General features: G+C 37.8%; 5 protein-coding genes and 1 pseudogene across 7 annotated transcripts; 3 read left to right on the plus strand and 3 right to left on the minus strand.

Moving 5' to 3' along the window:
* The window catches only part of LOC126803218 (probable inactive leucine-rich repeat receptor-like protein kinase At3g03770), a 4,577-nt pseudogene extending 976 nt beyond the window's left edge, over positions 1-3,601 (minus strand).
* Positions 3,602-20,035: 16,434 nt separating this feature from the next.
* LOC126803456 (uncharacterized mitochondrial protein AtMg00860-like) lies at positions 20,036-20,359 on the plus strand. Its single transcript, XM_050531263.1, has one exon. It carries the CDS (start codon positions 20,036-20,038, stop codon positions 20,357-20,359), a length of 324 nt encoding a protein of 107 aa, XP_050387220.1.
* A 2,088-nt stretch (positions 20,360-22,447) lies between these two features.
* LOC126803221 (uncharacterized protein At2g27730, mitochondrial) lies at positions 22,448-24,031 on the plus strand. Its single transcript, XM_050530999.1, has 3 exons — positions 22,448-22,668; positions 22,819-22,902; positions 23,832-24,031. Exons 1-3 carry the CDS (start codon positions 22,534-22,536, stop codon positions 23,850-23,852), a joined length of 240 nt encoding a protein of 79 aa, XP_050386956.1. The 5' UTR covers positions 22,448-22,533; the 3' UTR covers positions 23,853-24,031.
* A 6,215-nt stretch (positions 24,032-30,246) lies between these two features.
* On the plus strand, positions 30,247-31,846 carry LOC126803219 (50S ribosomal protein 5, chloroplastic). Of its 3 annotated transcripts, none has more exons than XM_050530998.1 (3): positions 30,247-30,396; positions 30,835-31,202; positions 31,383-31,846. In XM_050530998.1, the coding sequence occupies exons 1-2, from the start codon at positions 30,312-30,314 to the stop codon at positions 31,176-31,178; spliced, it is 429 nt and encodes a 142-aa protein (XP_050386955.1). In that variant the 5' UTR covers positions 30,247-30,311; the 3' UTR covers positions 31,179-31,202; positions 31,383-31,846. The 3 variants fall into 3 exon arrangements, with proteins under 3 accessions (XP_050386955.1, XP_050386954.1, XP_050386953.1); XM_050530997.1 differs by lacking the exon at positions 31,383-31,846 and adding an exon at positions 31,323-31,374; XM_050530996.1 differs by lacking the exon at positions 31,383-31,846 and having other exon boundaries at positions 30,835-31,374.
* Positions 31,847-33,782: 1,936 nt separating this feature from the next.
* LOC126803222 (uncharacterized) lies at positions 33,783-37,876 on the minus strand. Its single transcript, XM_050531000.1, is given in 11 exon segments — positions 33,783-34,224; positions 34,226-34,409; positions 34,761-34,965; positions 35,193-35,228; positions 35,231-35,379; positions 35,477-35,585; positions 36,040-36,283; positions 36,849-36,994; positions 37,096-37,186; positions 37,338-37,542; positions 37,626-37,876. Coding segments are annotated over 11 exon segments (1,854 nt in total). The 5' UTR covers positions 37,852-37,876; the 3' UTR covers positions 33,783-33,965.
* Positions 37,877-60,457: 22,581 nt separating this feature from the next.
* Positions 60,458-70,033, minus strand: LOC126803217 (serine/threonine-protein kinase VPS15). The gene is given in 10 exon segments (XM_050530995.1): positions 60,458-61,186; positions 61,188-61,249; positions 61,252-61,927; positions 61,929-62,310; positions 62,313-62,984; positions 62,987-63,374; positions 63,462-63,638; positions 69,219-69,324; positions 69,589-69,668; positions 69,985-70,033. Coding segments are annotated over 9 exon segments (3,135 nt in total). The 5' UTR covers positions 69,645-69,668; positions 69,985-70,033; the 3' UTR covers positions 60,458-60,570.
* Positions 70,034-72,089: the final 2,056 nt, after the last annotated feature.

Genomic DNA, 72,089 nt, shown 5'->3' on the forward strand with positions numbered 1-72,089 from the left:
CTTAGCGAATAATATCCGGTTGACAAAAAGACGTTAGAGGAACTTATATTGAGCATTTGCATTCCTCAGGAAGCAGCAATTAACTATGGCTGTTGTTGCAGACATTCTTTTAGGTAAAGACCGTAAAGTACATCAACTGGTCAGGTAAATTATTAAATGATTCCCTTAAATTTAGTAATTTGTAGAAAATGCTAAATATTTTTAAGGAAGCAAACTAATTAGAGTTAAGTTGGCAAAAAATGTTACTACCTTGCCTGAGAGGTTCCTTTTTGAGAGGAAGAAGCAACTAAAGTGCCCATCTGAAGAAATAAAAGACAAAGTTAACTTGAAGGACAAGGTCAAATGGAAACTCATTCACTAAAGCATATGTAAAGCTTGATGCCTTACCACTCCCCTGTTTTCAGCTAAAAGAGCATGGCTATAATTGCTTATTTTAACGTGAAGATCATGATCCATAAGGACATTTTTGATCTTTAGATTCATTGATTTTACACCAGGAACAATCCCTGTATGCAGAAACTGAATGCCCTTTGCAACTCCTATTGCAGCTACTATTCTTTGTGCCCAAGAAAGTTTTTTTCCTGGAGGTGCTTCTGCATAATGAAGTGTTACTGTGTTAGGGAAAATCCTGAAGGAATATTGTGTCTATGCAAAACCGTTATTAATTAAAAAGAAGGAAAACAGTTTTAGGAAGAACGTAACAGATGACTCTCCCTCAAACTATATTGTATGTATGCATAATCGTAGTCATGTTGAAAAGTTAGATAGGTTGAACCCAAGAAATATTTATTATAGATTATTGGAAGAATGTAAGTTGACATCTCATATGCTTGCATTAAGCATATAAAGAGTAAGGACACATTTATGATACCATGAACTGACTTTGAAGTACCATTTGTTGTTAGAAGTGATGATTAAGGCTACTTTACCAGAGACGCAGCCTCGTAAGGTCCCACTTGGGATGAACTCATATATCAGAAATAGTCTACTGACACTTGAATCGTCTGGATGGATCTCTAAGCAATGTCCAAGAGAGCTAACCAAATGGCTATGTCTCAGTTTTGAAATCAGCTCAATCAACTGTATAGACCTGCGGATTGTGCCTCTTTCTCATTTTCAAGCCTCTTATAGCCACAAGTGTTCCATCCAGGAGTTTCCCTCTATAAAGCTGATGTCATTGTTGGACGGAAACTACAAAAGTTAGGAGGCAGTTCCAGTTGGAAAATATGAACCTGTATTCTATTTTAGCGATTAAAAATAATAATTTTATATGAATTATTGTAAAGAACAAGAAGCATTGCTTAATATTAACCATGCAATATGCATATTAGGACCTTCATGATTGTTTTATGAAAAAGAAAAATCGCAGTCCAGTTCTTATCGAAACTGATCATTTGGAGGTTCAGGGACAGCTTTCTCCGCCTTCCGTTACTAGTACCTCTATGCTTGGCAGGATTTATGAAGATGCTACTATGGAGTATAAACTGTCAGGTAGTAGAGTAATTTCTGTCAAGTGTATAGCTATTAATTGCCGCTGGTCATTCGATACCTCCGCATGTGTCTCATATTAGATTGAGTTGTAACTGAAGTGTAGTTCCTTCAGATTTCCTCAATGAACTAAGAAGTAAAATCTTTTTTTCTTTTGTTTTTTTTATCAAAAGAAGTAAAATCTTAGGTTAGTTCTTCAATCACAAAAGAACTCTTGAGTATTTCTACTTGAAGTAGAAGACGGATAGACTCAATTAAGTAGAGAGCACTGAATTCAGAACATATCTTTGAAAACGTTTGTCTCGTAGGGAATTTGCATACCTGGCCATCTGAACCATCACCTAGTAGTGTTGAATCATCAAAGTTATCAGTAGCTTCCTTGAGCTCATCCAAAGCAAAAGTTCTATAAGCAGGAAGGCTAGCGCCCATTTTCATTGTTTCTGATATGTATTCTGCAAAAAAGAGACTATTAACAAGGATGGACATGATATGAAATCTCAAAAATATTCATGCAAAACCACTTTCAAATTCGTAGAAAAGTTCATTCTATATTAATTCTGTTAAGAACTCCAGATTCAGAAGATAAGCTATGAGCTCTGAACATATGAAGTGACGGAATGAGAAATGGACTTACTTGCATCTGAGAGGAGCTTAGCTGTATTCACTGTAGAGTGTAGAGGCAGTGTCTGTAATGAACCTTGTCTTAGGACGTTTAGTAGATTGATAGCCGGAAAACCGCTTAACCGTCACGAAAACTAGACCAACAAGAGCAATTCCACCAAGTATACCCTCCACTGCACTTAGTGCAATTACTTGCTTAGCATAATGTCTTTGATGCTCTTCCTTACTAAGCGGTATTTGTACAGCCAGAGCTTCATTGTGGCACATATTAGAAGGGTGCTGCTCCTGATTTTCATTTCTTAAGCAATTCTGTGTAAACAGAGAAGTCCTGCTCTTTTTGAGACAAGAAGGCAACTCCCCTGTCAAGAGATTCGAGGACAAATTGACAAAAGCAAGCTCAGGATTGCAAGACATGTTCTTGAGGAGTACTCCAGTGAACTTGTTGCCACCAATGTCGAGATAATTAATCGAAGGCAGAGATAACAACGATGGCACAAATGGTCCTACAAATCCATTCAATGAGATGTCAAGCTTCTGAAGCTGAAACCAGGAGGAGGAGTCTAATGTCGTGTGGATTCCTAACCGAAACTTGTTCTTCCTCAGCACAAGTGTGACTAATTTGTTAGGCAATCTCGGAAAATGTGGCCCGAAATAGTTGCCTTCCAAATCAAGAACTTGCAAGTCAAGTTGGTAAGATCAGGGACTTCCCCAGACTAGTAGTTGTGGGAGAGGGGACTACTCTAAGTGTTTGCAAAGATGAGAAAGAATATGGAAGAGACCCATTAATCGAATTGTTCTTCAAACTCAAAACAGACAAGACTGGCAGTGAGCTGAACCAAGCTGGGACTTGACCAGTGAACTTGTTGTGGTCAAGTATGAGTGTCTGAAGGTTTCTGAGGGATGAAATTTGAAGAGGGATGTTTCCACTCAAGTAGTTTGTACTGACATTGAGTATCTCCAGAGAAGATAGCTGAGCAATAGTAGGAGGTATTTGACCCCATAAGCCAAGAGAAGTTAAAGAGAGAACTTTCAATCCTTGTAACTGAGAAATGCTTGCAAAGAAAGACTGAGATGCGAAATCATTAGACAGTGGAGGAAACTCACTGTTGCCAGTGATGTGAAGCTGGGTTATTATGCCTTGATAACATGCTTGAGTCAAAGATGGGGTTGGTTCAATGCTGCACAGGCCTCTACCTTTCCTGCTGTACTTGAAGCTACTTAAAGCTGAAGGGTAGTTTAGAAGCTTCTGGATTTCCACAAGGCTCTGCCATTGGGACTGGGATTGTTGTGAGTGATGGAAATAAAGCAAAAGCACCAACAGGAAGAAGAGAAGATGTGAAGGGTAAATAGATTTTCCCATTAATGACCCAGAAAACTTCAAACCAGAGTCGAAGCTTTTCAGCACAAGTTGTTCAGGGCTCTATTGCTGTGATGTTACCCTCTCTTCTTCTTGGCTTATACCCAGCAGCATAATTTTGAGAACTGAATGAATGAATGAGGATCACTAAAGATGTCATCTTTAACTGCATTACTTAGTTTTAGTACTCCCCAATGTAATTATATCTCTATAATTTTTTTTATTGTCTTATTCACTCTAGCTTCTCTCTTCAATAATTAAAGTTTTGAACCCAACTACTCAAAAATGTGCTAATTATGCTGATTACCAGATTACCACCAACCTACCTAGCTAGATATCTATTTAATTTTGCTGCTACTTTCTGTCTTTATCTCATGCACTTACACCTCACAGTCTCACAGTCATAACTCATAGGTGGCTGCAAACTATGCTTTCCACTTCCATCTCATCCAGTTCATTTATAACAAGTACTCTGATATTAAGGCACATATTAGTTTTCTATGACCAAGGCCAAGTAGAATATGCAGCAAAACATAAATGCCAATTTTGTAAGTGAGACAAAAAAGCACACTTAAATAGATAAATACTAGTGCAGAATTCAAGGATAATTTATACAATATTGCAGCATTTCTGCAGTAAATATTTTCTATAATTATTTTCCCACAGAAAAACAAAAAACATAAAGGGTCATTGTATATTGTCATCTGCATGGATTTTCAGACCACGAAATAAAATAAAGAAAGAGACAACATGTAATACCTGATGCGTGCTAACAACATGAAGGGGTTCACGGGAGCTTATTAGCTTATAGATGTTGTAGAATTAAGACGCGGTACTTGTTTAATTATCAAAATATAAAGGTGAGGAAGCTAACAACATCACTTGCCTAGAGTAGTAGTGGAGAGAAAAGATGCCCCGGAAAATAACCCCTCATGTTTTCTTCCAAAGTTTTTGCATGAGACTGAGGGCGGCTTTTATTAACATTTGGAGATTTGTCTAACACCCAAGTTTGTTTCCAGCTGAGTAAGGGGCACGGTCTTTCATTACCCTGGTGCATGAGACCAAATTGGATCTCAGAGAACTATTGACTGACAAACATCTCGGTGATGGAGTCGATAGGGGGCTTGCCCTCCGTAGTTCAACAAATGAGTCATACCATGTTCACTATCTCTGAAATAGCTATCTGGCTTTCTGAAACAACGTTTCAGACTTGTGTGTAGGCATTAATACTTAGGCTGCACGTCCACCTTGGTTTACAACTTAGAATCAATTGATCATTTAATTGTTTGAATGACAACTTAAAAATGTTGAAGCATGAAATCGATTGAAAAGTAACTTCTAAAAAAAAATTCGTTTTGAGATGAGAAATTATAACACACTTAAACATAAGATTTGACAATATGTTGGATTGGTTGTTAAGCTAGTTTTCGTTTATTTTCTCCCCTTAACTTGTGCTTGTTATATTTGAATGACTTTTAACATGTTTGTGACTTGTATATATCAATGTCCTAACTGTCTTCTCTAACTTTTGCATTACATCTTAATGATCTCATTCTAATTGTATTCATTCTGCATTGCATTCATTTTGCATCTCATTCATGTTGCATTTTAAATTCCACAGAATATCATACGGCTAGAGGAACATAGTCTCTTAAGGACCTCGTGTCCTATGTTATATTTGGTAGGTTCCCACTTTCACTAATGACTTTAATTGAGATTCTACAGATTTATAGTGAAATAACCAACAATGAGCTCGAGAATATCCTACAAGGTTGAACAACAAAATGGCGGAGGAGAAACCCCATAATGTGTCACCTACAAAATGATTGAAAGGAAAACTCGATCTAAACTATTAGACTTTAAACTTAAGCGCTTGCTGGGAGGCAACCCAATTTGTTTTCTTTTATATTTATCTTTTTATTTGGTTATTGTTTTTAGTATTTTTCTTCTTTTTGATATGTTTTGTGTTTGTGTCAATTAGTTTTCGAGAAAATGTGAAGAAGAGCCAAAACTTTTCGATCAACATAATCTGGTAGAAACAGTTCGGCGACTTGGGCAAGCTGTAACTCCTAGCTTACAGGGAGTTCGAATGTGGGCGTTATATGAAAAAAACGGTCTTCGAGTCTAGTTTCTGTATCTTTTTACAGAATTGGATTTAGAGGGCTACATCATTCCCAGTTGCAATTTGAAGGCAGCAAGGTCGTGTCAGAAATTCAGAACTCGTGCAGTTGCAGTCCGGAAACGGCGAAACAAGGAGTACTTCCGGCCTAACTGGACAGTCGTGCCATATATGGATTGAAAACTTGTTGTGTTTTCTTCAACTTTCATTCAGGCCACTTTTCCATTCCGGCTGTTTACGTCAACGGAAATCAGGTATAAAGAGGTAAAGGTCATTCCAGTTTTTGATTCTATGAACCTGTTTTTCGTGACAAATTTGCAGGGACATAACTTTCTCCTCATTGGGAGTTAGCGGACGTGTTTTATATGCTTTGAAAGCAAGAAAACATCAGCTTTATTCCCACTGTTGTCTTACTGATCGGAGATTATTTTCAAACGTTATTAAGCATGGAATGCAGGCTGTTGGACCGCGCCATGGGGGAGCTTTTCTCATATTGTTCTCCTGTTTTTTATTTTTGTGTCTTTGTTTCCTTCCACTATGCTTTTGTCTTTCATTGCATTATTTATTTTTGACATTCATTGAGGAGAATGAATGATTCGAGTGTGGGGAAAGGTTTACATTTTAGAGTCATAAAATAAAAATAAAAATAAAAATTTTATATTTTCTGTTGTGTTTTTGTTTTGTTTTGAGTCTTAGGTATGCCTTTAATTATCTATGATGAGTTGATCTTTGAATGATTGGTTGATAGATGATCACAAGATTGGAAATTGAATAAGTGTGACGTTCTTAATGCGTTTATGCCATATTCTTTGTTACCTCTTATTTAGTATGTTTTAGTTTCTTTTGTATGAATAAGTGTCTAGATAGATCTTATATCGATTATGAGTGAACTGATGATTAAATCGTGCTAAGTGTTAAGAATCCTTGTTGAGATATGATTCCTTGTTCGAGTAGGATTCATCATTTCCTATTTCTTTGTTTCTAACGTACTTATTCTTATTAGGAAATACAAGAGTCAATCCATGTTGGAGAAGGAAAGCAATCCTAGTTGCGCAAGGAATAAGGAGAAGAAGATATGCACTTAAAAGCTCAATCCATGCAAGAGTCAAAATGTTGTCAAGATTCATAGTCCAACTTCGACGGGCTCCCCTAGATAGCTTTGATCGAATTAGAAGATGTACCATATATGGATGGAAACCAGTGTGAGTCTAGTTTCTGTAGGATTTGGAATCAAATCAATATCTTATTCATACAGGGAGATATGACCGAATCATTACTCGGATATCCAGTGGGCTCGACAGAATTATCTCAGCCATTGATTTGCTTTTGATCCAAGGGCTATGAGCGAAACTTGGGACCTTGTTTCTCCTACATATAGGGCATGAATATATATCAGAATCACCATAAATTCCTGCACCAAAGAATGTCAAAGAAAGCATACAGCAAATTAATGAGTAGAGGTAAGAAAATTCAAATAAGGCTGTAACAATTAAGACTCTTGCTGCCTCCCTAATTCAAAAGATGAAATTTGTGCAAAAGAAATCAGCATTAAAGGAGGAAGAAGATATGCAATTAATATCTAATCCTTATAGAAATCATAATTCTGGTAATGCAGATCATCTAACTTTGACGGGCTCCCCTGGAAAGCTCTCAATGATTCAGACAATTCATGATATATGGATGAAAATCTATGGGAGTCTATTTTCAAATGCCGTTGGAATCAGCTCAATATCTATTTTCTAGATAAAGTTATGGCCAGAACAAGCCACAAATGTCAGAGCTGCCGAATTGAGAAAATCAAGGAAACCTCAACCAATTTGGTTTGAACTTTGTGGACTTTGTGGCCAGCCTCCATTGCGTTTTGTTTTTTTTATATATAGCAACTCATTTCCACAGAAATACATCTCCTTGCACACAAGTATAGCCAAAACTTTGCCCAAACACTTTCATTCACCAAGAACCATAGAATCCGAATTCACCACCCTTCACCATATTTTATGTCCAAAGTTTGGGAGCCTAGGATACCATACTCTTGAAGATTTCGCGCTACCTTTGTAAGGAACATTGGGAGGAGAATTATAAAGTGTAACTCTATGATCTTCATGTTTAGTTTTCGGGTTTTTATGTTGTTGTTCTTGGATGATTTATGTTTAGGTTTTGTTAAAGTTATTTTTATTCTTGTCTATGAGATATTTGTAACTTTTGAATGACATGATGAATTAAGGTTTTTGATTTTAATTCAATGATTTTAGGTTTTTTGCCGTGAGTTTGTGTTCATGTTCTTGACTAATTTTCGGTGTGTTCTTATATTGCATGTGCGATTAAGACAAGTAGTTGATGTTGCATATGTTAATCATTCAAAGCTAGTAACGATTATGATACAAGTAATGGATTAATTGATTGTTCTTTGTTCTCCCACCAATTATGATCTTATGTTCGACATTGGATAGGTGCTTTAAACATGTTGATTTCTTTTTGTGATACGTAATTGCATGATGAATTAGTATGTTAGATTTCGTAGCAAGAAAAGTAGTTAAGCTCGATAATATCCATGTATTAGGAACCAAGTAGGAACTTAAGATGAACTATGATACTTACGGCATGAATATGATTGAGAGTAGATTTCGTTACCTTTGTTCTTATGTTATTTGTTTTGTAATTGCTTATGTGTTGTTTGGTTGATCACATTTATATATTAGTTTAGGTTTATTTTATGTTTGATTCGAACTCTTATAAATTCGTTGTTAAATATTTGTGATTCTTTGCCCTGGATGGATCCCCGGTTTGTGAACGATACCCTCTTACTTTATACTACTAACGATGCTTACAGGGTTAATATTGATCTCGAGTAATCGAACCGATCAGTAGGGTCATGTTTATCCGATATACCTTAAAAGTTAGGGTATCATTTTCTTTTGAACTTATATATACTTATTTATACAAACTTATTTTCTAAGGTTATAAAGCAAAGTGCACATACGGCCTATGTAGTCTAGACACAAACTCATTCCTTTGTTTCAGAAGGCTGGACAACTAGATTCATAGTAGTTGCAAGGCATGACTCATTTGTTGGTAACCATGGAGGCTACACCCTTAAAATCATGTCTCCTTTATCGACTTCATCACCCAAATGTATGTCAGTTTATGAGACTCTGAGATCTAATTTTGTAGACCTTGAACATGGTAATGAAAATAGCATGCTCCTTACTCAGCTTGGAATAAATTTGTGAGTTAAACTGCTCGCAAATTGTTAATAAAAGCCGCCCTCAACCCCAAGTAACTTGAGCAAGGTACAAATGGAGGGTTAATGTTAATATTAACAAAATTGACTTTACCTATTCCGTTTGCTTTAAAACTTACACTAAACTAAGAATTAATAAATATTTAACTTAAAAAAAATTAACCAAGTGTAACAAGTATTCCTATATGCATACTACTACAAAATTGTAATATTTAACACATAAATGAATAATAAAAAAACAAAAAAATTTTGTTTACAATTTACAAGAATTTTTACATTTTACACTTATAAAAAAGAAAACAAAATAAGTAAATTTTTTTACACAATGTTATTGTTCACGATTTTGTTGTTTTTCTGATTTACTGTTCATGATGTATGTTCACAGAATTTTATTTTACAAAAACATAATTACACAAATCACAATATAATAAAAAAATTAACAGTTCAAAGAATTGAGATTTTCTCAATTCCCCGGCAACGGCGCTAAAATAAATGCGACGCGCGAGCGTCTCATAATAAACTCTGTAAAATGTCATCGTTAGTATAGAATAAACAAAGATCGTTCTGTCCGGGGAATTGAAGGGAACTCTAAAATTTTAGTGTTAACAAATAAATGGGGGATTTAAGAATACTTTTCTAACTACTACATAAAAATAAAACCTAAACTACTATTTACATTATCGACTCCTCTTTCACAAAGTTTCACCAAAACAATCCTAACACAAAATAATTACACATTCATATTCAATTACGCATTCAACATATATTTACATATTTTAGACACCGATACAACTAGAGCCTTAGCGGTCATCTAGTCATGCAAGATCTCTTATGTATTTTAGGCTGACTTAGCGCCTAACACCTAAATTATATGTAACCACATTCAAAAACACGTAGCGTAGAATTCAAACAAGATCACATATAAGAACCAGATCTTTGTCGGAGACATGTTAACATGGAGATGTCACTCACATGGAGGTGTCCATAAATTGAAACCCTTTTAATTGATACAAACCGAACCTACTTAGCGCATGATTCGATTTGTATCAAATGGTAGATGAAAATAAAACCCAAACACAATCGTAGCGACTGCGTTCAAGCACTAAATTCGGTTGCACATATTTGAAAATTATCTAAAAACATATACAATGAAGAATACATGAATCGAACAAATAAAGAAATTGTTATAAAATAAGGACTGTAAATTGTCATCTAATTATCAAATAAAATCTGAAAATATATTAACAACATACAATACCAAAGACTAAAAATAAACACAAACTCAAATCATTCATAGACAAACAATTATGAAACTACAAAGATCAACAGAACCATGGTGAAGGTTGCAAGAATCACACTTTGGAGTAGTTTTGGTAGGCTGTGCTCTAAAGGGGACTACTCAGCGTGGATGTGGACTGTCACACGGTGTTGCTTAGCGCTAGGGCCTTGAGGTGGTGGTAGAAAAGGTGAATGAAGTGGTGGAGAGGCTGTTGATTTTTGTAGGTGTATATGGAGAGAATTGGGCAGAGTTTTGGCTTGTGTTTGCAAAGGAGAAGTGATCCCAATGTGAAAAAAATGCCATGCTATTTATAGAGGAATGAGGAGGAAGGGTTTCATGGTTATAGGTTGATTCTCTTTTTCTTTCTTTTTTTCTTTTTTTTCCTTCTCGATTGAATGATGATCATCTTTGTTGGTCACATGCATTCTCCCTTCTTCTAGGCCACATGCATTCTCCCTTCTTCTAGGCCACATGCATTCTTCTGAAATATCTCTCAGTTCTCTCCTTCCTTTTTCTTATTTTGTTTCCTTATTTTCTTCTTCTTCTTTTTTATTTATGGCCGGATGAACCTTCCCTCCTTTGAGGTTACATACTTCTTCCTTTTTATCTCATTCAAAAACTAAATTACTTCTTTCCTTTTTCTACTTTTGTTTTCTTCTTCTCCTCTTTCTTTCCTTAATTTCCGAGCCATTATCTCTCATTTAATTCTAAAAATAAGGAAATAAAATAATAAACATAAATCACAAATGTTACAGAATTGTCGAATATATAAAAATCCTAACCCAACTAGGTTTCCTAATTCGACAAGGAATACTACTTTATATAGAACTCTTGACAATTTATGCGTTTTAAGCCTATTTTAATATGAAAATGCAACCAACACCGCCATAGACCTGTAACTCAACTCAATGATTCAATATTACAACAATAAGGGCTAAGAAAAGTACAAATGTACGTAAAAATATGTTAAGAACGTCACACAAAGTGCTCCTATCAACTCGTTGAGTTGTTGTGGTTCTTGTTGTGGTATTGCATATTAGTTTAGGCTTGATCGGGGAAGAGTTTTGTTGTCAGAAGTAAAATCGGAGTGATAAGGTGAAAAGATGGATTTTTACTATTACAGTTTAACATTTTTACTGTTTTACCTTAATGTGAAATTACTAAATTTCCCTTGGTAGAAAGTTACTGTTTGAGTTTTAATATTTACATTGTTATCTTAAGTTACCTTTTTACTCTTTGTTTAAAGATTTTAACAGTTTTACTTTTAGCTATGGTATTTTAGTGAAAACCCAATTTTAACTAAAAAGGTGACAAATGAATGTAACTTTTAGTTACAAATAATGTTAGTTCTGATTATCGCCCAGTTTGAGAATCGAGAACTATTTAACTTAGAAATGTGTCAATATATTAAATCAGTCGTCGAAATGATTTAGGGTATGTTTAAGTCTAAAGCACGCCTATATCATTCGATGATTAAAGTTGGACTATTTTCAAGTCATTTGAGAATTAGTCGACTATTGGTCAAAGTCGGTCAAATTAATCAACTCCTAGTCAACCCAGTAAAGACTTGGTCAGCAAAAAGTCAAATGTTAACTTCCTGGTCAAACTAGGGAAAAGGATCAAGTCAATTTTTTATAACTCTCGGATTGAGATTGACTCTTTCATACTTCATAGATTCAAATAAGATGTTTCGAAGAAACAGGATAGTTCGAAGCTTGAAGCAGCAGCAACATTAGCTACGTATGGAGATTTTGACATCGATTGAGATTCTGCATGTCATTCCAAGTTGGGTGAGCTAACCCCCTTTGTGTATTTCATTCCCTTATTCATTGTCGATGCCTCAGTGATTGTTATATTGAAGTGCATTATTGTTTTAAGAATGTTAAAACCCAATGTCACATCCCGGATCTCTCCGTCGTAACACGATATTATCCGTTTTAGGCATAGCCCTCACGGTTTTATTTTTGGGAGCTCAGAAACAACTTCCCAGTGGGTCACCCATCCTGGGATTGCCCTGGGTTAAGCAAGCTTAACTTCGGAGTTCTCATCCCCTCCGAAGCCGTTAAGCCCCCAAAAAGCCTCGCGTTAGATACATGTACATATAAGGCGCATCACCCCCTCTCCGTTGGCCGATGTGGAATATTACAATCCACCCCCCTTAGGAGTCCGACGCCCTTGTCGGCACACTCGCACCACACGGCAGAGTGGCTCTGATACCAAATGTCACATCCCGGACCGCTTCGCCGTAACACGATATTGTCCGCTTTGGGCAAAGCCCTCAAGGTTTTGTTTTTGGGAGCTCAGAAGCAACTTCCCAATGGGTCACCCATCCTGGGATTACCCTGGGCCAAGCATGCTTAACTTCGGAGTTCTCATCCCCTCCGAAGCCGTTGAGCCCCCAAAAGGCCTCGCGTTAGATAGAGGTGGGCATGTACATATAAGGTGCATCACCCCCTCTCCGTTGGCCGATGTGGGATATTACACCCAAGGACGTTCATGAGTGAGTAGACCTGAGAGTGAATGGGTCCCGAGAGTCTGGTCACCCCTCGGTGTCGATAATCGTAAACCTCCGAATGGGCAATGGTTTGTTTTAATATTTAGATCCAACCTATGCAAATTATTGAGGGCATTCCAAGAAATGGACACTCTCACTCCTTTGTTGTTGCAACAAATGAAGTTGGTCTCGACTTGATAGTTCTACTATAAGTCATTAGGATCAATCACCACTGACAGGATATTATTGATATGCATCCATATGCATTGTTCTACATTGTTTTCCCATAAATGATATCTTAGCTTGATTCATATTAAATGATTTAAAGCACGTGCTCACATCTAAACTATTTAAGTTTTCATATAACTTAGCCTACTTTATTTTCAAACCACATTGGTGGACTGGCCCCTACTGGGGGAGCGAGGACAAAGCTCACCCCTACTTTAAATTCTTTGCAAGTTAGGAGCCAGCAAGGGTTTAGTAAACGTGAAGTTTAGGAGTGCATATTCCACAAGTCGAGAAGTTTATATTCACTCATTGTTTATCAGCTCTCTCTTGTATCTTGTATTAACTAGATAATCCCAAGGTTGTATCATAAACATTGTCACATTTGTTGTATATTTTGGGTTGCTATAGTAGTATTTGTTTTGGGCCGGTGACTTTTTGATCACCATTCGTTGTTTTAAAGATATTGTAAAACTCGCATAATTATTTCAAGTGTGTTTCCAAAGTTGTGGTTTGAGTTTCTATTTTCAAGTTACATTTGTAAACTTCATTTGTTGTTTGCGAAACATTTAAACAGGTTTTCACTTAGCGAGTGTTCAAGTCGAATTATGTTCGCTTGTTAATCCAACATTTTTAAACTATAATACTGTTATTATCCCATCTGAGATTGATAGTATATACGTGGTATCATAGTAGAACTTTCCTCAAATTTTCTATTTTCAGTGTGTTTTAAAACCTCGAATACCAAAAGACTTTTTGTTGGCTCGTGTAAAGTATTTTACTTTTCTTGTAAAAGGTGTTTAGTTCCTTCATTCATTTTGAGCCCTTTCCTTTTAAGGTATTTGACCATTTAACTTCGTGAATTCTTGTTAAGAATTTTGTTAGAGCATTTCACTTTCGAGTGTAAATTCTAGAACTTACCTTAAATCGAGCCAACTAACCTATTTGGTATTTCAATTACGCAGGAAAATCTTCTTAAATGTGCTTTCTGACTTGAGAACTATTTGAGTATCTCAAGTTTCTACATTTTTAGAAAATGTAATAACCCGAATTTTCAATTTCCATTTGTAATTTCTCGAGAATTAGTAAAATGGTGTTTTGAGTAAATTCTTATTCTACACCTTTTAATTAGTCGTTCTTTGAAGTAAAATTGGGTTCAAGAATCAAAAGATTGGGAAACCTTTAAATTGTCAAGGGCCAAGAGTTGACTTTTCTAAAAACTTCATTCACGGAAGTTGTAGAGCTCGTCGATACGAGTCCGTAGATACGCGGAAAGCATAAATTGGATGTCGTATGTAGACGTTATTAGCAACAGAAGTTTAGTTTCCAATTTTAGAAAGGGTATATAAGGACCATTTTTGAAACCTAATAATCAGAAAACACAAATCCACAGCCGCAGTATTCGTTCTTCTCACCGTAAATCGCCTTTGATCCTTTCTTCTCCGATCTTGCTCGTTCGGCCGCCGTGGTTGTCACCACCAGTCTCTTTGGAACAACAAGGCCAAGCCGCTTCGACCTGTGGTGGTGGCACACCACCCACCGTTCTCTAGAAGCCGTGGCAACGCCCCAAGGTTTCAGTGTTTCTGACGCTACTGCAGTCTCCGTCTCCGGTGAGTCTAGTGCTCGAGTGCGCCTTGAATCGATCACTTGCAATCCTTGGAGCACGTTTGCCAGTTAGGAAATTGATTAGGGCTGCAACTCAAGCCAGCAACTGTTGCGTCGGGAGGAATATTTCTGCTATGTCTCCGGCAGCTTTCTTGATGTTAATGAGCTTGGTAGTAGTGATGTTGTGTCGTGTAGGAGCTTTGTGTCGACCCAAGAAAGTGGCTCAAGCCGTTTGAAGAAAAGAGGGGAGTTTGGGACAAAAATTTCAATCTCGGGTTTGAGGTGTTCATTTCTTGGTAATTTTGAAATCTTAGTTTAAATTAGATTGTTTTATTGGTTAGGAATGGTTTTGAGGTAGTGATGGTATGAAAATTTGAGGTGTATAGGTTGGAGGTGTGTTTGGCCGGCAGCATGTTTTACTGTTTTGGAAGAGATTTCAGTCAAGTTGTGAGGTCCGAGTGCATTCTTGTGCTCTATGTGTCATATTGAGGAGGTAGAAATATTGTCTTATTGTGTTTTAACAAGTGATGTATATATAAAATTATGTTAGGTTCACTTGTTTTGTTTGAAATTGTTGAAATTCATGTTTGTGAGATTGAGAAGCCTTAACCTTTGGCCATGGTGAGGGTAAGAGCAAGGGTTGGAAGGTGAAAAGGGTTTTATGGATTTCTTTTTTAGAGAGAGTTAGATTAATTAGACTTACCTTGGTTTAATGTCGCTTAGGTGATTAACAAAGTAAGTGAGTGAGCCTCACTTGACATTGTAAGGGTTGCATAGCGGAGTATAAGGTGAGTAAATCTCACAACGTTGCTGTTACATTTTAGTTATTGCAATAGTATAGTGATTTATATATGTGTATTTAATGGTATTCGTAATATATATTGATATATTATATAATGTTATCATCTCATATGTGGGATATATTGATGTTGTTGTGATTATTATTATTGTGGCGGAAGGGACCAGAAGAGAATAAAATGTACCTTCCGGTAAATTGGATTATTGTTGTAGTGTTAGGCCGGAAGGGAAGAAAATGTACCTTCTAGTAGATGTGTTGTTTCATTGTGAGTCTTTGTTGTTTTGCCTTAGTGGCGGCCTAAGTGGCGTTACGCAAATGTCGGAATCACACCTTTGCCAGGTGTGGGGATGATTAGCTAGAGCTATAATCCTTATTACCAATCTATTCATGAGGGCAATGATAGGGTCGTTATAACCCCTGGAATATAATTTTGTGAGTTGAATGGATATTTTTCTTTCTTATTAATGTAGATTTTAGTGTTTTATTAAAGACTAGAACTAATGTTTGTGTGTTACGTTAGTTTTGAATTTTGGGTCGAGTTGTTATTGATTATTCAGCGGAGTTAGTTCTTTTTGTGTTGTTTACTTATACGGGCTGTAAAGCTTATCGAGTTTGTGTTTACAATCCTGGTACATCAATTGATGGTATACGAGATAGACTTGCATGTGGTGATTAATGGGCTTGAGGAGCTTTCGTTGGAGGATCGCCAAGTAGTTCCCCTTTTCGTTTTGATGAGGATTTGAGTGAATTTTATATTATCAAAATTGTGTTACTAATTTGTAAACATTGGTAATGTATTATTCATGTTGACTGAGTCACTTTTTGAACTCAGTTTTGAATACATTGTTATTGTAAAGTGGTTTCAATGTAATTGAAGTTATTTTAGAGTTATTCACAACTTTGAAATTTGAAATTTTATCGGTCAAATTTCCGGGTTGTGATAGTTGGTATCAGAGAATAGATTGCATATTTAGTGATTTTATCATATCATCCCAGAGCGATGACCCGATTGTAGCAGATCCCCATCATATACTCTTCGGTATTGATATGTCATTAGGTATGCGGGAGTGTTAGGATCCTTACCTTAGGGTTCGGTACTTTGAGTCGGTTACGTAATAGGATTGTATAATCCTTTTATAATCTTTCCTATGTGTCTTGGTTAATGCATGTGGTACATAATTTACACTATAATTTACAATTGGGTCTAAATTTTAATGCATGTATTGACTAAGTGTTGAAATGTTAATAGGAGATGGATTCACAGGGATGCATGGCAAGAGACCGAGGCCGGGTTCATAATGTGGATAACTTTTATGAGGAGGATGAGGCACCAAATGTTGAACCGGTTGGTCCAAATATTGTTGTTCGGGATGAGGAGTGAGTCCTTAGGCTGATAAGAGATATCAGTAGGTTGGCAGCACCGACAGTTCATGTGGGTTTAGATCATATGGTGGCTGAATATGAATTGGGAGTATGGAGACCTACTTTGAGATGATAGTGTGTTCTGAGATTGAGAAGATGATGATAACGACATTTTTCTTGAAGGATGATGCAATGGATTGGTGGAAGACTACACAACAGACTAGGGACGTGTCCACTTTGACTTGGGGAGGGTTTGTGGAACTCTTTCAGGAGAAGTACTTTCCATCTACAGTGAAGGAGGAGCTTGAGCTTGAGTTTCTTGCACTTAAACAGGGGGATATGACTGTCAGGGAGTATGAGGCTCGATTTGCACAGTTGTACCGATTTGTTAGACCGATGGATGTTATTGCCTTGGTCCAGAAGTTCCTACCGGGAATTCGACATGAATACAAGACCATCATAGCTACACTCTGCCTTACTACAAAGGAGCAGATTTATGAGAGTGCCTTGAACTTAGAGCAGGTGAATAAGCTCTGTGATGGTGAGGTGGCGTCGAGAGATGCATAAGGGAAGGGGAAGTATATAGCTACGAGTAGTGGCGCTATGGGTCATAGGGGAGGATCATGGAAGAAGCAGGATACTTAGCAGCACGCACCAGCTAGGGTGGCAGCCGCTCCTATTAGAGCTACACCCATTAGGCAGGCCGCACCCTTGAGATGTTTTAGCTGCAAGGAGATCAGTCACTTTGCCAACGATTGCACGAAGCCGAGGGGCAGAGATTGCTACACTTGTGGGCAGGCAGGACACTTTGCTAAGGAGTGTACCCGACTTCAGCGGGGAAAGCAGGAGCACCAGTAGAGAAAATTACCCGCGGGGCAGGCAAGAGTGTTTGCGATCGATCAATGAGGCACAGGTTTGGAATGTACATTATGTAATTTTGATTACCTTACAAGGGTATTGTTTGATACGGGAGCGTCACATTTTTCATTTATAGTTCAGTGGTGGAGGTGTTGGGCTTGATTCATGCACCTCTTGGAAGTTCTTTATAATGTGTCATATCTCCTCTTGGTGTGTCTCTTGAGCTTGGGACAATCTGCAATGCTTATCTTAATGTGTTTGGGGGTAGAGAGTTCTCTGCTTCTTTGATTGTGATTTCGGATCACACGTATGATGTGATTTTGAGAATTAATTGGTTGAGGCTACATCATGCTTTGATTGATTGTTTTGATATGGTAGTGCTCTTTGTGTCCCTGGGAAGCCATTTTTCATTATCGTTGTCTTAAGTCAGATAATTTAATGAGGGCATGAGTTTTGGCACATGTGGAGTTGTGAGTAGTGAGATAGCTATTGCAGACATTGCAGTTGTGTCCAAGTATGGTGATGTGTTCGAGGAGATACCGAGCTTACGTTTGCGGAGAGTAGTAGACTTTGTCATTGATGTGGTACCCGTTATTGCACCGGTGTCAAAGACGCCCTATCGGATGGGGTAAAATGAACTTAAGGAGTTGAAGGTACAAATTAATGGGTTATTGCAAAGGTTCATTAGACCTAGTGTCTCTCCTTGGGGAGCACCGATGTTGTTTGTAAAAAAGGATGGTTCACTCCGTTTGTGTGTGGATTACAGGGAGTTGAACAAAGTGACCATCAAGAATAGGCAAGGACTAAAATATCGACGAGAACGGAAATATCGAGAGTTCAAAAATTGGAAATATCGACGGAAATTTCGAGAAAATATCGATTTAAAAATAATTGAGTAAATTGATGTAAATTTAAATAAAAACATGGAATTTTGAATGAAATTTTGAGAGATGTTTATTTGATCAATTATCTACTATATTTCATAAGAAATTATTATATAGCTATTAGTCTATAATGAGTTATATTAATTTAAGGTAAAACAATCGTCGAGAATTATTAAAACTTTACTTTAATTATTTTTTTTAATGGCTGGGAACTCAAAGGGAGGTTAGGTCATCACGCCTTATATACATATGATACATTAAATATGAAATTACATGAGTGATTTAGAACCACATAGAGGATCTATGAGATACAAAATTTCACCGTCTTCATCATCTCCTTGAGTAGAGCCCTAAGTATATTGTGAAGAATAGTCATTAAATGATACCTCCCCTTTGTAGTTTTGCATGTATTGATTTATATACCAACTATATGGGTCATTGATGATTGACTGTGGGTTTTAGTACTGGTAGTTCCCATTGGTAATTTGTTAATCTCCTATATGATGTAGGATTATATTTGCCATGAACGTAAAAAAATTATTATTATTATTATAATTGACTAAAAAATTACAACTTAATAATATTAATATACTTATCAACAAGGAAGAAAATAGAATATCAACAAAGCCTCACTCACTAATATATTTGGAATTTGATGCTAATATATTTAGAACTTGAAATAGAATAAAGTTGAGTAGTGGTGCAACCATGCAAGTGTGCAACCAAGGACTAACATCCTAATGTATTTATAGTGTTTTAAGGTTTTAATTTGAAAACTAGTTAAAAATTGAATTGTAGGTAAATAATGTGATAAAGTTAGTTGGGATTGGACATATAACCAATTTTCTTTGTTTATCAAATTTATTAAACATACAATATATATTATAAAGTGTCAAAATATAACACAAATTGACTTAGTAGAGTAGTCTAAGTAATTCATTTTCTAATGAGGTGAACATGGTTCAATTTCCCACAACAACAAGTTAGGTTTTATTTGAATTTTATTTGAAACATAGAATGAAATATATATTAAAAATAGCCATATAGAACAATAACTTTGCTTGGTAGAGTTGCATACACATCTTTGCTTGCAAAGGAATGACCACGGTTCGATTCCCCTCAAATGCATATTTGAGTTTTAATTTATGGTGTCAACACGTGGCGTAAAAAGTGATTATATCGCGGATATATCCAAAATATGGATAATATCGCGATATATCGTGGAAATTTCCAAAATATCGACCAAAATTAATATGATATGTGAAAGATATATCTCTACTCCGAAAAAATGAAATTATCGCCGAAATATCGATGATAATTCGATTTTTTAGTCCTTGAAAATAGATATCATTTGCCTAGAATTGATGACTTGTTTGATCAGCTTTGAGTGGCTACAGTGTTCTCTAAAATTGATTTGAATCCGGTTACCATCAACCAGGGTGAAGGAGGAGGATATTCCTAAGACACTATAAGTTTGTTATCATGCCTTTTGATCTAACAAATGCCCCTACCGTTTTCATGGATTTGATGAACTTAATCTTCAGCCAATACTTGGATAAGTTCGTGGTGGAGTTTGTTGATGATTGTGTTGTGAAGCATTTGAAGCATTTGAGGATTGTGTTGTAAACACTAAGGGAGGCAAGGTTATATGCTAAGTTTGAGAAGTGTGAGTTTCGGTGGACCCATCAAAGGTAGAGGCAGTGATGAGTTGGAGTCGCCATAAGACTCCTACAGAGATCCGTAGTTTCCTTGGGTTGGGGGGTTACTACCGGAGATTCATTGAAGGGTTCTCTAGTATTGCTTCGCCTTTGACCAAGTTGACCAACAAGGATATTCAGTTTGTGTGGACTGAAGAATGTGAGAAGACATTCAATGAGCTGAATACTAGATTGATTACGGCTCCAGTGTTGACAATTCACACTAGCAGGGGTGATTCTGGCATTTATAGTGATGCTTCTAACCAACGTTTGGGGTGTGTATTGATGCAGGATGGCAGTGTAGTTGCTTACGGCTCAAGTCTCAATTAGTTATTGATGTGATAGGGACACAATTAACAATCTCCGAATGAAATTGTTATTTAGGAATTGAGAAATTTATCAACAACTATAATTTAGCAATTTAAGGAATCAGACTACTTTTGGGTTGCCGCAAATTTTAAACTCGGAAGTCTAACATTAAGAAGACTTAGGGATTTTCTTTTCTGTCACAACCTGGAAATTTGAACGATAAAATTTTTCAAATTTCAAAATTGTGAATAACTCTAAAATAATTTCATTTACATTGAAACCACTTTACAGTAACAGTATATCCAAAACTTAGTTTAAAAAGTGACTCATTCAACATGAATAATACATCACTAATGTTTACAGATTAGTAAAACAATTTTGATAATGTAAAATTCACTCGAATCCTCACCAAAACGAAAAGGGGAACTACTTGGCGATCCTCCAACAAAATCTCCTCAAGCCCACTAATCACCACCTGCATGTCTATCCCATACACCATCAATTGGTGCACCGGGATTGTAAACACAAACCCGGTAAGTTTTACAACCTGTATGAGTGTTAGAATTTAAAATTATAGCCCGGTAAGCTTTACCATCAACAAAATCGCCTCAAGCCCACTAATTCCATATTAGTGTTTGGTAGATATCAAATTTAAAATTATGAATTATTTTGGTAAGTAATTAGAAAGAAATATTTAATCAAAATTTTCATTAAAACTCATTTATAAGAAAAGAAAATGCAATTTAAAAAGAAATTAGTTTTTGTTGTTGGGAATGGAAATAGAATACCCTAGGTATGTAATTCATTTCCAGCTTTAAGAGGGAGTCAATTTCCACTTAAATCATATTTTTATTTTCATTTCAATATTCAATTACAACCAAACAATATTTAAATATGAAAATTGAAATAAATTCATTTTCCATAGTAAAATTTCCTACCAACCAAACGGGGTCTAAAAGAATTTGTATATATGAAGCTTCTAGTGGTTATAGATGCTTCCTTTCATAACGAGTGTAACACTTTTCCACGGCTTTTCCTAAAAGGATTTGTATATATGACCCTATTAGAACCCAAAACAGGTCATTAAGAATATATAGTCCAATACGTAATCAAAATTAGGCCCCATTAGTACCCAATACGTCATTAAGAATATCTCAAGTTTCAACTACCGTGTCATACTGTCTATGAAACTACTATCCTATTATAACTCTGTGGACTGTTGTGTAGATTATCATATAGATATGCATGGATGACAAATCACAAATGAAATGAAATATGCTTGGTCTTTATCCTAATCTTGCATCCAATCAAATGATTGATGAACAGGACTTTCATATCAATATATCAAATATTCTAAAATCCCATAGTCATAGACAAACCTCTCTACTTTGCCATCACCAGTGTTTGCTGAAGATGCCCCGTTTTTAGTATAACCTGGTTTGGAATTTAAATTCTCAGCTAGGGCTTTAAACTCCGACACGATCCGATAACACGATTCGAAAACTGTATGAAATAAAACAAGTTGAACAGGTCAATGACGGGTCAACCCATTAACACAAAATGAACTCATATAACACGTTTAATAAAAGAATCGAAGTAAATTTTATATAAAATATACGTACACAAACTATTTAAAATGATTACATTATATGTATATAATAATTTAGTAAGTTTTTTCTAATTTTAAACTAGAATTTTAGGTAATATATCGAATTGTTTTGTTTGATTTTTTTGCTTCAATTAATTATCTTATCTAAAAAACGACATGATATATTTATTATATAGGTTAAACGGGTTGGAAGATGACAATGGTGTTTTGGTCTTCTCACTCATGATTGAAAGATTGAAGGAGTGACGAGGGATCCCACATTTGGGTTTTATATGTTTGTCGCTTGTGTCTACATGCTACAACCTCAAATTATTGATAACCATGCAGGAAGATACTTAATAATCATCTAATAGCCATCCCTTACGACCCATCTAGAATAATATCAATGGCTTAGAGCAAGAACATGTGATGGGATGCATGCCAAAAATGAGGTAATAAATAGGCACCTCTCTCCATCTGAAAGAAAAAACAAAAAAGCTATAAATAGGCCCACAGACATGAGGGTTTAGCTAGAGTTTGCCCTGCCGTCTGCCAGCATAGTTAAAAAAAAGGCACTATCTGAAATTTGATCTGTAGAAGAAGACTGATGGCGCTGAGATCTGTTCAGAGCCGAGTTGTGATCAATCGAGCCTTGTTGTTGGCTCGCTCCCGTTTTTACAGTGACGGAAAAGGCAAGATTCTCAGCGAGGAGGAACGCGCAGCTGAGAACGTCTACATCAAGGTTCCCCAATTTCCCAAGGGGAAATTACAAATCATTCTTTTACGAATTCTTATGATGCTTGGATCCGAATGATGACGGTTTTTCTTTATTCGATATGTCTTGGATTGGTATTAAATTAGTGTTGTTTGACTTTTGTGTTTGTGTCTGAAGAAAATGGAGAGGGAGAGGCTGGAGAAGCTGAAGCAAAAGGCTGCCAAAGAAAAAGCTGAGAATGAGAAAGTAATTGCTGATAAGGTACGAATCGTAACATTAATATGTATATGCGTCTGCGAGTGGATGCCTAACTCTAATGGAATACACCCAAGTTTAGCTCTTTCATGTCTGAACTATATATTACTATATTCTGAATTCAAAAGAAAATGTTTCATCGCAATTTTCAGTTTTGAAGTTTAGCTGCTCAAATTTGGAGCTTGTTTGCTTCAAGTGTTTCATGATTATTATTATTCTTATTTTTTATCTTTGTAAGTGTGCAGCTAGCTCTCTTTGTCGTTTTGAATAATCAAAATTGTTTTTTACTGGGTTGCTACTGTTAAGGAATTGTATTTGTTGGAAAATGAACATAAACCATGGTGCTGAGGGTGATGATTGCTGGAATGCTGGAAAGACAGATGATATTTTAAGTACTAGAAGAAGGTTAGGAGTTTAGAGTTTTCGGAATTTTGGTTTCCCATCCTTCAACTGTATCAAGGAGATGAATATAAATTTAGTTTTAATGGGGTTACTAACTCTCTAACTGGATAAAGAAGCGCAACATTGTTCAATGTTACAGATGGAGGACAGCGGACAGGGTTGACTAGGTGGTAGGTTTGAAGTTCTGTTGAATTTTCCAATCCTGCATAGGTTTTTTTTTTCCCTGATTATAAGCGACTCATTTGACATGGTTCAGTATGTTTCAAGTCCTGGCTTCCTGATCCAGATAATGTGTGTTTTTTTGTTGCTCCTAATGTAGCCGCGAGATTACCATACCAATATGTTGCAGGTCTCTACTTTCTAACTACATAAGAAAAATAAATGCTTTGTCTTCTCATATTGTTTTTTATCTGTTATTTTATTTTTGGTTGTGCCAAAATTTAAGTTTGTAAATGATGATCTTATCAATTCCTGCCTTGATACTATTGTTTTACAAATTTATTACTGACAGCTCCCTCGTATCTATTTTGCAGAAGACTGACGGGACCCATTAATGGCTGAATGAGTGATCTGCATGACCTAATAACTTCAGAAATAATCCTGTTTACCGGAATAATAATGCTGTGACTTTTCACTTGTGGGAATTTCTCTGTATAAATTTTGTTGTTTTTATTTTTATATCTCCTGGACAGCTTTTCAACATACCTGATATGTTTCCAATGACTCTTTGCAATGTTTATTTTCCTGTGCATTCATTCGTCCGGTTGCATTAATAATAAAAATTTTAGCCGAGTGACTTGCATGAAAATTTAGTGAGGAACGTGTAGGTGGTTTTTTAATGTCCATTGGATACCTTAAGTTATGCTAGGTCTCATTATTAAGCCCGCAGATTCAAAAAGCCCACGGAAGCCCGCAAGTTTGATGGGCTTTTATCCGGCCCGTTCCGCGAGAAAGCCCGCCAAAGCTCACTTTCATGGGTAGAGGACCGGGCTTAATTAGAGGTGTGAAACTCAGTTCGGTCCGTGGGTCCGGCCCATAAAAACCCGTCAATTAATAAAATATTATACATACATATTTTATTAAGTTTAAAATAAAACTATCGCATTATGAAGCAATTATAAGAAGGAAATTTCTCAGTATCGATCGACACCAGCTGATATCATCGGTATATATATTTAGTGACCATGTAAAAATTTCATCCAATTCAGATCTTGTTTGACTGTCGGAATTTCCGCTTTACCGAAAACACTACTGATATGTTCTAAGGGAAGACCTATTACAAAAATACGAACGCCGAAAGTTGTTTGTAAATCTGAAATTACCTAATTTTTTTACCTATCATGCACGGTCACACTGAGGAAACCTATTTAGCAAAGCCCCGGTCAATGGGGTTTCAATATGTCAAAATGTCTATTTTTTGCTGACCGTAGGTACAAACGGTCAAACCATGTCCAAAACGGACGAAATTTTTACGGAGTCCCTAAATATATATACCGAATCACATCTGCTAGTGTCGATCGACCATATTTCGAACTGAAGTTAGCGATCACCTAAGTGTCCACTAATGTATCATAACTTTTATATTAGATTTAGAATAAAACTATCGCATTATGAAGCGACTATAGGAAGGAAACTTCACGGGATCGATTGACATCGGCCGATGTGATTGGTATATATATTTAGTGACCCTATAAAAATTTCATCCAATTCGGACTTCGTTTAACCGTCAGAATTTTCGATAAATCAAAAACACCACTAATATGCCATAAGGGATGACCTATTACAAATATGACGAAACCCTAAACGCTGAAAGCCGTTTGGATATCTGAAATCACCTAATTTTTGTTACCTATCGTGTGTGGTCGCACTGAAGAAATCTATTTGCCAAAACCCCGATGAATGGGGTTTCAAAATGTCAAAACGCCTCTTTTTTAGTTGACCGTTCGTACGAACGGTTAAACCATGTCCAAAAGGGACGAAATATTTACGGGTTCCCTAAATATATATACCGATATCTACTGGTATCGATCGACCATATTTCGAACTGGAATTGTCGATCGCCGAAGTGTCCACTAATGTATCATAACCTTTATATTAGGTTTATAATAAAACTATCGCATTATGAAGCGACTATATGAAAGACACTTCTCGGAATCGATCGACACCATCCGATGTGATCGCTATATATAATTAGTGAACATTTTAAAATTTTATCCAATTTGGACCTCGTTTGACCATCGAAATTTTCGGTAAATCAAAAACAACATTAATATGCCCTAAGGGGAAACCCATTACCAAGATGCGAATGCGAAAACTGTTTACATATTTGAAATCACCTAATTTTTGTCACCGTCATGCGTGGTCACAACGAGGAAACTCATTTGACAAATACCCAGTCAATGGGGTTTTATTATGTGAAAACGCCTATTTTTTTGTTGACCGTAGGTACGGACGGTCAAACCATCTTCAAAAAGGATGAAATTTTTACATGGTCCTTAAATATATATATATTGATTACATCTATTGGTGTCAATCGACAATATTTCGAAACTATAATTTATTTGTGACTTTTTTTAGAATGTTTTTTAATAATTCTTTTATTGTTTCAAACCCTTAAATTAGAGTATTATGTTTTTTTTCTAATACAAGCCCGCAAGGCCCGGTCTGGCCCGGCCCGCAAAAGCCTGCATGGCTCGCTTTAAGTTGGCGGGCTTGGATCTTTGTAGTTGTGAAAATACTCTACCCAGCCCGTCACTTATTTAAATGTACCAAGGCCCGTTAACGGGCCCTAAGTTATGCTCACTAGAGACATGTTCAATTAGTGATAATCAATGTTTTAAATATCAAGAGTGTCCGGTAGTACGTTTCACTGAAGCCTTAAAAATATCTTGAACCCATGCGGAGAATAGGCTAAAATATTGAATAATAAAAAGGCATAAATGCCGATTTGCACCACAAATTTGGCTGAAATTGTCAATTTGCACCCCGAACTTGCATTTGAGTCAATTTACCTCGTAAACTTGGTAAAAATTGCCGATTTACACCCCAAACTTGTATTTGAGTCAATTTACTTCCTAAACTTGGTAAAAATTGCCGATTTGCACCCAATTCGTTAAATTTAACTGTTTCTATCCAATTTTGCGTCACATGTCATGCATTTAAGGGGTAGTATTGTCATTATATATTTATTCATATTGAATAATGAAATAAATTAATAAAATTACTTAAGAGGAACACTTGCTATAATGCTTGTTTTTTCGAAACATGTTATTGATTTATATATTTATTATTTTATGTGATATGGTATGTTAAAAGATATTAGAAAAAATATAAATAAATAAATACATTGAAAATTAAAAATAAATGTGTGTTCCGAGAGAATTACTATTCTACCATTGTGTGTGTCTTAGCCTTATTAGGATTCCTGTTAGAGATAGATTCGCATCTTTGTAATAGATTAGGACTCCGAATCCTACGGGATTGTGGTTATGTAATGCCTATATATTGGCCTCATTATCAATCAATAAACGGTTACGTTCTGTTCTATTACGTCGTTATTATTCTCGTTTTGTTCATCCTCCAACAATGTGTACATATAAAAATATATTTATACACAACACACTATATTTGAATGGGTGGGTATATTGAATATATAATTCAAAGTAGGGTTAAGTAGGTAGAAAAAAAGATGTAAATAAATAATTTGATTAACAAAATAATCCTCATTTTAAAGAATATTTTTATTTGTTTTTAAGAAAAATATAAATAGAACATGACAACATTACCCCTCATGTGCATGACATGTGACGCAAAATTGGATAAAACAGTTAAATTTAACGGATGTGGTGCAAATCGACAATTTTTACCAAATTTAGGAGGTAAATTGACTCAAATACAAGTTCGGGGTGTAAATCGGCAATTTTTACCAAGTTTAGGAGGTAAATTGACTCAAATGCAAGTTTAGGGTGCAAATCGGCATTTATGCCTAATAAAAATTAATGTCATAGATGGAAAGGTTATTGACCAATGCGAAGAAATGGGAAATATCACGGTTATGAGTCGAATTCGGGTTATGATCAATTTGGTTATGTTCACACAATATCTGCCCGAGTCCTAGCGCTCCTCGTCTAGATCTGCAAAACAAACCAGGTCAGAGGTCAAGACCGGTGGTGTGCTAGCCTATGATTCTCTGATACTTAAGTTAGCAAGTTTTAGGTTCTAAAGAAGAGTTAAGGACTTGGGGGAAAAGTTACATGTTTTGGAATACTTGGGCTAGTCTCATCAAATAGCCCGTGGGCTCTAGTCCTATCCAGTGGGGCCGCAGCTCGGCTCGACCTTTTTTCGAATAGGGTAGGGTAAGGGTCGAGCAAATGAAACCCAGCCCTACCCTCCGGCCTAGCCCTATTGAGCCTTATAAGGTCAAGCCCGGCCGGTCCTAAAAGTACGTCATATTCAGTCTTTTTAGAACCTTTTAATAATCAAGTTTTTAATATATTTCACATATTTTATATGCAATACACCTTATCATGTTTTGTAATTAATTTTATTAGCTTTATTTCTTCGATGTCGGTTTGTTGTGAGAAATAATAATTGATTTTAAGTGATTTATAGAGTTAATATATAAAGTAGCCTCATGACACACACTTCGTGTTTGTAATTTTGGTTTCTTTTTTCTAACATAAAATTGTGGAAAAAATAAAATAAAACTGATAGTGGGTAGTTATCTTTTCGACACATTGATAGTTATTATCCTTTTGGACTGAATTGTAGAATCGTGACTTTCTCATTTTTTCTCATTTTATTACTTCTATTGACCTTTATATATTACAATCTTATCCTTTTAACCATAGCCAGATAGATTTTAAAGTTTAATAAACCTTGGACAATTTGGGTAGTTCAAAAATTTAACCATCTCAGTTTCTTCTTGTTTTATTAATAGAAGATATAGCCAATTAAACTTACATTTATAAATGTAGAAAGTTGAATTTAATGTCTATATATATGCAAAATATAAATATATAGATAAAGAAAAGTTTTGTATTACATGTTTAAACAAATATAAACTAAATCATGAGGTAAATATAAACTAAATTATGAGGTAAAAATCATATTAAATTTTTTTATTAAATAAAATAAGGCCATGCTCGGCCTTTTTTGGCCTTATTTAGCCCTATCCAGATGGCCGGCCCGACCTGGCCTTTTAGCCCTATCGGAATAGGCCTTTAGGACGGGTAATGGTTTGTATATTAAAGCCTCAGCCCGACCCTACAATTGGTTGACCAAAGTAAAGCTAGGCTCGACCCTACCTAAGCACTAAAATTAGGGCTAGGGATGGCCCCAGCCCAGCCCACTAATATGTCATAAGGGAATACCCGTTACCAAAATGTGAACACTGAAAGTCGTTTGCATATATGAAATCACCTAATTTTTGACACCGATTGTGTGCGGTCGCACCAAGGAAACCCATTTGGCAAAGCCCCGGTCAATGATGATTTTAATATGTCAAAACGTCTCTTTTTTGTTGACCGTAGGTACTGATGGTCAAACAATATCCAAAACAGACGAAATTTTTACGGGTTCCCTAAATATATATATTGATCCCATCTGCTGGTGTCGATCGACCATATTTCGAACTGGAGTTATTGATCGCCAAAGCGTCCACTAAAGTATTATAACATTTATATTAGGTTTATAATAAAACTTTTCACATAATAAAACCTCATTGACCGGGGATTTGCCAAATCGGTTTTCTCGTTGTGACCACGCATGATCGGTGACTAAAATTAGGTGATTTCAAATATGTAAACAACTTTCCGCATTGGAATCTTAGTAATTGGTCCTCCCTTAGGACATATTAGTGTTGTTTTTAGTTTATTAGAATTCCGACGTCAAACGAGGTCCGAATTGGATGAAATTTAAAAATGATCATTAAATATATAGTCGTTTTATAATGCAATTCAAAATATGGTCGATCGACACCAGTAGATGTGATAGATATATATATTTAGGGAACTCGTAAAAATTTCGTCCGTTTTTGACATGGTTTGACCGAAGCGTTTTGACATATTGAAACCCCATTGATCGGGGCTTTGCCAAATATATTTCTTCAGTTCGACTGCGCACAATAAGTAACAAAAAATAGGTGATTTCAGATATGCAAACGGCTTTCGGCATTTGCATATCTGTAATAGGTCCTCCCTTAGGGCATATTAGTGGTGTTTTCGATTTACCGAAAATTCTGACGGTCAAACGAAGTCCAAATTAGATGAAAGTTTTACATAGTCACTAAATATATATACCAATCACATTGGCTGGTGTCGATTGATCCTGAGAAGTTTCTTTCATACAGTCGCTTCATGATGCGATACGCCGTTTTTTTGTTGATCGAAAATTTCGACGGTAAAACGAGGTCCGAATTGGATGAAATTTGCTCACGAAAACATCTCTATAGTAAAGTAGTCCGCGTATCTTTTTTACAAGGTCCCTCAATATATATATTGATCACATCTATTGGTGTCGATTGGCAATATTTCGAAACTATAATTTATTTGTGACTTTTTTTAAAATGTTTTCTAATAATTATTTTATTATTTCAAACCCTTAAATTAGAGTATTATATGTTTTTCTAATACAAAATCATAAGTCCCGACTTGTAAAAGCACGCAAGAATCTCTTTAAGTAGACGAGTTTAGATTTTCGTATTTATGAAAATATCAAGCATCTAATTTATTTAAATTTCTTAAAACCCGGCTGGTGGGCCTGGACCGGGCAGGGCCGAGACCTAGATAAAAGCACATAAGTGGATAGCCTTTTGACATTTTCGGACGGTGAAAAGCTAGACCACTGTTGATTAGTTGTGTGTACACGTGGGGGCGTTGTTATTAGAAATTTGAGCGGATGTAGGTTCGTACATGGGCTTATCCATAAAGGACAAAGCCACAGCAAAAACCAATCAAAGAGAAGAGAAGAGAAGAGAAGACAAGGAGTAGTAGAAAAAGAAGAAGAGGCCGTAAATGGCTCTTCTTTTGTGCTCTAATCACCTGGCGTTCAACGCCTTGCCCTCTCGTTCAGCACCGCTTACAATTTTCACCGCCACTAGTAAGCCCTTTCTCTCTTTCTGTTTCTCTTCGCATTGACTTGGTTAGAATGCGAATATATACTGAGAAATTGGAAAAATTGAGGACGGGCATTGTTGAATTTCATCCGCTCTCCCCAGTTTTACCGAGTTTCGCACAAGCGATGTTGGGAAAACCCATTTGCCTTCTGCTATCGTTTCTTGTTCGTTATCTACTCGCTTCTCTTGTAGATCATGCTCTATATATCCATAAACATTTGACATTGCCCCTTTTTTTTTGTCCTCTGCGTATTAGCAGCTGCTTCTGTTATCATTAAGGAAACAAAATGTCTAGCTCCCGTTGTTCCCCGCGTGTTTTGCTTTTCTATTGTTGAATCTTAATTTGTGCTCGATTCTCAGCTCATGTTCATGTGATGATATTTTAGTAGTTTTGTTTTTATTTTTATTTTTTGGGTTTTCAGCTTACAGGATGCAAATGAATCCCGTTATTGACCCACATCCGAAATCTTTCAATGGAGTTCGACTTCACATGCCTGTGGTTGTCAAAAGGTCGGTTTCACTAGTTGTGAAGGCTTCTTCTGATCCAATTGAGGGTACTGAGGCCCTTTCAGGTATCAAGGAAGAGGTGGTACCTGTTGATAAGCTTCCGTTGGAGTCGAAGCTGAAAAAAAGGCTGGAGGAAAAGACGAGGATGAAGCTGGCCAAGAAGATAAGACTTCGAAGGAAGAGACTTGTTCAGAAACGAAAACTCAGGAAGAAAGGGCGATGGCCTCCTTCAAAGATGAACAAGTTGAAGAATGTCTAACCTTTACTTAAAGGTTTCTTGCAGGTTTTAGTTTGACCCCTTTTACTACCATGTCATTTATTTTGTTGTTGTGATCAAATGTATCCTCATGTTAATGAACTTTTGTCTGTTTGAGTTTTAATGACACGTGTTCTTTGCGAATAGTGTGGTCCAATTTGATCGGAATGCTAATTAAGGATGACAGAACTTCTTGTGCTTTTTCAGGTAAGCTGTTACAAGAAATTTGGTTTATTTAGCCACTCCCATCTGGGAGTACTAACTGTTTTTGTCTAGGTCGCTACTTCAACATCTGAGCTTTATCAAACCAATATTTAAATCAGGTGCAGTCATTTTAACTGAAAATTTTGAACTGCTGATTGTATATACTTTAGGCAATGTGATCCTCCTGCTGATTGGAGATATATACGTAGATTGAACACAAAAATTAGAGAGTTAGGATAGCACATCATGATTCTAGTATTTACAGGCCAGCAGGATGAATGTGTAGCTTTTGATAGTTCTGCCACATAGCACTCACTTGCAGTCAGTTTTGACATGGGAAAGAACTCAACCCTGATAATGGTAGGAGATCTGGACAATCAATTGCACCCAGAGGAAGATAGATGAACTGTTGTACTCTGTAGCTGAGCTTAGAAGATGATTCATTTGTGTTGTGATACTCTGAACCCTACAGTACTAATCCATTAGGATGATATATGATATTTGTACCGCCATTTCAGGTCTAAACATAACTTGAACTTAAACCAGCAGTTTTGTCAATGGTAGGGGAAAATTGATTGATTGCTTTTAGGAGCTTTTGGCCATGCTCGAAGTTATGGATCACACAAGGCCGGTTGGATAATGAGGTTTCCTTTATCGGCTAGGGTAGAGGAGAGTGGCTGGAATCTTGGGGTACGAGTTTTAATGTTTACAGATCTAAGAAATGACCTCCAAAGAGGCTAGTAGCAGTGTTGAAACTTGAAACTTGAAAGACATGAAGATATGAATCTTGCTTTAATTGATTCAGGTTTCATGGTATAAAGAGATCAATGGTTTGCGGGAACTGTATATTAACTATACTGTGCACAAATCCGTGGCGTGGTACCAGATAATATAGCCTATCCTGGTGTTCATGTACAGCCGAACAGGGTCATCTTCTGGTTGGCTCATAAATTGTAATCCCAGAAAACTACACAACCTAACGTCTGGGTGCTATTTTTCTATGGAAGTTCTTACAACTCTGAGGTGATATCAACGGAAAACCATGGTAACCATGGTAAGACCTTCAGCCATGTTTTGTTAACCCAGAAATAACAAAATCTAGTCTTCATTTTATCAATAACTACTATACAGCCAACATACTTTCAGCAAAGGAGCATGGTGCACAGATATATGATGACACAAATTCCGGTCAGGAATGTTGCGATATCCAAAAATTTGAGATCACAATCACTGTTCAGTTCGGATTTCATGGGTAATTTTCACCAATATGGGCAGTTTTGCCCGCTTGTAACTAAAGAAACTGGTCTTAAGCTGAGAATTAAAGCAACAACAACGAGAAATGTCCAGCCTTCCAAATATACCAGCTGAAGTTGACCTGCAAACATCAATAAACCATATGTAAGTACTCCATACAAGTAACCGAATGAGAGTGTATTGTATAAGGAATTAGTGAGAGTTTTAAAGAAATCTATGAAATTTAAAAGTCTAGGTGTATTCAATTATGATTTTTAAAAGTCATTATGGAATCCATGAAAATCTGAGACTATTCAATCTGGGCTTTTAAAAATGAATAGAATTATGTAGGTATTCAAAATATCTTTCATACTTGTGGAATTATAAACTCATGGAATCTCACGGACTTTGTAGTGTTAATTATACACACCACAATCCAAAAATTGTCTAACGTCTAGACCAAATATTTTCATGGACTTTCTCATTGACTTTATCATTGTATTTAAAGACGTTCATTCTCCACAATTTTTCTTTATTTTCTTTTTGTCTTTTCTTTACCGATTTTTTTCCTACAACCTTACATGTTTATATCCATGTTTATTCATATGATCCCATGACTGTTTTTTTCTTCTTTATGTTATGTTCTTACCTTTTATATTTGCACTTATTAAAACCTCATTCTCATATGTGAACACATGTTCAATGCTAACAATAAAAACAATGACGATAAAAGTACGTAAGAAGAAACGAGAATAATAATCATATCAATGTGTCATGAACACCAACTTCTTTAGTTTGAAATTTTCTGAACAATTTATTTACTTCCATTTCTTTAGTACATATTTGTCGATAGATTAATTTTGAAGGTTTTTTTTTAAATTTTCTTAAATAATTGAGATTCTCTAATAACTTTGTATTTTTGTAATAAACACAACCAATAAATTTGCTTAGAGAAAAATTATTCCGTATAAAATTTTCTATGATGCATTAATTTCCGTCCAATAGCACCCATGAGGCATTAGAGAACCTATAGGGCCAACCTAGATACTTGGGATGCACTCGGGCACCCGGTGAATGAAGCGAATCATCACGGAACCATGGACTTGTAGTTTAGAGACATGGTATGCATATTATTCAATTACCATGCGTTATATTCATAGCAAAAAAAAAATTCAATTTTTTTACGAATACTGAGAAACTATGAGTCGATTAATATCAATTATCTGGATTTCACGAATCAATAAAAGTCTGTAGATATCAGCCTAAAGTCTGGTTGAAATCAATGGTTTTAATAATTCTATGTGAGTCTGTGAAGTTTCTATAGTCTGTCAATTAAAATAAGTCCACACAAATCTATATATAATAGTGTGGATCATAGTGTACATCCCCAATATTCATTGGGAGTTGATCTACACTTCTGAACCATGTTCTTGGAAGCTTTCCACTGAATCCATGCTCACGATAGAGGACATCAGTAATGCCTGGGCCTTCAGTTCCTGGCAACCATGCTGCCACCAGGGCATCAATTGATGAAACGTACGGTTCAATGACAACAGGTCTGCCAGAAACAATAATAACAATGCACTTGACAGCTCCACACACAGTGGTGATGGCCAGGATCCGCCATAGTTAAGTTCATGCTGTCTCCATCAGTCTCTGCATAAGGGTGCTCGCCAACAACCACAATGGCATATTTAAAGTTGTTGGACTTGACAAATTCACTATTAGGATTCTCAAGATAGACGACTTCTGTGCTTGAATCAACTGTTGATTTGATAGCACTGAGGATGGTAGTTCCTAGTTATGAAAAGGAAATCCATCACTATCATTTGTTAAAGCAATTTCCCAGATTTCAACATTTTAAATTTTAAAACTGTTTCAAGGTATTGGGACAGAATAAAGGACATGAGAACCAACCATCAACACATTGTACAGATACACATTGAGCCACCCATATATGTGTATACATACGCATATTGTGATCAATCTAATAAGCATGAAGGCAAAATGTATATATAAACATTCTACATACAACCTACCACTCCATTTCTGTATACTCAATTATGTCATTCAATAAAAGATGAAGGTACCACCGTACCACATATAGAGAAAGATACATATTAATCTAGCTATGAAAAGAGATCATACCCCTTGTATTGTTGTTGCCACTGAATCCTTGCCAAGCCATTGTCCATCCACCACACTGGTAACCCAGATTATCAGCATGACTACCAGCAACCAAGATTTTGGGCACTTACTTAGGAAGAGGTAGAACTGGATTGTTTCCATTTTTTCCATTCTTCAGGAGCACAAGTGACTTTCTGACAGCCTCCCTTGCTAAATCTCTATGAGCCTGTTATGGTAGCAATAGCCATTGATTCCATCATAGTATATACAATGTCCTAATAACTGTAATATACTTAAACAGGAAAGATCATGAAACTTAGGAAGTAGCTTTTCGCCATTGAACTCTGAACCTAATCATAACAGGACAAAGAATTTACTGAGAATGCGCATTCTATATTTGCAACTACAAAGCAAGCCAATAGCCATCATGAGATAAGATATAGGGAAGTTGACCTGGCTTCCAAGCTCATTCACTAGGCTGAGATCACTCATAAAGGGTTCTCAAAAAGACCCATGGTAAACTTGACAAGCAAAATCCTTCCAACAGCATCGTCAATACGATCCATTGGAATAGCATTGTTCTTGACCAGGTACGTGAGATCATTGATGAACTTTTTGTAGTTAACAGGAACCATGTGAGCTCAGAGTTTTAGAAACACATGCATTGAATACGGTGCAAAATATGTCATATTATCTCATTTAATTTCTGCCTGCGATATGATTCTCAAATAACCGACTAACCATGTCAATTCCAGCAAGAATTGAAGCTTCAACAGAGTATGTGTAGTTTGAGTGTGGTGGCGAGGTAATCCTGTCAATTCCCTCCCAGTCTGATATAACAAAACCCTGATTGTTCAGGCAAAAACAATGTTATCATAAGTCCTCAAATTAAATACAGCAGTATAGAGGTGTCATTACTTATATACAACAATAAAGATGTCCTTAAAGAGACCAATTACACATCAACAAGACAACAACAACTCAGGACAATACTAATAGTAGGTACATTAATTTAAATGTTCATCCCAGCTGGTTTTAATTATATATTATTAGTGAGTTATCAGAAAACAGAATGAATCAAAAATAAAATAAATTCAATATTTAAAGAACTGGAAACATCTCATTCAAATTCTGGTATCATGTTAGAGTTGAGAGTGTTACATCAAATCATGTTAAGTACATAAGAACACATTCATCATCAGACCTTCCCATGTTGTGGCCATATCTTTGTTGTGCACAATTACCAGAACTGCAATAAGTTTGGATTTCACCGGAACAATAGAAAAAGAAAGATCCTTACGGTAAACTTTAGGGTTTCTTTAAGGAAGCCAGTAACTAGCTAATGGTTTGCATGCATCTTTTCCCCATTCCAACTGGAGTAGGAGATCATCACTGTGGACACACCCTTGATAATGGAATCAGAATAAGCAGGCATGTGGATGCTAAGCAAATCATGTCGGTCGATGATGGTATTGTTCTCATTGATGCCCTTGATTGTCCCACCATCACCCACAAAATGCTTTGCACAAGCAGCGACCTTTTTACTAGAACATAATAAATTAATAGTTAATAAACAAATACATGAGGAATTACTAGAAAGTACAACATATATACACGACAGTTATATCAGAGTTTACTAAATATATACACGTGCATTTATAGAACCAGGTGACTGTCTTCCCTCTTGTTATATCTTTTATTGGCCGAATAAATGTTAATAGAGACCAACTATACACTGAAATCCATTAGCTATAAGAACAAGAAATATCCTTGACTGCACCGTATATTTGGTTGGTTTCCCACATATTGTGAGAGGTAGAAAATGAAATGACAATGGAAGAGTTTTTCTCATTATCTTACAATAACATAGTGTAAAAGCTATGTTTAAGGAGGAACTGATTCAGTTCGATGGTATTGAATCTACAACTATTAATATATTATATATCCATCTCTACCAGATAATGATTCTTAAGAATAATAAAAATAACAGTAATGGATCAGGAACCATGCTAATGTATATCAACTGTATGTGAAAAAAAAATCACACAACAGAGGAAGCGAGGAAATGATACATAAACAGAGAAAGAATTCTATTTTCTAAAACCATACTTTCCGCCAACATACGGTACTCCTTTCCGAGAATTAGCAGGAATATCTCCCTGTAGACCCGGGATAATTTCTGTCATTGCTTGCACGATTCTGTGATCCTCGCTGTAGCTTTCATAGCAGCGACCCCATCGTGGATCTCTACAGACCTAAATTTGAAGTTACAGGTGAACAATAAATAAGAAACTATAAAGCGCTGTATAAACAAGAACTCATTGAAACATAAGATGTATAGGAGTGTTTTATTTACCGCAATGCATGGAGCAAATGCATAAGGAATCCCTGTAGCTCGGACTTCAAGAGCAGTTGCTGCACCAATTCTTTTCGGCAGTTCAGGATCCCTGTATACTGCAATTATTAAATATAAAGCAGAAAAATACCAACCACATTGGGGGCTAGGCATGGTTAAAAGAAAGTTGCAGATGAATAAACATGATGAAAGTACGTGTATGTTGTGAATTTGTAGGCAAAAAGATTGAAACATCAACTTGCCTGGTAGCTCCAAGTCCAACATTATGCGGAAAAATTGTAGCATTGTAGACATTATTGTGTCCATGAACAGCATCAATGCCATAAATCATGGGAATTCCCAAACGGCTAGCAAGAGCTCCCTTCTGAAATCCATTAATCATTTTAACCCAGTCCTCCGCAGTGGCCTCTGGAAGAGGTGCACTGCCGCCGCCGCTCAACACACTCCCTGCACAAAAATCCATTGATCCAACTCGAGAGTAATGTACCATAAAGCAATGGGGGGAAATACCAAAGGGAAAAAAGAAATACCAATGAAGTAAGTTTTCATGGTGTCAAAATTAGCAACACTTCTATCAATCTGAACCATCTGACCGATCTTCTCTTCGAGAGTCATTCTGGAAAGAAGGTCCGCGACTCGAACGGCGGCCGGTTGGTCTGGATCTTTGTACTTGATGTACTCCGCATTCACATTCGCCATGGCCACCCACCACCAAAGCAGAAACACAGCTAGCAGCGGTAATGAAACCCTAGCCATTCTGCGCCCACCTCCAAGCTTCTCTTTGACTCTGAAGAGAGAGAGAGAGAGAGTCAGTTACACACAGTTGGGAACTCCGTCACAATGTAACGCGAATCGAAGAGAGAAGCTCAAACAGAAAAGAAACCTATCTCGCATCAACAATTTGGCTAAAACCAAGAAAAAAAACGAGGAGAAGAAAGGAGCATTGTAATCTGAGAGAGAGTGAGAGAGAGAGAGAGAGAGGCGCGCTTACACAGTAGGAGAAGAAAAGCGGGTTGGAGGAGAAGAATAAGGAGGAGGAGGAGGAGAAGAAGAAGGTGGAGGAGGAGGTTTTGGTTGTGTGAGTGCTTTGCTTTACTTGCAGCGAGAGGCAGAGGCAGAGTGAGGAAGGCGGTTTCTGTTTTCTCGACTGATTGCTTTCAACTTTATTTTACGAGTTAAAAAAGTATAAAACGAAGAAGAAAAGGAAAACGGAAAAAGAAAATATGGAAAAGACGTGGTTGGGTAGTGCGGGCACGCATTACGTGCTCTACGTAACGTGTGGCAATCTTCCCTCGGTTGTGATGCACGTGATTTTATACTTTTGTAGTATTTAATTTTAAGTTTAAAATGCAATATTTTTATGTAATTTTGTTTACTACGAATGATAATTTGGAAGAAAAAAATATAATCAGTGTTTTCACGTAATTGTCATTATACCTAAGTCTGAGAGTAAAATTACAGAGGGACAAATTTGGAAGTTCGTAATTTAGTAGTATTTAGGATGTTGGCTTTATAGTAGTAGAGATTTTATTTTTCAAAAAAATTTCATTTTAATATATTAATTTAGATCTATTTCTCAAATATATGTTTATTAATAATAAATATCTTAATTTATTAAATTAGAGATTAGGTTTTTTTAGGTCCGAAAAGCTTTTTTTATTTCTCTATTTCAACACTATTTCAATTAAAAAATTAAATTTATTATATGACAAATCTCAAACATGTGTCTTTGTTAATTTATTAATTAAAAACCAGACAACCACACATAAATCATTTTTATTTTTAAATCGAAGATCATTACAACTTACAAATTACTGGAAAAAAAATTAAAAGGTAAAGTTTTAGTAGTCGTTGGCAATTATCTACAAAGTGATACAAGAAAATGTGAAGATAGAACCTTCACAATGGTATGTAAGATCGAATAACTAACTTAATAATCACATTCATGCTCGTATACCATTAGTCATTGTGAAAAGCAGAGGCTCGCACCTCAATTAATGGAAAAAAATAAATAACAAACTACTCAAAAGTATCAGATAACAATTTAGTTTGCAAAGAACTCACTACTTAATTTGATAAAGCAAATAAGGACAAAATTTACAAATAATGGCCAAATGATGGCAAGTTGCCACATGTCATAAAATAATTTACTTTTAAACCCTTTTTTACCCATAGTGTTTTATACTTTTATCAATAGAGAGGTTATTTGCTACTGTCGATGATATAAACTAACTGCTACTATCGACTATAAAAACTAACTATTACTGTCGAGTTAAAAACTAGCTGCTATTGTCGACTTAAAAGATACATGATACTGTCGACTTGGAAGGTACATGCTACTGTCGACTATGAATCTAAGTGCTACTATCGATTATAAATCTAACTGTTACTGTCGACTTCGAAGATACCTGCTACTTTCGACTTTGAAGGTACCTGCTATTGTCGACTATAAATCTAGCTACTACTATCGACTGAGAAACTAACTGCTACTTGTTCAGGGAGAATTACTATTCTACCCTTGTGTGTGTCTTAGCCTAATAGGTTTCATGTTAGAAGATAGATTAGCATCTCCGTAATAGAGTATGACTCCAAATCCTGCATCACTACTGTGGTTTTTGGTGAGCACAATTCGAAATTTTAAAATTTCTCAAAACATATGCAATATGGTACTTAAAAGAAAGCCCATGACATAAGGAATTGCCGGTGGTTTGGCCGGAAAACTTAAATTTGTCTAGAAAAAAAAACTAAAAAAATGAGGAGAGAGAAATTTGTTAGATCTATGAGTGACATTTGATAATTTTTACGAAAATAAAGGTATTTTGGATATTTTTGTATTGATTAATTAATCAGATTTATTTTACTTATTCTTTAGGATTAGGCTTATGTCATAATTTGTATAAGAAATATGAAAAGTTGTTGTAGGGGAATTACTCTCCATAATCTTCCGTGTATCTTGTCCTAATTAGTATATGTTAGTCTAGTTAAGGAATGATATATAATCCATGTATCTACATGATACTCAATGTAATGCCTATACTCCTTATCAATGAATAAAGATGATACTTCTGCTTATAGAGACATTGAGTGCATAGCTAAATGAAAGCTATTAATGGATTTAGTTTTAATCAATTGTGACTATGATGACGAGATAATCACACATAGAATCAAGAGCGGTTTAGGTGCTCCAGTTTAAATGCCTTACGACATCATGATTCTAGTCACATGCTTTTATGCATCAAGAGAGCAATTGAACCTATGAAATGGTTTTTGTCATAGTAGTTGTCTACGTTGATGAATTCACAACGATACCATATATAAAAATTGGTGAGACGATAAGCTACTTGAAGACAATCCTTGTGCCAACATTATTTATCACTTACAAACTCATTGTGAAAAAGTTCTTATGTATCGCTTCTAATGATGTAGCGCATCTCATGAGTCGAAATAATATGAATTGTATTTTTTCACGATACTATGATTCAGAATAATGAATCGATGACTCGTTTAGGCTATTCTTTTGAGCAAAGATGTTTTACGGATCAATAATATTCCTTCAAAGTAATGGAGATGTAATATATGCGTTAACAAATGCATAAGCCTCCTCTATGATTCTTCATTGACTATGCTCAATCTCCAAGCCTATTCTTTAGCAAAATTTAGGAGTGACATACACCCTCCAACGCTAAAGAGAATGAGACATAATATGGAAGCCGAAATTGGCTTATCATGATTCACTTTGAGGATAAAATATATTGTAGTGATACACATATTATGGTTAAACTCAAACCATAACACTTAGATGTTGGAGCACCCAAAACAATGACAAAAGTTGAAAAGCCTAAATTTTTCAGGATTTACAGATTGCGGACTTGTCATTGTGAGGACCCGATCACCTAATTTTAGGTGAGCTAGTGAGGTGCTACTTGCGGCCACTGATGCCTAACATCCAAGGCTACATACTCACAAACGTGGAGCCAATTTGGAGATCTGGAACATTGTGAACCGCTAGATACAAGTGGTCACTGACCTCCGGTGAGTATTCTGGCCGGTTCGGTACCTTTCCGACCACTTCCGGCAGTGAGGCCAGTGTCATTGGATTCTTAACACCCATGTTTACTTGCTCCAAACATTTCGTAGCATTCGGGGTTCAGAAAGTCAGTGAACTATTCAAGGAAGTGTAAAACAGAGGTCCGGTATTGGTCGTTGATGTGCCTAGACTTCCAACGAACCAACAATTCGAACCATAAGCTATGGCTTGTAGCGTGTCTTTTTTACGGTATCCATCTATACCACCATCATTGACGTTACAGTTGTAACGATTCGCATGTTAATGTTTCAAATCTAACAATATGCATGTTTGTTAACGGATTATGTTAATGGTTTATCGTCCACATATTTTATGTGCCAAATTGCACCTCCACAAGCGCATAATGATGGGTTATTGGATGTTGAATTTTATCTTTGAATAAGACATGAATTTCCACCTATGTCCGCTTATATAAAGACCTTAACAGGCGTTCTCGTCTGGTCTCTTTTGATGAGCCAGTCTCCCTGTCGTTAGAGGGAGAGAAGAACAAGTTTGTTCAAGTTCAATGACTTGGTTTGGTCATGGTTTATCCCACTGTGCCTCATCATGTTCCTAATAGTCCTATAAATAGAAGTGATGAGATTAGAGATACATGTTGTAACTATACCTGTAAGGATTGATGTCCGACAAATGGACATGTAGTCACCCTTTGTTGGTGACGTGATGACTCCACAGAAGTGGTAGATGGTGTCACTGGGCCATGGCTCTTACGAAAGTGTAGAAAGACCACTTGGTTCGATATACTTGCTGAATGCAAGTTATGACACAACTTGATCTATGATCAATGATACTCACTCATCTGTTATCTTGGATGATGGTTATCATTGGGGGACACCTCAATGTCAATACTAATCCAAATGAGAGATCTCGAAGAATGACGATGTTGAATGAGTTTGATGTCGAACTATACATACTCTGTTGAAGCAAAATTTCAACATTGTAGATTGGCCTACATGTAAAGTGCTATCAGGTAGGAATTGATGGTGATGATCGACCCATGTCGCCACCACAACCTCTTGGAAAGCTGTAGGATCCAGTTTTAACAAAGTGATAGGTCATTGGTCAGGTAATGCCGACACCGCAAATGTAAATCCTATCGATTATACCTTTGTTAGGCGTAGTGAGAAAGAGAAGAGTTTAAACTCACCTTATGGCGCAAACTCTCTAGCAAAACGCCCTGGTTAGGTGGTTTTCAAAATAACTGAATTTGCAGCTTGTGGTTACATATCATTTTCGTTGGGACTCAGTTAAAGAGATGTAGATAAAGATCTTGAATGGATTGGTTTTCACCTAATTCAAGTGCCTCCAGACCACGGAGTGCGATAACTTGATTAAGGTAGGGATAGTAAAATGAAGTGTGATGGACTCTTGATGAACTAAGAGCAAAAATGCTGTTTTCTGAAATTCCTTGCTCAAAACTCAGGGCTCACCACCTTGACAATGCAGGAGAATTCACTTCGAAGACTTTTTATTGCATAGACGGGATTGGACATCCCCGTAACCCCATGTTCATTCTGCATGAATGGATTAGCAGGACCGACAATTAAGCAGTTAAAGCTTATAGCTAGGGCCCTCGTTATGCGTAAGTAATTTGATATGAGCACTTTATGCTACGTTCTTAATATGTTTTTACCTCCATTTGTACTTTGCTTAACCCTTATTGTTGTAATATCGAGTCATTGAGTCACAATAGGAGTCTAGGACGGTTATGGATGTGTATTTGTGCTTAAACGAGTTAAAAACAAAGAATTGGTCTAGAGTCCTAGTTTGAGTAGGAATCCTTATAGGACTAGGAAACCTAGTTGGATTAGGAGTCTTCATCTTTCTATGTTTTGGTCGCATTGGCGATATCTTGAGAGTCCTGTTTGCATTAGAAATCCTTGTTAGACTAGGAAACGTATCATTTTGGAAAGTCATACTTGAACTCAAACTTTTATTACGAAACTTTCCTAAATGAATTTTCTTGTTCTAGTAACTTACTTATTTTAGTAAGTTTCCTTTTTTGCAAATTAGAAACTTTCATAATCTAGTTGAGCTCATCTATTACATGTGTCTTTTTAAGACAATTATTGTCTAGATTAAGACATTATTTTCGAATGGATTATCTCTTACTTATGTTTTTCTTTTCTTATTTTCAGATTTAAGAGATAATTGGAAGGGATAAGAAAGCCATGCCGTGTGGGATAAGAAGAAGGAGAGCACGGCAAGGCTTGAGGAAGAAGCCACTCACGGTTTGAATAAGAAGAGGAATCCTTTGCCGAGCTACCATTCAGGGAGAATAATTTCGGATTTGATGAGATAATACAAAGCTTGAGGAAAAGAAGGAAGTTGTGTGCAACAAGGAAGCTTTGTTGCCGTCCAAATTCATCAAGGAAGAGGAGATGTCGTGCCTTATCCTTTCAGCCTTGGAGAAGAAGTCTTTGCCGTGCATTCAAAGAAGAAATCATATTTTCAAGGAGAGTCCAGCCCATTCCATGTAACCCTAGAAGAAATAGGAGATAAGAGTTTATTCTACAAGGAAAACAAGGAGAGCCATTCGATCCAATTAAAGAGAGAAATCACAGCCGTGCATACATGGATCAGCCCATCAAAACCCTAGCAGCCTCTCCTCTCCTCCTTCCTCTATAAAAGGCACGACCTCCCTCACAACTCACCATCTCCATTCTCTCATAAATCCAAGCCCAAACCCTGCCAAAATACCCAGAAAATTCGAGCCAAAAACTTTATCCATTCTCCACCAAGCCGTGCTCCCCCTCTTGCCTCTTCGTAATCGAATTCATCTTCGCTTCATCCTTCAAGGTTTCTAATGTGTGATTCATCCATGGCATGTAAGTTTTATTTAGGTTTTCTGCAATTTTCGATTTTATTGTATGAATTCTTGGATGTTATTTTCGGTTTTATATATGAAGAACATAAATTCAGACTTATTTGGTTTTATGTTGTTGGCACCCCTACTAGCATAGAGCTAGTATAGTATGCCACCGAGCATAAGCATGACTCTTTAGGCTGATCTACAACTCACTATGTGGCTCAACCATGATATTTATAGCGTACCTCGTTATACAAGCTTTCCAATGATAGTCGGAACTCACCAAGACACCACCGGAAAGTCACATTTTCGGCCTCATCAAGATGGCTCTATAGTATGTCTAGAGAGGCACTTGTCCCACATTGAAGAATATGTAAATGAGAGGGGTTCCCTCACCTATAAAAGGGACCCCTCATCCCACTTAGAGGGGGGACACTACATGTATAACTTAAGGCTATTTGCCTATACTAGTAGATTCAAGTGGACGTAGCCTACCCCAAGAGAGGGCGGTGAACCACTATACTTCTCGTGTCAAACTAACACTCACTAATAGCTAACTGTGTGATCAACCACCCATCCGGTAATCACTACGTTAACATTGACGCCGTATGTGGGAAGCTGAAAAATTAGCTTCGTCGCTTATCACCAATAGACCTCCCACGGTCCCCCACACCGTTCTTCAAAAAAAAAAATTGACCCTCCTGCGGTCCATGCCTTCCATGCTCCTGCTAGCACGGTGCATGACAACTCCCGTAGTACCATGCCTGCTAGCATGGTTCACGACTGCTAGCATGGTGCACAGCTGCTCCCATAGTCCCAAGACTGCTCCCGTAGTCCCAAGGAATGAGTTTGTGTCTAGACGACGTACTTAGGCCGCACGTCCACCTTGCTTTATCACTTAGAAAATAATTTTGTATAAATAGATGTGTATAGCTTCAAAAGATAATGATATTCTAATTTTTAAGGTATATCGGATAAAGCAAGACCCTTACCGGGGGCTGTTTCAGTCCATTGCATAGTTAGCTCCTCTGCTCCACGTACCTTAAAAGTTAGGATTGTGTGTGAATAAAATCAATTAGACTTATAGATACTCCTACACTTGTAATTTTCGAAATTTAGAAGGAAGAAAGAAAAGAAACAAATAGAGAAACAAAAGAGAGTGACGTTTGTGATAGAAGAAGAAAACGAAAGTTTGTAGAAAGAAAAAGAAAGTTGAAGTTTATATTTACTTATACTTGTATTTCATACTTTTTAAACATACTAATATATATGTGCTCTTTTCAGGCTAATGAATGTCCAAAATTAGTGGTTGGTCCGAAGAGATTAGCGCATGCCTGAAAAGAATTCAGCCCCCATCTCAGTTTGATAACGTTTCCATTGAATCAGATTCATTTCACGAAGAGAAAGAGTTTGGGTCCATTTCGCCACTTCCAAGTGCATCAAGTTGTAGTGGGCTCAATCCTTTGTTCTTTGAGGATCCGGAGTTAGAATTGTTGACAAGCCCATTTCAATTGGCCCAGTTGAATTTCAATCTACCTGATCCAAAACCTGAAGTTCAAGAAGAAGTAATGGCATCGATTAGAGAACAAAATGGTAAAGTTGAAGGAGCAGTTGGTGGGACAGCGCCCTCTAACATTGCATATCATGTCCCAGAGGAGGGCAAGACTAGTGATTTCGTTTTGAAGAGTGGATTTCTGCACCATTTGCCCAAGTTTCATGGTCTTTCTAGTGAGGATCCTAATCAACATCTCACCTTGTTCCAATTCAACTGCGAGACTATGTGCCCAAGAGGAGCAGACATTCAGATTGTGAAGATGAGAGCTTTTCCTTACTCATTGAAGGACCGTGCTCAGAAATGGTTATTTGAGGTGCCAGCTGGTAGGATCACTTCTTGGACTACCATGGTGAACAAATTCTTGTCCAAATACTTTCCATCTTCAAGAGTCACTCACATAAGGAAGCATATCAGTGGTATAAAGCAAGGGCCAGATGAGTCGTTTTACAACTACTATGAGAGATTCAGGTCTCTTATAGCATCATGTCCAGCTCATGGCATTAGGGAAGGTATACTATTTCAATACTTTTATGAAGGCCTTCTACAAATGGAAAGAGAGTTTCTTGATTCAGCTTCTGGTGGATCGTTCTTGGACAAGAGCAATGTAATGGCAAAAGATCTTTTGGAGAAGAGAGTAATGAATAACCAACAGTTTGGGGCATCTGCAAGTGCTACACAGCAGGTGCATGAGACTCACTCTAGTTCGAACTCTGCTCTAGAGGACAAGGTCGACAAGTTGTCCAAAATGATGAGCCATTTTATAAAGACTAGTGGAGCTCAAGTTTGTGGAATATGTACGGAGGAGCACCTACTGATCAGTGTCCTCAAGTTGCATCTAGTGGAGGGTATGAGGAAGTTACAACCCATATTCAAACACCTATAATCCTGGCCTACGTGATCATCCTAACTTTCAGTGGTTTAACAATGAGAATGTACTAAGGCCACATCAGAATGCTATGCAATTTGGGCCTTATCCGGCTAGTTTGTTTAGACCACAAGCTCCACTACTCAATGTACCACCTCAAAACGTGGCTGCTACTCCAAATTATGATGAGATGATGAAATCCTTAGTTGCGGGGCAAAGTCAGTTGAACACCGTTACTCAAACTTTGGTGGTGGGTCAACAAGCAAATAGTAAGGACATTTCGGATCTGAAAACGCATATGTGCCAGGTTGTGGACTTCATGGGCCATTTTTCTGAGCAAGGGAAGCTGCCTAGTGGTGTCATACCCAACCCAAGAAATGAGCAAGCCCAAGCTATCATGACAAGGAGTGGGCTTGAGCTAAATGAGAGCCCTAATGTTGCAAAGAAGGCCCATACGGCCCTTGAGAGTGAAAGTGACTAAATTGCTAAGATGGACTTAGAGAAAGATCCAGCTACCTCCAAGAAGGAGATGGTGCCGTCCCATGATGCACCCAAAGGTATGATTCCTAACTCAAGTGATTTAGTTAAGACTAATCATGTTTCGTGTGTACCTTTTCCTTCTAGGTTTGTAAAGAGCAAGAAGGATAAATCTGATGAGGAGGTATTAGAAGTCTTTAGGAAGGTGAAAGTTAACCTTCCATTGTTGGAGTGCATTAAGTAAATTCCCAAGTATGTGAAATTTTTAAAGGAGCTTTGCACTTCAAGAAGGAAAACTAGGGAGGAGAAGGTCGTGAAGATGAATGAGACAGTTTCAGCAGTCATCCAAAGGAAGTTACCCCCTAAGATGAAGGACCCGGGAAGTTTCTCTGTCGCATGCAAAATTGGTAACACGTTATTTAACAATGTTATGCTTGATCTAGGTGCTTCAATAAATGTTATGCCTTATAATGTTTATCAATCACTAGGATTAGGGCCTTTAAAGAATGAGAACGTGATTATCCAATTAGCTGATGGATCTAACAAGTACCCTAAGGAGTATGTGGAGGATGTCCTTGTGCAGGACAATCACCTGATTTTCCCTGCAGATTTTTATGTGCTAGACATGGAGGTATCATCCTTGGAGACAACTCCCCTGCTTTTGGGGAGACCGTTCATGACGACTACTAGGACATGTATCGATGTAGCATATGGTTGTTTGATGGAGATGTTATCAGCTTCAACGTTTTTGAGGCTATGAAATACCCAGTTTCTGACCTTAACTCGTGCTTTGCTATTGATGATGTTGGATCTATTGCACAGGTTATGTCAGAAACGTTGGAAGCATAGCAACTAGCTATGGAGGAAGGGGCCGGATTTGACAAGCATGGGGACCGTGTCCCAAGAGAGGAGTTGGCTGATCTTGAGCCCAACATTTTTGAGATTGTCAATGAGCTTGAAGCTCAACCATACAAAAGGTATCCCTCTTTCTTGTCAATTCCCATTTCCACTAACAAATTGTTACCATCTGTGGTTCAGGCCCCAAAGTTAGATATGAAGGAGCTTCTAGATCATTTGAAGTATGTGTACCTTGGAAATGATGATACTCTACCAGTTATTGTGCCATCAACGCTGAGTGAGCAGCATGAAGCTAGATTGATTGATGTGCTTAAGAGAAACAAGACCGTTATTGGATGCACTTTGGCAGATATCAAGGGAATAATCCCTACAACTTGTGTTTATACGATACTATTAGAGGATGGCGCCAAGCCTACACGTGATGCTCAAAGGAGATTGCACCCACCAATGATGAAAATTGTGAAAGATGCGGTGATCAAGCTGCTTGATTCTGGAGTGATCTATCATATCTCGGACAGTCGGTGGATTTCACCATTGCAAGTTGTGCCTAAGAAAAGTGGGGTAACTGTTGTGAAAAATGAGGCAAATGAGTTAGTACCCCAGAGGTTGGTGACCGGTCATAGGATGTGCATTGATTATAAGAAGTTGAATGCTACAACACGCAAGGATCACATGCATTTGCCGTTCATGGACCAGATGTTGGAAAGATTAGCCGGGCATGAGTTCTTTTGTTTTCTAGATGGGTATAGTGGCTACAACCAGATATGCAGTCATCCGGAAGATCAGGAGAACACGACATTTACATGTCCATTTGGCACTTTTGCCTATCGACGCATGCCCTTTGGGTTGTGCAACGCACCAGGTACGTTTCAGCGATGTATGCTTGCTATTTTCTCTGACTTTATCGAAAATATCATTGAAGTTTTTATGGATGACTTTAGTGTTTATTGTAAAGACTTTGATGCATATTGTTTGGATAATCAAGGGATAGTTTTAGGACATATTGTTTCTGCAAAGGGTATTGAGGTAGACAAAGCTAAGGTTGATATTGTGCATCACTTACCCTCTCCCACAACTGTGAGAGAGGTTCATTCTTTCCTTGGTCATGCATGATTTTATAGGAGATTCATCAAGGATTTTTCCATGGTAGCGAGACCTATGTGTACCCTATTGCAGAAGGATGTGCCGTTCATATGGGATGATGCATGTGAAAAAGCGTTTGTGAAATTGAAGGAATTGTTGACTAGTGCACCCATTGGGACCTGCCCTTTGAATTGATGTGCGATGCTTCAGATTATGTAGTTGGGGCGGTGTTGGGCCAAAGAAGATAAAAGAAGCCCGTAGTGATCTATTATGCGTCTAGGACTCTTAATGAGGCCCATATGAATTATTCGACTACGGAAAAGGAGCTTTTGGCTGTAATCTTTGCTTTAGAACAATTTTGATCATATCTTTTGCATTCTAAAGTTGTGTATTCTGACCATGCAGCCTTAAGGTATTTGATGACTAAGAAAGATGCTAAGCCCAGATTGATCCAGTGGATACTGTTGATTCAAGAGTTTGACCTTGAGATTCGAGACAAGAAGGGAAACGAGAATGTGGTGGCTGATCATTTGAGTAGGATCGGCGAAATGAGGAAAGAGAGCCACTACGTGAGACTTTCCCAGATGATTAACTCTTTGGGATGGAGGTAAGTGTGCCTTGGTATGCTGATATTGTCAATTATAAAGTTACTAAGGACTTTCCTAGTACACTTTCGCATGCTGATAAGGCTAAATTGAAGAAAATGGCTAGATACTATATTTGGGATGAACCGTATTTATGGAAACAATGTAGTGATCAAGTCATTAGGAGATGTGTCCCAGAGAATGAGCATATGTCAATTCTTAACTTCTGTCATAATGAGGCATGTAGAGGTCATTTTGGGCCTCGTAGAACAGCTTTGAAGGTGTTAGAATGTGGTTTCTATTGGCCTACTATTTTCAAGGATGCATACTTGTTTTGTGTTTCTTGTGATAGGTGTCAACAGACTGGTAATATTGGTAAGAGAGATCAAATACCCCTATCCCCTATTATAATTGTCGAAATTTTTGATGTATGGGGCATTGATTTCATGGGTCCTCTTGTTAGCTGTTGATTATGTGTCGAAGTGGGTGGAAGTAAAGGCCACCAGAACTAATGATTCGAAAGTGGTTGCATGTTTATTGAGAACTAACATATTTTGCAGGTTTGGAGTACCAAGAGTTTTGATAAGTGATGGAGGTTCTCATTTTTGCAACCGGACAATTGAGGCATTGCTCAAGAAGTATGGAGTAACCCACAAGGTTTCGACACCATATCATCCTCAAACAAGTGGCATGGCAGAAGTGTCCAACAGAGAGATCAAGAGAATTTTTGAGAAAACTGTAGGTCCAACAAGGAAGGATTGGAGTGATCGATTAGACGATGCATTATGGGCCTACATGACGGGGTAGAAGATGCCTATTGGGATGTCACCATTCATATTGATGTATGGGAAGGCATGTCACCTTCCAGTGGAGTTAGACCACAGAGCATGGTGGGCGGTGAAGACATTCAACATGGACAAGGATGCAGCCGGTCTTCATAGGAAATTGCAGCTCAATGAGCTTGAGGAGATACGAAATGACGCCTATGATGCTGCATGGATTTACAAGGAGAAAACGAGAGCTTATCATGACAAGATGATTTGTGGGAAAGAGTTTGTAGTTGGTCAAAAAGTTCTTCTATTCCATTCTAGACTTAAACGTTTTCCTAGAAAATTACGTTCTCGTTGGGTTGGTCCATTTGTTGTTACTAATGTGTTTGCTCATGGTGCTATTGAAATTAAAAGTGATAAAAATAGGTCAGACGTTCAAGGTGAATGGGCATCGACTTAAGCCCTATTATGAGCCTTTTGAGGAGCACACGTATGAGGATACGAGTGTGAGAGATGCGCCAAAGAAGTATAAGCATGAGAGAGTCTACCTTGAGAGACTTTAAAACTCAAGCGCTGCATGGGAGGCAACCCATTTCAACCGTACCTGTGGAGGAGTCGTCTACGGGAGTTTGCATTTTCTTATCCCTTCACTCTTATGGTTGAATTGTATATGTGTTGATGTGTGATCTTAGTCTATACTTATGAATTACATTCTAATTATTGAGCTTACATTGAGGACAATGTAATTTTCTAAGTGTGGGGTAGGGTTGCATGATCATTGTTTACTGATTTTTGCTTTGATTTCATGATATAAACAAAAACAAATCAAAAAATGTTTGAAAAATCGAAAAAATGTGTTGTTTTGAGTCTTAGAATGCCCCTAAAGTCTAGGATGATTATATCTCTAAAATGCATAGATGATGGTTTTGCATTTCATAAGAATTGAATTGTAAGTTTCATTGATAATGTGGATTTGGTATGAACATGTGAGATTTTGATTGAATGTAATATGACATACATGTTTGGTTAGTTTGAGTCTATAACAACTTGTGAGTTTTTGAGCCTTTATATGCTTTCTTCTTGAGTGATAATATGAACTTTCATGGTTGTCATATGAACCTCATTATTCTTTGCATATTCAATGACTATGTGTCATAGCTTTTAATGGACTCTAGAATTTAATAGAACTCATCTTTTGTGATTGTTGAAACTTTTAAGTCATAAAATGCTCTGATTTTGAAAAAGGATTTATGGATCATTTCTAGGAATACTACCACTTTAGCCAAACAGCCATGTATCCCTATATGTGCCATGTTTGGGACCCCTTAATTTAACCCCATTTGAGCCTACATTGGGCTTTTTATTCATCACCTATGTTATCTCCATGCTTAGTATAGTTACTTCTACCTTGTCCTATAGACTTGGCAGAACTATTTTTGAGATGATGTTATCATGATGCATGAAATAAGTGTGAGGTGGAAGACATGAGAAAAATATGAACAAGCTTTTAAGCAGATGCCGCAAAAATGAAAAAAAAGAAGAAAAAAAATGAAAATGAATTTGGTAATACAAGAAAAAGAGAAGAAAAGATGTTGTCTTCCATTTGTGATTTGGAGTTGAGATGAAATTGAAGGTCTAAAAAGCTTTATTTGACATTTGTCCATGTTCACTTTTTGGTTAAAATGATGTTTGGGCCCAACTTGTTATATTTGGCCCTTGATGGTGTGTGGTGTCATAAGGATGGTGTTTATTCTGCTAAGTCTATAGGATTAACTTTGTGATTCCTTGATATTTCATTCCTTTAGCTAAGCCTAAACATTCACCTTATCAAATGATCCTAGTGATTCTTAAAATGAGCAAATCTTGGTTTGTGGAGATGATCACAAGAGTTGAGCATATGGTTTTGGTCCATTTGTGCACTTAGTTGTTAAATGAGGTTTTCCTTTTGTCATTCACAAAGTGCTTTCATTTGTTGAAATATGCAAGCTATTTGATGCTTTATTATCCTTTCTCATGCATATACTTGTGTGTGAATCATAACCATGCATATGAGTGAAAAGAATAGAGTATGCCTTATGAGGAGGATTGGATTGACTAAACATGTTATGTGTTTATTGTCTCGTTTCTTACTTATTCATATTATGAAACATGTTTATGAAACTTGGAATTTATGTGCTTACATTAAAATGCTTAAACTTGAAAGTTATGTGTTTTGAGATTCCGAGGCAATCATTTAGGGGCAATAGTGTTTTGTGTAGTTTTGTTTTGTTTTGCTAAGGGACTAGCAAAAGCCAAGTGTGGGGTAGTTGATAGGAGCACTTTGTGTTACGTTCTTTATATGTTTTTACCTCTATTTGTACTTTGCTTAACCCTTATTGTTGTAATATCGAGTCATTGAGTCACAATAGGAGTCTAGGACGGTTATGGATGTGTATTTGTGCTTAAACGAGATAAAAACGAAGAATTGGTCTAGAATCCTAGTTTGAGTAGGAATCCTTATAGGACTAGGAAACCTAGTTGGATTAGGAGTCGTCATCTTTCTACGTTTTAGTCGCATTGGCGATATCTTGAGAGTCTTGTTTGCACTAGGATTCCTTGTTAGACTAGGAAACATATCATTTTGGAAAGTCCTACTTGAACTCAAACTCTTATTACGAAACTTTTCTAAATGAACTTTTTTGTTCTAATAACTTACTTATTCTAGTAAGTTTCCTTTTTTTCAAATTAGAACCATTCCCAATCTAGTTGAGCTCATCTATTACATGTGTCTTTTTAAGACAACTATTGTCTAGATGAAGACATTATTTTCGAATGGATTATCTCTTACTTATGTTTTTCTGTTCTTATTTTCAGATTTAAGAGATAATTGGAAGGGATAAAAAAGCCATGCCGTGTGGGATAAGAAGGAGAGCACGGCAAGGCTTGAGGAAGAAGCCACTCACGGTTTGAATAAGAAGAGGAATCCTTTGCCGAGCTATCATTCAGGGAGAATAATTTCGGATTTGATGAGATAATACAAAGCTTGAGGAAAAGAAGGAAGTTGTGTGCAACAAGGAAGCTTTGCTGCCGTCCAAATTCATCAAGGAAGAGGAGATGCCGTGCCTTATCCTTTCAGCCTTGGAGAAGAAGTCTTTGCCGTGCATTCAAAGAAGAAATCAGATTTTGAAGGAGAGTCCAGCCCATGCCGTGTAACCCTAGAAGAAATAGGAGATAAGAGTTTATTCTACAAGGAAAACAAGGAGAGCCATTCGATCCAATTAAAGAGAGAAATCACACCGTGCATATATGGATCAACCCATCAAAACCCTAGCAGCCTCTCCTCTCCTCCTTCCTCTATAAAAGGCACGGCCTCCCTCACAATTCACCATCTCTATTCTCTCATAAATCCAAGCCGAAACCCTGCCAAAATACCCAGAAAATTCGAGCCAAAAACTTCAATCATTCTCCACCAAGCCGTGCTCCCCCTCTTGCCTCTCCATAATCGAATTCATTTTTTCTTCATCCTTCAAGGTTTCTAATGTGTGATTCATCCATGGTTTGTAATTTTTATTTAGGTTTTTTTGTAATTTTCGATTTATTTTCTATTTTATATATGAAGAACATAAATTCAGACTTATTTGGTTTTTATGTTTTGATTGTATCTTGATCATGTGTGTATGCCATGTGTAATAGCTTAGGGCAGTAGGATTTTCGAAATAATTTAGGTTTTATTTCAATTAATTCCTTGAATTTGTACATCTAAATCAATGCTTGAGGAAGCCAAGGCCATGGTTCTCCTAAGGTTGCGATTTTATTCACCAAAGTGTTCTTTGATTGAATATGCGCTTCGTGTTTCAATTATTGATACTTGTTTAGGGTTGTGATAGTTCTAGGAATTTGCATGTTTAATCAAGATGAGTGACGCCATGCTTGCTTACATGTCTCCAATTCGACTTAATGTGCTTATGTGCTACTTTGTTGTTTAACTAGAACGCTTCGTTATGTTGAACTCTTTTTAGCATATGTTTAGGATTGAACGCTTCGTTGATTCTAAATAATTAAGAAGTCTTAACGATTAGATGAACCGCTTCGGACTCTAATTAGAATTGGAATTGAAATGGACTTGGAAAGAATCGAAATAATTCGCTGCCTATATGTTGTTCTATGCGTGTCATACATCTTTCTTGAGTGGAATTCATGTTTTGGTTTTGTGATGAATGGTTGATCAATTGTATATAAGTAATTTAGGATTTATTTTAAGTTGTAGTTTTAGAATCTAAATCAAATCCCCCATTAACATGATAAGTTTTCAGGCCCTTTTGATTCCCCGTACATAACGATCCCTGCTTATTCTATACTAACGATGATGTTTTTCAGGGTATTTTATAGACGTTCTAACCAACGATCAGCTAGTCACAACCTATAACACCCAGAAAGTGTGGGTGAGTATGTGTCTAAGTGCCTCACTTGTCAGAGAGTGAAGGCAGAGCATCAGAGGCCCGCAGGGTTGCTGAAGCCTTTATCTATTCCTCTCTAGAAATGGGAACAAATTTCTATGCACTTTGTGACAGGTTTGCCTAGGACAAGGAAAGGGCATGATGCAGTGTGGGTGATTGTCGATAGACTCACAAAGTCAGCACACTTTCTTCCTATGTCGATGAAGTACTCAGTAGATGAGTTGGGTAAGCTGTATGTGAATAAGATAGTGAGACTTCATGGTGCACCCGTTTCTATTGTGTCGGATCGAGATGCACGCTTCACTTATAAGTTCTGGGGTAGTTTACAGAAGGCTTTGGGAACTACCTTGGATTTGAGCACAGCTTTCCACCCACAGACAGATGGGCAAACAGAGCGGGTGAATCAGGTGATGGAGGATATGTTGAGAGCTTGTGTTCTTGACTTCAAGGGAAGTTGGAGGATCATCTGAAGTTAATTGAGTTTGCTTACAACAACAGTTATCATTCTAGTATCGGTATGGCACCATATGAGGCCCTATATGGTAGACCATGCCGATCACCTATATGTTGGGCATAAGTTGGTGATAGGGGACTCATGGGTTTAGAAATTGTCCAGGAGACTTCAGAGAAGATTTCGATTATTCGAGATAGAATCTGAACTGCACAAAGTCGGCAGAAGAGTTATGCGGATTTAAAGAGGAGACATGTCGACTTTGAGATTGGTGACCATGTGTTCCTCAAGGTCTCACCGATGAAAGGAGTGGTGAGATTTGGCAAGCAGAGGAAGTTAGCCCCGAGGTATGTTGGGCCATTTGAGATTCTGGAGAAGGTGGGAGATTTGGCATATCGACTTGCCTTACGTCCTAGCATGTCGGGGGTGCACAATGTCTTCCACATCTCTATGTTGAGGAAGTATGTACCGGATGAGTCACATGTGATTGATCACAGCGTCATTAAGGTGAAGGAGAATGCCACCTTTGTTGTAGAACCGGTACGCATCTTAGATAGATCAACCAAGAAGCTTCGTAGGAAGGAAGTAGGTGTAGGTGTTGTGGAGTCACCAAGACGAGGGTGATGCCTCTTGGGAGTGGGAGGCAGACATGAAGGCTAAATACCCGCAATTGTTTGAGGAGTAGGGCACGAGAATTTCAAGACGAAATTCCTTTAAGGAGGGTAGAATGTAATAACCCGAATTTCGTTACTAATGTCTTGTAATTTCATGAAGATTAATGAAATGATATTTTGGTTATATCCATATTCTACATCTTTTAAAGAACCTTCATTTGAAGTAGAAAAATCGGTTCGAGAACCATTAAGTCATTTTTCGATTTAATTCGGTTGACTCAAGAGTTGACTTTTGATCCATCGCTCGTTTCCGAAAACTTCCTTCACAAAAGTCGTAGAGCTCATCAAAACGAGTTTGTAGACATGTGACACGTAGTAATCGGAAGTTGGATGAGCGAGATTTTAATTACGAAAGTTGTTGTGGGAAGGGTAAAATGGGGAGAGGAGGTATTGGAAAATATCTATTTAGTTTCATCTTCTCCTTCTCTCTCTCCAGCCCGAGACTTTTCCATTTCTTCATCTTTCCTCTTCATTTCTCTTCTTCTTCAACCGACTCCATTTCTTCCTTGTTTCAGAAAAATCTTCCCTCACTCCAAACTCTCCATTCCGCCACCAATCTTTCACCACCAGTCATCCTAGAGCTGTACTGACGCAACCTTGCACCCAACTGAACATTCACACCCCTCCATGCATGTCCAAGGAACTCCGGCAGTAACATACTTGCAGCTGGGGACTTTGCCACTGCAAACTGCGGTATCACTGTTGGCATAGAGCCTTGGGTCACTTCAGGGGTTAACTTCACAGCTGCATAGGCTTTGGAGTGGTATTAGGCAACAACTCAGTTCCACAGCAGCAGTTTGGAGAGGAGGAGAATTGCCACTGCCCTCTAGTAGTCCCTCAACCTTGCTGTCAGTATTTTTTTGGTAAGGAGTTTCTTACCTTGACTTATTTTGCTGTGAGGTTGTGTTTGGGGCAGTGAGGTTGAGTTAGGTTGAGTTGAGGGAAGTTAAGAGTGTGTGGACAGGCTAGTTTGGCTAGTTAGTTGTGTCTGTGTTTTGGGTGAAGTTTTGGTTAAGTGGTTAGTTGTGAAGTGGTTTAATTGGTTATGATTTTGTTGCTATTTTGGGATAGTTGAGAAGAAGAGAGAGAGACCGAGAATTACATAAGGAAGAAGGTGTGGAGTTTCCTTATGTTAAAAGAGGGTTTGTTGTGTTGAGTGGTTTTAGTTCTGTTTTTTTTTTACTAAGTGATGTTTTGTCACTTAGGAAATTGAAGGAGCAAGCGAGTGATCTCACTTGAGGATTACAAGTTGTTTGCGGGAGCGAAAATGTGAGTAAAGCTCACGTTTGGTCTAGTTACCTTGGCGGTAACTAGACGTGTGAACTTACATTTTACATATTTTTACTTGTTGTGTGATTGAATATAAATGTGTATATATTTGGTGATTATATACGTATATCTAAATGGTAATAGTATATGCATATATTTATCACTAAGTATATAAAACTACTATATTTGTGAAATATATTGTGTATTTTAAGTTGGTTTTCATTGAATTGTGGAGGATGGGACCGAGGGGGAATAAAATGTACCTCTCGGTAAATTGGAGGTTTTTGGATGGAATATTTGTATAGTCGAAGTGCTTATATGTTGTGTGACCGGAAGGGAAGAAAATGTACATTCCGGCGTTATTGTGTTGTGATTATTTTGTTGTTACCGGAAGGGAAGAAAATGTACCTTCTGGTATGATTATTGCGTGTGTAACTTTGTGGGTTGTGGTGTTGACTTTGTGGCGGCCTTTTGGCGAAAGAAAATGAATACATATGATTTAGCCTTAGTGGCGGCCCAAGTGGCAAAATGAATTTCAATGTTTAGCCTGTGTGGCGGCCTTAGTGGCGTAGGCATATGTCCGAACCACTCCTTGGCCGGTTGTGGGGATGATCATCTAGAGCTCTAGTATTATTGCCAATCTTCTGGGTGCGACTTAAGGGTCGCATTAACCCAGAATGTTCTGCATGTGTTGCGATGTGATTGTGAGTTGTGATTATGCTTGTGTGGCAATATGTGGCGTTGGTTGTGGCATTGGTTGCGAGTTGACGTTGTTAGTGTTGTGATGATAATTTTGTTTTATATATATTTCTGAGTTTAGAAATATGTTACATTATCCTTGAGTAATTCTTTTAGTTTACTCATATCAGCGTTGTAGCTGACCAGGTTTGTGTTTACAATTCTGGTGTACCATTATTGGTGCATGGGGTAGTACTGCAGGTACTTCGCAGTAGTAGAGGCGGAAGGAGCGAGCAGTTTAACAGCAGTGTGCTATTTTTGCTTCTGTTCATTTTCCTATTTTGGTGAGGACTTGTGAGAGTTGAATATTGTACAACTTACAAGTGTATGTACGTTTTGTTACAGTTTGAAATCTAAGTGTTTTGTTAAACTTGGATAAGATATTCAGCTGCTGTAACGTAATTTCATTTATTGAAGTTATATCAGAGTGCTAGCATCCACAAATTCGAAATTTTACTGTTATGAATTTAGGGATGTTACATAGGTACTGTTATGTGTACTTAATTTCAGAAAAGAGTCAAGCTTTAGAGAAGTTTAAGATCTTCAAATTAGAAGCAGAAAATGAGTTGAATGCAATAATTAAATGTGTAAGAAGTGATAGAGGTGGTGAGTATTACGGGAGGTCCACGGAGGCTGGTCAGCATAAGGGTCCATTTGCACTTTTCTTAGAGGAAAATGAGATTGTAGCTCACTATACCACACCTGGTACACCTGAGCAGAATGGAGTAACATAGAAGATAAATAGGACATTTTATGAACATGGTAAGGAGCATGATGTGCACCTCAGGTCTCCCACATTTTCTTTGGGGTGAAGCACTCAAAATAGCTAATTACTTGACAAATAGAACTCCATCCAAATCTGTGTCTGCGACTAAAACACCGTTTGAATTGTGGAAGAATAGAAAGCCTAGTGTTTATCATACACATGTGTGGGGTTGTAAAGCTGAAGCTAGGTCATATTATGCAAAAGAGAACAAGTTAGAACCCAAGACTGTGTCTGCATCCTTCATTGGTTATCCTGAGCATTCGAAAGGGTTCCGTTTTTATTGTCCATCACACTCACATAGAATTATAGAGACAAATAAGGATGTGTTTTTCAATGAGATTGATTATTCTCATTCATTTGAGGACTTTATCTTTGAAGAACTCACTGAAAAATTTCCTACACCTACAACAGCTCAACCACAGCCTTCATCTGTGATTATAGAACCTTTTGTGACTGATGAAATTGTAGTTGCTGCAACTGAGCCTAATCCTAATCCTAAGCCATATGCACAACTTATTGGAAGCCTCATGTATGCACAGGTATGCACAAGGCCTGATTTGTCTTATGTTGTTGGTATATTATCAAGGTTTCAATCTAATCCTGGGATTGAGCATTGGACAGCAGGAAAGAAGATTCTCATATATCTTCAAGGCACTAAGGATCATCACCTGGTCTACAGAAGGGTGAAAGAGCTTGAAGTTGTAGGTTACACAGACTCAGATTTTGCGTCAAAGTTTCCATGTTCAAAGAAGTCCACTAGTGGTTATGTATTCACCATGGCTGGAGGTGTCGTAGCTTAGAAAACTATGAAGCAAGATATTATAACTACTTCTACAATGCATGCTGAGTATGTTGCAATTTATGAGGGAGCTTGTGAAGGTTTATGGTTGAGGAACTTCTTGATACAGACTAATGCAGTAGATAGCATTACAAGGCCTCTGAAGATTTTTTGTGACAATTCTGCAGCTGTGTATTTCAGCAAGAATAACAAAAGATCGACCAATTCCAAGCACATAGATCTTAAGTGTTATAGTGTTAGACAGAGGGTTAAACGTAAGGATCTAGTGGTGTTGAATATTGGCACATTAAACCAGCTGGCTGATCCCTTCACCAAGCCTATGACTGTTGCCATATTTGAGGAGCATGCATCTAAGATTGGCATTTTGTCTAGTATTGATGCATAGGTTCAGTGGGAGTCTTTATTTCCAATTTTGAACCTTATCTTTGCAACTTGTGAATTTTCTGGTTGATAATAAATTTCAGTAATTGTTGCATTGTTTCTATGATTATTGGATCATGATATAGCTATATGATTATTGTGTTGTCTATTTGGACAATGTTTGTTTCAGAATATCAAGGACACATGAGGACATTTTCATTAGAAGATGGTGTCAGGTTCTTGCATACAGAACCATAAAGTGGATCAAAATTGCATCAAATTGTTGCAGATACATCAAGTAATTTGAATGCAATTACAGGTTGATAATCGTATTTAGTTGATGTGATTTGTGGCTAGAATTGCAGTGGTCATGGAAAGGGTGTATTTAAATGCATTTTGTTTTCTTGGCTCTGCATTGTAGCTGCTCATTTGCATATCAAAATTGTGAACTTTTGTGTTGTTTTTTAGTCTCAAATGTGCACTAAAGTTTTTACTACATTCTAACTAAGCTTATGTTTTGTTGTGTGAGATATTCATAATCCAAGTGGGAGAATGTGAGTTAAATCTAATGTGGACTCAAGAATATCTCATGAGAGTCCAACACACATGCATCTTGTGAAATAAGTAAAAGAGATTAAATGATAAATACTTAACTAGGATATTATTCTCCATATCTGATAAAGATAATACAAGGAGTTCAAATAGTATATTATTCTATACTAAGATTATCACATAATAACTAATTAGATAAACTTGAGTTGCCTTGTGAGATGAGACTCAAGGAGTCTGACTAGTATATAAGGGGATCCCTCTACAAGCTATAAAGAACGCACAAAAACATTTCTCACAAGTGAGTGCTAAGGAGAGAGTATTGTTAATGTGTTTATGATACTTTTATGGATACATTTTAACACTGTACATAACCATCTGATTTGAACAGTTGTCAGCAGACATATTCAAGAGACTAAGTATTGCCCCTTCTTTTGTGTCCTTGATATCAGCAACCCCTGAGTATTTCTCAACTACATTACCAAGACCTCTGGAAATGTAGTCAACAGAAAATAAATGAATCATGCCATCACATGCCCCAACTACAACTTGAGCACAGCCCCGGAGCATTGCAGTACATAGTGGACGGCTTCCCTCCAGATGATAAGTCAATCTTGACCTAAATGAGATGTCCTTTTCCAACTTTCTTGAACCCCATACCTTGACAGTGGAATCATCAGATGCACTCACAAAGAAGCTATGATCAGTTGAAATAGCTATGTCATTGACAGCAGACCGATGCTCTTGCAAGTGTGCAACCAAAACGCCACGAGGCCTCCAACCAGAATCTGGAATTGATGAAGCTCTTGCAGTAGAGGGCGATCCTGTTAGATCACTCGTGGATGATGCATCATCCACAGTTATAGAACTTGCTTTTGTAGCACTAGATATGCCCAAATCTTGAAACTTGCCATTGAGAAAGGTTGTTTGGTCATTATCCCTACCATCTGGTTCATGGACAGCGATAGAATTGTTTGGAACCACTACTGATGTGGAATGATCCTGACACGAGCTTGGGTGCTGGAAGCCTGGAACATTACTACCTAGACTAAAAGATTTATTCACTGGGTCAGTCCATGGCATAGATGATGCACCAACTCCTCCAGAACTTACTTGTAATGGAGAATCAGGAGCAGGAGTAACTCCCACTACTTGCCTGTCCATGCTAAATGAGTACAGAGGTATCCCTACTCATGACTTATCACACATAAAGCTATTCACAGTACTTCCCTGTGGCCACATAAAGCCCGAGTACTGCAACTTTTCAGAGGATAAAGGATCGTGAATGTCAACTGTGCTTGAAGCATTACGCGTAAAGCTTCCCATACTTCTAAACTTAGCCTCGCCATCATCACTTTCAGTTAGCTTCCTTTGTTGCAATTCATTTCCTGCTTGTTTTTGACCCTCAGAAATTTCTTGATCGTCTGTCCAGCTCTTCATCGAATTCAATTCTACAACCCCTTTGTGAAGTAAATCCACACTTTCCCATTGATTAGACTGAGGCTGAGAATTGTACCATATCTTTCTCTGTCTTTCCAACATATCTGAACTCCTTGCATTTTCTAGAACATCGTAGAATACCTGTCTCGAGACAGGACTCTTCAAACAAGAAAAGAGAGCCTTCTCAGAAGCAAGAGATGCTGGCTGTCTACGAAGAAGGGGACGAATAACGGGAGTAAGGAATACATAGGAATCTACTGCAATCACTGCTAGCTGCAATAAAACTGACAGCTGACCTTCTTACCCGCTGACTAGGATAGCATAATAATGGAAATGCACGCTCAACCATTTCTAGGAGTATCCTCTTCCGCAAGTATCCACTTTTGCACAAAATTGCCAAACAGTCCAATGCATTGACAATAACGGCCTCTGTAGCATCACTTACAGTTACAGCCTGCTCAATGTAAGGTAAAAGATATTCTTCAACACTTCTTTGACAAACAAAGAAACATACGTACACAATTTGGCCGTAGAATACAGCTCTTAGCTGCTCATCTCAATCATTCAGAAAAGCAGGGAGAACGGGTAACAAAAAATCATTACTCTGCCTCTGGCCAAAGAAGCAGAATAGATTGCTAATATCCTGAGGAGAGCTCTCCTAATATTGGGAGTTTGCTTCGGACCCATAACAAGCTCCTGAATGACTTCAGCTATAGACTTCCTCAACTGGGCAAGCTGTGCATCACCATTTAACCTGTGGAGCTGACCAGATGGCTCACTAGATGATCCCAGTTGCTTCTTAGGACTTAATTCATCAAGCACACCAGCCTCACTCAAGGCTATTGAGTGAACTAAGAAACCATAAGCAGTTAGTGCCAGCTTAGCTATATTACTTGCATAGCATATCCTTACACTTTCCTCTGAATCATCAGGAAGCATGGAAAGCATTGGCAGAATATACTCTGGAAATGTTTTTGCATCACTAGGTGGAAAATCTCGAACCAGAGGGAGAATGTCACATAACGTCTCTAAGGCTGCAGAACGCACAATTTCTGCCTGACGCTGCAAACGGTTATCATCATCAATATACAATGCAGATGACTTCAGCAAAAGTATTGCCCTCCTCCTTAAATGAGGCAATTTGACATTGCGTATGCAGGAACATAGCAAAGAGGTGATTAGAACCATGCCTTCACATCTCAAGCTGTCTTCAGGTAATGGTGGAAAAGGCATGACAAAGGTATCTGACTGGCTGTCATACTCGGACATCAATGAATTCAGATAATTCAGTGTAACCTTTTTCAGAAAAGGATAATCCTAAATGCATTAGAGATTGTCTGAAGTAATTCATCAGGAGATTGCATGCCATAGTTTCCAAGATTTTGGGAAATTGCAGAATCAGAGTTGTCCACAGGCATTGACTTTGTATTAGAATACTGATTACTTTGTTTAACATCTCTGAGAAGGGTTTTGATATCACCAAGAAGTTCAAATTGATCACGTTTTGAACCTTTATCCATCTCTACTTTATTTCCCAGTGAGCCCTTTGTCAACTTTATGTTCTGCATTGCAATCAAGTCCTGTTAAGATTTACTGCTAACTCCATAGACATTTGAAGGAGTTCCAAGTCCAGTGCTAGTGTCCAGAGTTGACCTACTGCTCATCATTTGTTTCAGTATCTCAGGAAACACACTCTGGCAAAGTGCAATCTGCACACAGGAATAGTAAATAACTATAACATGACTGTAAATCAAGGAATTAGAAATACACTCTCATTTATTAACAAGATTGTATACCCTCATATCACAATGAAGCGAGTTCCAGAAACAATGAAAGTTATGCAGAAACGGAGAGAAGTAATTCGGAAACACAATCGGTGTATACTCCTGCAGGTAGCTATCAGCATAAAGCCGCAGCTCCGGTTCCAACTGAATCATATGAAGTATCATTTTGCGGATTTCAAAATCTGGTATCTGCATACAAAAAACATATAAGTTGACAACGTACGACTATAAGCATGAAGAAAATAAAAGATATTTACTATTATATATAGGAGTCACAACCTAATTACATACAACCAGTAAGGAGAGGGAGAGAGAAGAGAGAGAGAGAGAGAGAGAGAGAGAATAATGTAGAAGATAACTGCCATTACAATATTAAATATGGTAGTGAAAATTAATCATGTAAAGTAAGTGAGAGAGAGAGAGTATGTAGGAGCACAGGGTGAATAGGAGGCAGAGGGCTAGAAGAGGGTTGAGAATAGAGGAGAACAGAGAATATGAGGTTTAGAAGGGAATAATCTTTAATAATCAAGTCTGATCTTTAACTCAATACATAGTTCCTACTTATAAGAACTATAACTAGTGCTAAATCAGCTAGGAAAATAACTCCTAATACTATGAAATAACATATTAAGCAAAGGAAATAGTAAATACTAGAACAATAGACATAATAATCATTCCTAAAGAAACTAGAAATAAGTAATAACGGCTAATCGCCATCATTCTCCCCCGGCGAAAAAGACTCAACACCGTCGAGAAAAACAACAACTTGAGGATGATGATGACGTGTGTAGGTATGAATAATAGGAGGACGGTTGGCTGGCAAGGCAAGAGAACTGGAACTGGACTCAGCAAGAAGATGATCTTGAAACTGATCTTCTGTGATCCAAGTAGATCAGTAACAAGGTGAGTGGTGCAACGGACAAGGAAACACTGAAAATCGCCGGTGGAGGAAGTGACATACTCATGATCAAGGACATCAACAATCTGATCCAAAGGAAGAGAACCAGAAGAGGGAAGACTAGGAGGCTTGGCAGGGGTATTAGCAAAAGTGCCTGGAGGTGCAAGGGGAGGTGTAAAGGTACCAAATAAGGTACAAGATCAGCCACATTGAAAATGGGACTAATGTTCAAGGTGAAAGGTAGGTCCAGAAGATAGGCATTGAAGCCGAGCCCCTTAAGCACCTGATAAGGTCCCATAGAACAAGCATGTAATTTTTTAAATGACCCTTTAGGAAAGCGTTCCTTGCAAAGGTGAGCCATGACGTAATCACCTACTTGAAACTCCTAAATACGGCGATGAACATCAGCAGCAGCTTTGTAGGTGTCAACACTTAAAAGATTTGACGATGGACCTCAGCATGCACATCATGAATATGCTCAGCAAATGCAGCTGTTGAGTCAGAAGTACGGGAATCAGTGGGAAGAGGAATAAGATCAACAGGTTGACAAGGAGAAATTCCATGGACTACCTCAAAAGGACTCTTCCCAGTAGAGATCGGTTAATGGAATTGTTGTAAGCAAACTCAGCAAAAGGAAGCAGAAGGTCCCATGTTCCTTGTTTGTCACCAATCAAGAAATGAAGCAGATTACCCAGGCTACAGTTAACAACCTCAGTTTGTCCATCAGTTTGAGGGTGGAAAGCAGAGGAGATTTTCAATGCAGTCCCTAAGAGCTTCCACAAGGTCTTTTAAAGTAGCTGACAAATTCGACATCATGATCGGAAAAAATGGAAGTAGGTAAGCCATGTAGACGAACAACTTTGAAAAACTGAGCAACATGGGAAGCATCAGATGTCTTGGAGCAAGGAACAAAATGGGCCATCTTCGAGAAACGATCAACCATAAAAAAAACTGAGTCATTACCCAGAGCAATTTTGGGCAATCCCAAAACAAAATCCATACTCAGACATTGCCACGGAGTGTGAGGAAACGGTCCTCCAAGAGTAAAGTAGTCTTGCCCTGCCAAAATGACCAGCTAGACCACCAGCATGCATCTCCCAAACAATATAATCCCGAATAGAGGTACGAGGAAGACATAAAAGTGTTCCACGGAAAAGGTAGCCGTCACGGAGAACGAAGTCAATGTGATCGTGACGGTGACAAGTACAAACATCCATGTATTGACCCAAAATCGGGAAATGACACATATTCAGATTTCTTGCGATCAAAACCCACCACCTGGACATGTAAGGTGTGTAGGGCACCAACAACACGACTAAGTGCATCTGCTGCTTTATTATCAATCCCAGGTCTATGACGAAGGACAAAAGAAAATATTTGCAGGTATTTTGTCCAAGAAACATGTTTTCCAGTAAGTTTGCGTTGCAAACTGAGATACTTGATGACTTGGTGGTCAAAATAAAGAACAAACTCGTTATGTAGTAGATAATACTGCCAATGGTGAAGAGCACAGACAACATAGAACTCATTTTCATATGTAGAATATCCTTGTCTAACTTCATTAAGTTTCGGCTGAAGTAGGCAATAGGATGACCTTCTTGACTAAGGACACCTCCAACACCGACGCCAGAAGCATCACAAGCAACCTCAAAGACTTTGGAAAGATTTGGATGTCGTAAAACGGGGGCTTCGGTCATTTTCTGCTTAATTACTTCAAATGCTCAAGTAGCAGCAGGGGTCCATTGAAATCCACCGTGCTTCATGCAATTAGTGATGGGAGCCATAAGAGTGCTAAACCCACGAATAAATCGCCGGTAAAACGAAGCGAGGCCATGAAAACTACGAGCTTCAGTAAGAGTGTAAGGTGAGGGCCAACGCTGAATAGCAGCAAGCTTCTCTAAGCAGCACTAACGCCAGCGGCAAAGATAATGAATCCCAAGAAAGGGACCTGCAGTTGTAGGAATGAACACTTCTTAAGGTTAGCATACAATTTAGCTTGACAAAGGGTAGAAAAGACAGTTCGTAGGTGCTCAAGATGCTTTTCACAAGACTTGTTGTAGATAAGGATATCATTTAAGCAGACCACCAAAAACTTGCCAATATGCTCACGTAACACAAGATACATGAACCACATGAATGTAGTTGGGGCGTTAGACATGCGAAAAGGCATAACCAACCACTCATAAAGACTGTCATGTGTCTTGAAAGCAGTCTTCCACTCATCCCCTAAACAAATTCAAATCTGATGGTAACCACTATGAAGATCAATTTTAGAAAACCATTGACCCAGCAACATCATCAAGGCGTGGAATAGGAAAGCAATACTTGACAATGATTTTGTTTATTGCACAACTGTCCATACACATTCGCCATGAACCATCTTTTTTTTGTGTAAGAAGAACAGGGTCAGCGCAAGGACTAAGGCTATGCTGAATAAAGCCTTTGTTAAGAAGACCCTGAATTTGTCTATTTGATTCAGCACGCTCTGTGGGATGCATGCGATAATGAGGGAGGTTGAGAACTTGGGCACCGAGAACAAGATCTATAGCATGTTGGATGTCTCGCATAGGCGACAATGCATCTGGAAAGTCGTCGGAAATGACATCAGGAACCTCATCCAAAAGGTGTTGAACAACGGACTCGGGTGAGGAGGTGTTGTCATAACTTTCCTTTAATACTACTGCATATAAAACACTAGATTCTTGACTTACCTGTGCAAATTCCCTTGCGGTTAAAATATTAAGTTTATCAAGTTCAATTAAGGGTTTTGGTGGAGGAGGACGAACTGTTGGTTTGGCAGGTTTCAAGGTATTGGCGGTGCCCCCATGATTGAACATATATGTATTCTCTCTTCCAAAGTGATGAATACCACGATCATAAATCCATGGGCATCCCAACAAGAGATGAGCTTCATCCATTGGGAGAACATCACAGTAAAGGTCCTCAGAGTAAGATCCCCACTTCAGAAGAACACGACACCGCTCGGACACAGGTAATTGTGTCTTATCAACCCAAGCAACTCGAAAAGGATGGGGATGAGGTTCTGGAGTTAAATTTAACTTGTTTATGGTGGCCTTAGAGATGACATTCATGGTACTACCTCCGTCAATGACGAGTTTGAAGGGTTGTTTGTTGCAAGGGACAAATGTATGGAAGATACTATTACGTTTCCAAGCATCGAATTCAACAAGAACAGAGTACATGCAACATAGGACTTGTTTTTGTTGATGTGGAACACCGTCGTTGTAACAATCTTCAAGGTTAAGATCTCCAACATCTTCCAGGGGTTCAATGACATCCTCAGTATTATGCTCACAGCAATACTCAGGTTCAGCATGAGAAAGGGCTAGACTACGTTGGGTACAACAAGAAGCAATATGTCCCTTGGCAGGACAACAGTGGCACTCAATGTGGGAAAGAAAAGTTGAAGTAGCTGAGGCTCTATTTGGAGAGGCAGAAGGACGTGTAGGGTGAGAAGATGAAAAAACTTGTGGAGTGACTGGTGCGGAGATGATGATGAAGTAAAGCTGCTGGCAGGGGCAGGAGATGGTGCAATACCAACGACACGACGAGCAGGGAGTGGCCGAAGGTACTTTTCCACTTCCAAAGCTTTATGCAAGGCTTCGTCAATAGTGCTTGGAAAATGAAGAGACACTTCACGCTTGATGTCAGCTTGTAAGCCATTGAGAAACCTAGTCACAGTGACACAGGGTTCTTCAATGAGCTCGCAACGAGCATGAACTTGTCAAAATGAACCATGTAGTCACTCATGATCAGGGAGCCTTGCCGGAAGTTCAAAAGCTTATCAAGTTGACTACGATAATAGTAAGGAAGGTATTTCTCTTTTAACCGAAGTTTCATCTCTGTCCAATGGACAATTGGGGGTTTACCCATATTGTGCAGCTGAAGTAATACCTTTTGCCAATGTTTTTTTGCAGAACCTACCAGTTTCAGCTTTGCAAATCGCACATGTTGTTCGTCATCCATACGATACCAGTCGAAGTAGTCATCCATAGCTATAAGCTAATCAAGAAAGAAACTGGGATCCATGCAACCATCGAATTCTGGAGCATCAGTTTTGGTTCTTCTAGTAATATCATCATCATAGCAGTAAGGCTAGTGGTCATTGTGACCAGTCGAACCTTTTTCAAACTGTCGGAAACAACGACCAAGTCGTGGGGAGAAGGGTTGGTCAAACAGAGAGAACTCATCATGTTGTTGATCCTCTGGTTTTGAGGAAGAAATCTTCCAAGCCTTTAGGAGTAGGGAGGAGGCCAGCACCAGCCGGCTTGTCTTAAGGTGGTTCTATCTTCTTGATTGCATCTGCCAAGGTTGAGTGAATTTCTTGCTGAATCTTCTCACAAAAGCATGGAGGTAATCAGTGTTCTGATCCTGAGCTTTGGTCAAACCTTGGTAAGGGTAGCCATGTTCTTAGTAAGTTCACTAAATTGGAGTTTCCGCGCATCATGGGATTCTTCTAGGTCTTTCACTGTCATGGTGTCTATTTTGAAAAGCAGTTGGGAATGGAGGGAAGCGAGATCGGGTTGGTTACTGATACCAAATTGATGTGGGAGCAAAGGGTGAATATGAGGCAGAGGGCTAGAAGAGGGTTGAGAATAGTGGAGAACATAAATATGAGGTGTAGAAGGCAGTAATCTTTAATAATCAAGTCTGATCTTTAACTCAATACATAGCTCCTACTTATAAGAACTATAACTCGTACTAAATCAGCTTAGAAAATAACTCCTAATACTATGAAATAACCTATTAAGCAAAGAAAACAGTAAATCCTAGAACAACAGACATAATAATCATTCCTAAAGAAACTAGAAATTAGTTATAACGGCTAATCGTCATCAGAGAGAGAGTACCTTTTCAAGATGTTGACTTGCATCGCATTGCCCTCTACGATAAGCGAGAAGTTGTGAGAGTTCGAATAGGGGCTGACCCTCGAGGAAAAGCTCAGCAATCACACACCTAAAAAAGCATTATGAATAAATGATAAGAGTTCCAATGGCCAACTTCATACATCAACTAGTTTTTTAGATATAATTTGCAGTGCCACATGAAAATATGACGTATGAGTGTTTATAAAGTAATGTGCCAATTTGCAACTACTTCGGTTCTTCTAAGAAATGAAGCCGTTTGATAATCTAATTCAAAATTGGATATTTCAACTTCAAAATTGAAGTAAAAAGGAAAAAAAGAAAGAAAGGGAATTCTAGTTCCTTGAAAACTCACCCTACAACAAAGATATCCATAGATAGACTTAATGGTGCATCTTGTGCAACTTGCATTTCACCTCCATGCTCATAAAATCTCTGAAAGTTAAAGGTTGTGAAGACTTTAATAATGCAACCATGTTAAAGTAGATATGATGATGAATGGTAAGTGTAAGAAGCATCGAAATACTTCAAAGATTATTAGCTAATTGTGAAACAAGAGGACAAAATACATGAGCAAAAATTGTATAGAGGCCATAAATCTTGTACGAGTTAGAAACAAGCAGACATCCGGTTAAAGCTATTGTGTAAATTACACGAACATACCCCAATCAAGCTATACTATGTATTTTATAAACTGAATGAAAAGGAAAAAAAAAGGTGGTCAGGGAAAACCGTAAAAGTATAAAACCACCTCGGGAGCAAGATAACAAAGCCTTCTTCCACCTGTGTCATAGAAAAAAAGAGAAATCAGAAGGATCATTATATGGAACGAAAGTGGGTTTTTGAAGGATGCAAAGTCGGCTAGATAGAGCCAGTTCCAAGAAGTGACCAGCACATTCTCGCACTTAATAGCAGCTAATAGTTGCACAAATCAGACACAAAACATACATAAATAGAAAGACTCCTCAACTAAGAAGCTCACCGTGATAGATTCCTTTGTCGTGACACTGTTTGATAGCAAGAAGCAACTGCACACCAGAAGCAACAACAGAATCAGCTACCATCTTAAAACAATGGAATTGAAAGAGAAAGAGGAAGGTTTATACTACCTGGAAAGCCAGCCATTTCTTTTCGAGAAGACTGAGAAAGGGGCGCGTGCTCAATCGATCATGAAGATTATTGAAGAAGTACTGTCTCACAAGATAAGCTACTTTATCGGTCTCTTGCCAAAACTGCAATCAGCACTATCAGAAATGGAAAATTCACCATGTAAAAAACCAATGATGACAAGTTTAGACTGACCTGGAAAGGCCAGACGTGAGGGTGGTCGCGGAGATCGATGGAGTCGCCGCGCTTGAAATAGACCTTCACGAGGACCAAACCCTCGTCGTGCTTGCACTGAATCGACTTGAAGAAGCGTCCCCGACCTATAACCTCTTTTAGGACGAGGTTATAGGAAGACGGCAAGTCGTGCAGGTAATACTCCAATGCCGACACCTGTGTCGTCCGCACGATCTTGTTCCCCATACCTCTCGCTTTTCTCTCCAAATCACAACCAGATTCTCCACAACAAGAAAACACGACTAGAAAGAGGCCAATCCTCCAATGAAAACAAAGGGAAAATACATTTTAAACCTTAGATGATTAAGGTTCTCTCCTTTGAGAGAGGGTCCAGCAGCTCCGTCAGCGCCCTACCCATTCTTCCGCCCCGGAGAACCTCAGGCCGCGGCGGAAGGCACCTACCCTGTTAGCGTTGAACAAGTTCGAAGTCTTATTCACTCGTATGCACGGCGTCCATCTTGTACAGCAGATTAGAAGAAATTATATCTCTAGTATGAAGAGCTTTAAAGCGAGCGTCAGGGTGAGCTATAAATTACGCTTCACGGAAGTAAATTTGACGACCTCCTTTTATTTGCCCACTTTGTGCCTACCATCTTTCTAAACTTATATCATGTGTCTTTTGTCAACTAATAATTAGATTATAGTTGAGCAATTGGACACATGACATGAGTTTAGAAGGGTGTGCATAAATTAACCGAATAGAATGTGGTCAGCAAATTTGTTTCCATATATTTACTATTCAAACAATCATAAAATGAACACTAGCATTAGCACATCGTTGTTGATCACTTGGTCAGGTGTTGAGCACCAGGTGGCGCTCAACAGTCGACCGATCTGACTGTTTGACCACTATTGACCATATCGGACGGCTGTTGAGTGCCACCTGGTGCTCAACAACTGTTGACCAGGTGCTACGTATATCTTGTAATAACCCAAATTTTCGATTTTTATTTCTTGTAATTCTCAAGAATTAGTAAAATTGTGTTTTGAGTAAATTCACATTCTACGCCTTCTTATTTGTTATCCTTGCGAAAGTGAAGTGATTTCGGAATTTTAAAGTTGAAAAAAAAAAGTTAAGTTTTCAAGGGTTCAGGAGTTGACTTTTAATCCGTCGCTTGTCTATGAAAATTTCCTTCACGAAAGTCGTAGAGCTCATCAATACGAGTTCGTAGACACATGGCTTGCTCAAATCGGGTAAAGTATGTGAATGTTGTAAGCAACGAAAGTTTAATTTCCGATTTTGGAATGATATAAAATGGATTTTTGGGAAACCCTAAAATCCCAAATTAGAAGAGGGATGGGAGTGCAACTGCCAATTCTCCCTCATTGCACCAGTTGTAACTTGGAGTTGTAGTCCTAAATGACCTCTCAAGCTCTTGCAGGCCTATTCTAAGGTATGAGAGTGCTCGGTTACAGGCGACGGAGAAAACAATTGCGTAGGAAAGATGCGGAACTTCCAGACGTTGGTGTGGCTGCTAGGTGACAGGGAGACGTGTGCCACCACCCTAGGCTTTG

This window comes from Argentina anserina, chromosome 7, assembly GCF_933775445.1.
Source record: "Argentina anserina chromosome 7, drPotAnse1.1, whole genome shotgun sequence".
In the NCBI taxonomy this organism is placed as follows: Eukaryota; Viridiplantae; Streptophyta; class Magnoliopsida; order Rosales; family Rosaceae; genus Argentina; species Argentina anserina.

What these genes read in the sequence shown, in the direction of transcription:
- LOC126803456 (XM_050531263.1), top strand. Translation starts at nt 20,036, where the DNA reads ATGAGTTGGAGTCGCCATAAGACTCCTACAGAGATCCGTAGTTTCCTT.
- LOC126803221 (XM_050530999.1), top strand. Translation starts at nt 22,534, where the DNA reads ATGGCGCTGAGATCTGTTCAGAGCCGAGTTGTGATCAATCGAGCCTTG. An exon ending in CTGAGAACGTCTACATCAAG is followed by an intron (nt 22,669 to 22,818) that starts GTTCCCCAATTT and finishes TTGTGTCTGAAG; the next exon opens with AAAATGGAGAGGGAGAGGCT. An exon ending in AGAAAGTAATTGCTGATAAG is followed by an intron (nt 22,903 to 23,831) that starts GTACGAATCGTA and finishes TCTATTTTGCAG; the next exon opens with AAGACTGACGGGACCCATTA.
- LOC126803219 (XM_050530998.1), top strand. Translation starts at nt 30,312, where the DNA reads ATGGCTCTTCTTTTGTGCTCTAATCACCTGGCGTTCAACGCCTTGCCC. An exon ending in TACAATTTTCACCGCCACTA is followed by an intron (nt 30,397 to 30,834) that starts GTAAGCCCTTTC and finishes TTGGGTTTTCAG; the next exon opens with CTTACAGGATGCAAATGAAT.